At 35.5% G+C, this 60,948-nt stretch overlaps 1 long non-coding RNA gene across 1 annotated transcript; it reads left to right on the forward strand.

Annotated features, from left to right (window-relative positions):
• Positions 1-30,541: 30,541 nt before the first annotated feature.
• Positions 30,542-60,562, forward strand: LOC113092630 (uncharacterized). The gene is made up of 4 exons (XR_003287611.1): positions 30,542-30,803; positions 45,720-45,963; positions 60,060-60,239; positions 60,427-60,562. It is a non-coding gene; the product is annotated as an uncharacterized LOC113092630 (long non-coding RNA).
• The last annotated feature ends 386 nt before the right edge of the window (positions 60,563-60,948 follow it).

A 60,948-nucleotide genomic window follows, 5' to 3' on the forward strand; every position in this document is an offset into this window, starting at 1 on the left:
CCGCACACAACCCAATTCAAATAAACACTAAATACACCGTTGAATTATGGCTCTGTCATTCTTTGTCCTGTCTCCTTTCTATGCAAATTAGGTTTATTATAGATTGCATGTTATTCACAAAATATCACTGTGAAATTTGCCTGGTGCAATAAATGTTTCACCATTAGGGCCGCAGAAAGCAGGTGGGGAAAGTAATTGAAGTAGGATGTTTTTTTGTTGTTGGTGGTTTTTTGTTTGTTTGTTTGTTTTTTTTTGCATTTTGTATTGGTTGTATCAGCTGTTTTCATCAAATGATGGAGAAGAATATTGACCTTTGGCAATTTAAAAAGCATCAGGAGCCTGGATCACAATGATGGTCAGTCCCAGCATTAGCATGCAAGATTGAGATAGTCCAGCCAGCCTGAAATTAAAGAGCCACACAGATGGGAAATCAATAATTACCAGTATTACAGTGTATGTTGTAACTGTCCATCAGTGTAAACAATGTGCAAAGTAATTAAACCAAAAAGTACACGATTTATAAAGTTATTGGCATGGAGTCGACTCTGAATTGCTGAAACGAGTCGTTATAGATTTCAAATCTTTTGCCCATCTCTATGTACGTCACTAGGAACACTTTGCATAATAATCTCCGCCTACCGTCTTGGGAGAAACGGAACTCTGACCTGCCCCACCCCCCACACACAGACGCTCTGGTTAGCAGTTGGTGTGATAGCATCATGTCGAGGAGACAGTGTGTTTTTAATTGTAAAGGCAAGTTAGTTTTATTTTCACTGCTAAAGAATGAAGATCAGAAGAACCAATGGCTAAAATTCATTTTTACCACAATACCAGAGCAGTACAACAAATCCCTTTTGTTGTGTTCACAACATTTCACTGATGACTGCTTTTCTAATCTCGGTGAGTACAAGGTGAGATTTTCAAAGCGTTTGGCCATAAAAGAGGGTTCATTACCAACTTTATTTAGACCAACAAGCATCTCCGAATCACAATGCGAAGTATGATTACGAAGTTATGTGTTTGTTTTCTCCCGAGCGTCTTATCAGTATGTGTGCTGTCTGCAGCGTTTATCTGCACTGATCTTCATTTACAAACACGTCATTAAAATGAAGTGTAACAAGTGCTGCTAACAGATATTCTGTGATAAAGTAATCCATATGAAAACAACACGATGTCCGTTTTTCACGTCTCCCTTCATTTTATCTAATGTGACCATGCCCCCGCGCTGAACGTGCTATTCATTCAAACTGAAGCGCGCGGCTTGAATACACCCACACAGAAGAAAAAGCAGCGAGACTGTTCAAGTTTTTTATTTTACTGTTTGCTTCGTGATGAGAGGAATGAGACATAGTTCACCCCAAAAAGATGTTAACGCATTGTTTACCATGAAGTTGCGTGCGGAACAACCAATCAAAACTGACTATGTTAGTTGACCAATCAGAACACAGTATGCTACCGAAAGGTGGGGTTTAAGGAAACTGAATCTTTTGAACAGCTTCGTGCGAACCATTTGTGGATCTCTGAGAATTGAGGTAATTTTAAAATGATATTTTGACAAAATGACAATGTTTTTTAACGTTGGATGGATTTAAACCTATTGTACAGGACTTATAAACAGTGATAGGAAGCTTAGAATTTTCATCTTACTGGCTCTTTAAATTGACATCAATATCAGAGGGTGCAATTCCTATTGAATTCTAAGTGAATTGCCCCTTGAATGTTAAAGAGATAATCAAGCTTTGCTAGGTTTACTAATTTCTCTAATTTCCCAATTTCTGCAAGAATTAGTTTCAGTCCACCAGGAGTGTCGAAACCAACACAGGAAACACAATCGAACATCCACTTTCTGGACTCATTAAGACCCAGAGACAAAAGATTATTTTTCAACCCCTGATGTAACCAGCCACTAATCTGTTAAACTGATGTCAAAACCTATAGCTATATAGGCATTTACACAGTAATCTGTTTGTGGCTAGGTATTGGATATATGTAATCAATTATAGACCCAAGAGAGCAAACAAAAATTTGCTACAGATCACTAACCCCATTCTCAGTGGAATCCTTTTAATTCTATTAGTGTCGAACTTGTTGGCTGTTATTTCCCACATGGGATTACTGGCATGACCTTAGTATGTTAGTTATGAGTTAGATAGTTTAAGGGAAGAGCTTTTAAAAATGAGAAGAATGCCCTTCTCTGCTATAGTTCCCTGATTCATATTTAGTAAAATATTTTAAAGATATAACATTATAAAGTCATATTAAGGAGATGAATTATTAAGCTCCAGCTGATTTATTTAGAGTCTACACCATATTTCTCTCTTAGTAAATATAAAGTGGTCCCTTGAAAGAACCGCAACACACAGCCAAAGCCAAGACATTAAAAAACACAAAACACGTTTCAATTAGAGTCACAGGGATTGAAAAAAAATGTGCAAAACACTCTCAGCACAATGAGTGGGTTGTGTTGAGTACTGCAGGACAGTACAGCATTTCTTTAAAATGCATTTACCAGAGCACCTGGGTAATCTGTCATTTCACTGTTTATAGACAGAATAGGATTGGGAATGTTTATTTTGGAGAGAGAATTCATGTTGCTTCATGGTGGTAAGAAAATAGTTTATAAATGCTGTTTCCAAGTGGACTCAGCAAGATGAGGTGAAGAGAGCCTGAGACCACCATTTATTTGTATTCAGAATGGTATGGAAGCCTGTTTCTGTCTAAGAGTGAAAAAGACTGAAAAAAGTAGAAGTGGAAAAAGTACACAAGTACAAGTATTGTTCAAACATTTTTTATTATTATTATTATTAATATTAAATTTTTTATTGAAATAAATTAAATTAATAATTAAATGATCAAATGTGACTGTAAAGTATTTGTAATGTTACTAAATGTTTCTATTTCAAATAAATGCTGTTATTTTAAACTAGTTTCATGCAACAGCCTCAAACTGTCTTGAGAGTTATTGGTTTGAATCAGACTCAATCTAGCCATTACTGTTAGGTATAGTATAGTTTGTGAGATACATTTAAGATACCTACTCTCAACATTGTGGTATTGTATGGTAAGTCAGTACTTTTTTTGGGGGGGGGGGGGGGGGGGGGGGATTAATAACTCAAATGTTGATTAATAAAATCTAAATGTACAGTAAAGACTTTTATACTGTTACATATAAACAGTATTTCTAAAAAATTGATCTTTTAAAATTAAAATACATTTATTTTAAAAAGAAAATATGCCTCACGGTTGATTGATTTCTGAAAGGTGATGTGACACTGAAGACTAGTGTAATGATAATGAAAATTTAGCTTTGCCATTGCAGGAATACATTTTAAAATATGTTTAAATAGAAAGATATTTCTCAGAAGTGTTACTTTGTAGACAATGTCACAGTGATTATCTTATACTGTTATATTAAATCTCATCTCATCTCTCATCTCTTTTTCTCTTATTGTGGCTTGTCTCACAAATGTAATTATCTTATTTCAAACTTTAGCTCATGCTTCCATAGAAAAGCAGTAGAATCGTGACAGAACAGTATTAATTTGATGGTATGCTAATAGGAAAGTTTTCACTCTGAATTTGCCAGGGTCCAAAAGGTGAACCTAGATTCAATTCTGTTCCCTGTCTAGATATCACTCTGAGAAGAATCGCCTCTAAAGATCAGAGAAATCAAGGATGATAGACCTGCGTCTTGTCATTGGAACCAAGGGAGAGAGGTACATGTACGTCCCACAGTGGCTGTTTGTTCCTGTCTTGCTTCTGATTCGTTGGATTAGATCCTGCCACCGGTGTGTATTCTGTGATCTGGATGGGGTTTGGAAGCTGCACAGAGCAGTTTATGGGCATTAACACAACAGCGGTGCCATCTATCCAGTGAGTTGTGTAACTGAAAATTTTGTTCATTGATTGTTTAGTCAAGCAACAGCTGGAATTAGGCCTGTTTCACACATCCTGTGTCTGTGGCGTGAATTTATTTAAACAGATCCCAAAATCAACATTGAGAGCAGAACATCTCCAATGAGCCTATTTTTGCAATTCGCTATAACATATGTATCAACACAGTCCTGTCCAATAAAGGCTTTTATGAAGAAACAAACTAATAAAACAAACGCCATGATTTCTGAAGGATCATGTGACACTGAAGATAGTAGGCTGCTGAAAATTCAGCTTTGCCATTACAGGAATTAATTACATTTTTAAAATAATTTATTAAAATAGAAACAGTTTAGAATATTAAATTATATTAATATTTGACATATTACTGGTTTAACGGATTTATTTTTAATTTTTATAAACATACCACTATAGATAGTAATGTTTTTAGACAAACTTTGATGTTGGCTTCATAAAGTCTAGTCTGAATGTTTAAAATATAGTTTATCAAGCTGCAAGTTTGAAAAACTGAAGACTAAAATAGTTATGCAGTCTACGATAGATAGACTGACAGACATGTTTGTAGCATGTTTTTTAGCATTTTTAGAATTTAATATTTCGCATTACTAAATCAATCAAAATAACTGCAGCTTTTGTCAAAATAAGATGTTTCTTTCAAAAACATCTTACAGAGCTCTTTTGAATGGTCATGTAATTGTAGTTTATCTGACTTTATATCATTTATACAGTACAGACCAAAAGTTTGGACACACCTTCTTTTGCTTTGATTACTGCTTTGCACACTCTTGGCATTCTCTTGATGAGCTTCAAGAGGTAGTCACCTGAAATGGTCTTCCAACAGTCTTGAAGGAGTTCCCCGAGAGATGCTCAGCACTTGTTGGCCCTTTTGCCTCCTGTCTGCGGTCCAGCTCACCCCTAAACCATCTGGATTGGGTTCAGGTCCGGTGACTGTGGAGGCCAGGTCATCTGGAGCAGCACCCCATCACTCTCCTTCTTGGTCAAATAGCCCTTGATGCCTTCAGTGTGACTCTACAATTTTCATAGTCATGAAAATAAAGAAAACTCTTTGAATGAGAAGGTGTGTCCAAACTTTTGGTCTGTACTGTATATCTCATAAATATAGCTTTATTTCTTTTAATGATTACTCCTTGAATGAATATCTTTGATAAACCTATTTTGGTCGTATAAACCAATTTATCAACATAATCGTTCACAGCAAAGGCTCTTATGAAGAAACCGTCAGTCAATTTTGTCAGTCAATCTGACAAAAAATGAAGTGATTAAAGCAGTTTAAAGCTACACATTAGGGTTTGGATTGCATTCTGTGTCAATTCATTAACATTTAGATTTAAATACTATTATGCTACTAAAAATGCTCACATGCCACAGATTCATGATGTGTAAAACTGGCCTAAAATAATTGCCATAATATGCATGAATAACAGTTGAACAGATATTACACTTATGGGGGCCTTACGTAGGTTAGGGGACCTTTTGTTTGTCTTGCACAGAAAAGTATAAAGCACTTTACAAGTTTCTCCACATTCTTTTTTGTTTTTGTAAAAAAAAAAAAAGCGAGAGAGAGAGAGAGATAGGGAGGTAAATGTTAATGGACAAGAGCGCTAAAGCCTGAGAGGGATTTAATTGCCATGTTCAAAAGGCCTTAGCATCTTTGTTTTGCCCCAGTGAGTGCAATCTGCGAGCTGTGAACTTTCTTAAAAGCTTTCTTCAGAAGAAGCCTCAGTAGGACTTTGTCAACAGGAAAACAAACTAATAATTATAAAGTTTCTGGCAGTGATTTTTTTTTTTTTTTTTTCTGGTTTAGAATCTTGTATGCAAAGTACATGTTTGGTATAAGAGGTAAAAGCATTTATTTATTTATTTGGTGTAAAGTCAAAAGAAGTGATCTCATACTGGTATTTTGTTTTAGAAAAAAAATAGACCTATAAAAACAGCAACCATCCTTAAGTTCAGTGTCTTTTGATGCAGATTGAGCGGCTTCATGTAGAAATGTTTGTACTGCATGTCAACGCTCTGCTTCTAAGAGGGCAGGTATTTCATCTCCAGAGCCCGTCGATTTCTCTTTACACTTTTCACCTCATTACTATTGCATTTATTATTTATCTAGTTAATTACTGTAGTCTCAAATTTTAATGGGAAAGCCAACCAAATATTGATTCACTCTGTCCTCTTACAATTTTAAGCGGAAATGTGCCAGTTCTGAAAAAATGCAATGCAGCATCATAATTCATTTTACTTATCATAGAAAAGCTCCTAGTCTTTGAGCCAAGTAAATTTACTTTTGAAGATTCTTTGTAGTGTTTTTAGAGCATTCTTCTTATAAAGAGCTTTTAAAAATGAACTGAAGCTAAAACTCGAAGAGCATAACACTAGCAATGGTATAATGAAATTGCTATTTAGAAAGGCAGTATTATGTGTTAAAAATTATTATTTTTAATAACTAAAGGAAGTAAATGTGATGCCAACGTGATCCAGAAATAGGTGTGGCAGCAGCAGAAGGCCACAGAGCAATCCTGTTGAGTCTGCATCTGGAATTGTGTTGAGTAAGTAATGAATTATTAGTACAGCAACATCCTTATTTCGTTGCCCTCGGCGACAATAACAATGACAGCTTGCTCTCGTGTATCTTGTGCTTGGATTAGCATGGATCGTTTTCTCTGGCATTTCTTTTCATTTTAGATTTGAATCCATGCAGAATAGGATCTGAAGCCATTCATTAAAATGAATCTTTGTAGCCCACTGGGCTATGAAGACATTAACCAGAAATTGATAAAACATATGTAATGTTGTATAGAAAATGTTATTGCTCAGAGGTTGCTCTTTCAGGTCTCAGGGGAATTAATACATTGTTTCATATAATCATTTTCTGAGATATACTTCTACACACACACAGGCACACGCAATTCATTTGAGCATATCAAAATAGTTTTTTAGAAAAGCCCTATAATAATATATTTAAAATATTAGAACAAATATGTTGTTTATCCATTGGTCACGTTTTTTCCAGTTTTTTTGGTAATGCTACTACATTCATAAATAACCTTTCCCAAATGTCTGCATGATAAAATGGAATGTTATACAAAAGTTGTTGTTTTTTTTTTTTGGCTGGCACATTATTGTGGAAAATGGGTAAATTATTGAATTGACAATTTAAAAAGCAGCTTTAGAAGACTTGTTTGTTCTATATATAAAAAAAAAAGCTTTAATTGTAAGAAAATTCCTTATTATTGAATGTTATACTCCTTATTATTCCTTATGAATCTAGGCTATAAAAGTTCAGAGGACATAATGATGCATTCAAGTTCAAGTTCAGTTTATTTGTATAGCGCATTTACAACAGCCTCTTGGCTGACCAAAGTGCTTTACATAAGAGCAAGAATATTGCATATACATAAAGAAAAATAAAAAAATAAAATAAATAAAAAATAAAATAGACCAGACAAAAATTTAAAACCACCCATTTCAAAATGTAGCATAACACAGTAGTCAGTACACTAAGGAGAATAAAAAAGTTTTTAGCAAGGATTTAAAAATAGACAAGGAAGGGGCCAGTCTGATCTCTAAAGGCAGGGTATTCCAGAGTCGTGGCCCAGCCACTGCAAATGCACGCTCCCCTCTACGCTTTAGCCTAACACGAGGGACCACCAACAGAGCCTGGTCAAAGGAACGTAGGTTTCTTGATGGAGTATAAGGATGAAGAAGTTCAGATAAATAGACAGGAGCTTTGTTATGAAGGGATTTATAAATGAAGAGGAGAATTTTAAAGTCAATTCTCTGAGAAATTGGCAACCAGTGAAGGGATCTGAGAATTGGGGTTATGTGTTCATGTTTACGACAGTTTAAAAGAAGTCTGGCTGCAGCATTTTGGACTAGCTGAAGTCGTGCAATTTGAGATTTAGATATACCGCAATATAAAGAATTGCAGTAATCTAGACGCGATGTAACAAATGCATGAACAGCCATTTCTAGAGTTTTTGGAGTGAGAAAGTTTTTAATTTTAGACAGTAAACGAAGCTGATAGAAACTGGATCCAATAACAGAAGAGATATGTCTATCAAATTTTAAGTGTTGGTCAATAGTAATACCTAGGTTCTTCACCTGTGAGGATCTAAACACGGATAAACTATCTAGCTCAGGGCTTATACACTGAGAGTTGTCATTTGGACCGAAAATAATTACCTCGGTCTTGGCCTCGTTTAAGAAGAGGAAATTTTGGGCTAGCCATAATTTCACCTCCTCTAAACATTGGAGAAGAGAAGTGATCGCAGTGGAGTTGTTTTTCTTAACTGGAAGATAGATTTGAGTGTCATCTGCATAGAAATGAAAAGACACACCATGTTTTCTTAGGATAGAACCCAGAGGCAGCATGTACAGAGAAAAAAGAGAGGGAGCTAAAATAGAGCCTTGTGGAACGCCACAGGTCAGAGGAGCAGGGGAAGACAAAAAATTTCCCAGTTTCACTAAAAACCTTCTGTCAGATAGGTACGATTGAAACCATTTCAGAGCATTTGCTTTTAGATTCACCTTAAAAGCGAAATGTAATTATTTGTGCAAGTATATTACAAAGTCAAAGCAAAGACGCTAATAGACACAAGTTCATGCCAGGCAAAAAAACTAAAATGACACGAATTGGGCAACGCAGTTGCCACGAACATGCAATGTACACCTCAATTGCATTTCCTGTGCAATTTCAGAATTTCAACTCGAGCAGAAAAATTTGCATGATTACGCAAGCCAATCAGTGAAGAGCTTATTGACACGTCCGGTTGTATCAGAATTATGTGAAAGTGAAAGTCATGACATTTGCCACATATGGTAACCCATACTCGGAATTGGTGCTCTGCATTTAACCTATCCAAGTGCACACACACAGCAGTGAGAAGTGAACACACCATGAACACACACCCAGAGCAGTGGGCAGCTATAGATCCATTGCACAGGGAGCAACTGGGGGTTCAGTGCCTTTCTCAAGGGCACTTCAGCCATGGGTATTGAGGGTGGAATAGAGCAGTATCATTCACTCCCTCCCACTGTTATGGAAATTTTTTGTTTTGTTAATTTGGCATTGATTGCATTCATCTAATTAAGTTATCTTTTTAACATAAAATGATCAAGGTAGTACTGTATATATATATATATATATATATATATATATATATATATATATATATATATATATATATATATATATATATATATATATATATATATATAGTCCATAGGGACAATGAGTTCTTTGTGTAACCTGTGCACGTAACTGCTTTAGGCTGAAAAACAACTTCTAAAGAGGAACCATGTACCAGGAACAGTTAGTTCTGAGAGTCCGTACCAGGGAGAGGTGCATGAGATGTACATGAGTTATGAGGTGATGTGCACTGAGCAACGTGATTGGCTCAAAGGTCCTAGTCTGTCCTTCGATGTATCTTTTACATTCTATAAAAAGTGGACTGTGAGTCTGTGTGTTATCTCTTTGCACACAGACTCAGAAGCTGTGTGTAAACCAGATCATTCTCTGCAGAGAATTAAAGCAATACAAAGACCTTTGTGCAACTAGTCCTAACTTAGTCTCTAACACACACAATATATATATATATATATATATATATATATATATATATATATATATATATATATATATATATATATATAAATGGTTCTAAGTCAGTTATTTCTATCTTTGCTGTAGTGTCCTATCTTTGCCCTAACGCTAACCCTAAGTAGTAAATATCAGTTTACATTTCCAAATATTTTTGCCATTAAATGTAATAATCCAGTGAGATTTTTGTTTGCACAAGGAGTCTGACAGCAGCCAGTGCTCCACACAGAGATCTGATCTCACCATCATCCAGTCTGTCTGGAATAACATGAAGAAACAGAACAAAAAATAAATACAATTTGCATTTTGGTGGGCACACACCATAACAATGTGGAGCTTAAAAGTGGGGAAAGAGGTAAATTTGATCCTGGTATTGTGGCGAATGCTTAGATCTTATTTAGGCTTACGCAAAAGTCTTAATGTGCTTTTCATGTAATAAATGTTTCCCTCATTCTCTCTTTTTCCTCATTTATTAATTTATTCTTGTATTCATTTGTGGCAATCCATTGACGTTCCATGTTCTTCTGTGGCTGAGGATATAATCTCTTCATTTTCCACTCAAGCAGCTGACGGAGAGATTGGTGGAGAAAGAGTAGGGATGTTAGCATCAGTGCACCTGTTAGTGTCTCACATGTGAAACGAGCCTGAGGCAGTTAGTCATAATTAACATAACCTCAAACTAAAGCAGGCAAAAGCCAAGAGACGGACTACAATTAGACCTGCTGTCAAAAATCTACAATTAAAGCAGAATCCTCATGTCACGAAGCTCCCGTTAACAACACTATTTTGTTAGTGGAGGTTTATGACATGATTATTTCAGAGACAAATCCTCTGTGTTTCTATTATTTACCTCTGATCACACAGATAATTGGTGCTGTATTTGCAATTAGAATTGTTTTTCTTGTTCGTGGCATTTGTGGTATGACTTATCACTTGTACGACTGGCTCAATATTAGCGTGGCTCTTTACAGCAGATTGTTTTTCTCATGTGCGGTCCATAAATCTATAATTATAAACACAGTTTAATTGTGTGGTTGATAGGGATTTCTGGGTGGTTGCTAGGTCATTGCTATGTTGTTGCTAAGACATTCTGTGTGGTTGCCAGGGTTTTCTGTGTGGTTACTAGGGTGTTCCATGTGGTTACTATGGCATTGCTATGTGATAGCCAGGGTTTCCGCAGTTATTTTAAGGGTGTTTTAAGTGGTTGCTAAGATATTGTAAAGTGGTTGCTGGGGTGCTAGTTAAAGGCACATTGCAATGTGGTTGTTAAGGTGTTTTGGTGGTTGCTAGGGCGTCGCCATATGGTAGTCAGGGTTTTCTGGGTGGTTGCTAAGGCATTGTGATTTGGTTGCCAGATTGTTCTGGGTGGTTGCTGAGGTGCTGGTTGCTAAGTGGTTGCCAGTGTTTTCTGGGAGGTTTCTAGGGTGTTCTGAGTGGTTGCTAAGACATTGTGATTTGTTTGCTAGAGTGTTCTGGGTGGTTTCTGGGCATTACATTTAGTTGTTAGGGTGTTCTGGAATGTTGCTAGGCCGTTGCTATGTTATTGCCAGGGATTTTGAGCGGTTTCTATGATATTATAGATGGTTGCTGCATTTCCAATGAAAAATGAATGAAAGCCATATTGTTTGCTTTCCTCTTTTATTTAAAGCTTGTGAGTTTGTGTTGCACATTTTATTGTTTGCCAGGTGAAAATCATATGCCGAATAGCTTACAAAAATAGTGGCACAAAACACTCACATACAGTTTGAGTTATCATTCATATCCATAGCTAATGCTGGGGCTTGTTCAAATGAGAAATAAAAATAGTCATGCTTGATTTAGCAAGAACCACTAATTAACCAACATGATACCTTTAGACATAACACTTTATAACACATAGCCTCTGACATGATTAAATAAATATGTACGGTTGAACGTAGCATAGCTTTATAGCACATATTTAGAAGAGTGAAAGTTATTAATTGCAAATGAAATCATTCAAAAATAAAGTCTTCAACTTGTGAGCCATTGATTCTCGCTTCTTCCCCTGACAGTAAGATGCATTTGCTACAACTCAGCCTTTAAATTCACCACAAAGAAAGTGCAATCCCAAAAGACTGGTACATAAATACTGTTTTACGAGGGATATTGAGAGCCTCTTCCAGCAGCATGGTGATAAAGCTTCTACTGAATACAGCTCATCATATAAAAGGCTACACACACACACACCAGACTGAACTAATGTCCTTTTCACCCCCAATCTTTCATAATCTGAAGCAAATGGCTGCAGCATTTCTTCACCATGCTAATGTGAACCTCTGTGTCTGTTTCCATGCAGTTGGCTGCTGTGAGCTACTGCTAGGACACAACCTCTATTTACATGCCGTGCGGTTCGCAGTCGTATCCAGACAGAGGTATTTAGAGCGACGCTGATTCCAGGAGGTCACAGGTACTGAGCTGTTATGGCTGACATGTTCTCACAAGTGAAGGCAAAGGCTTCTATTGGTGGAAAAACAGCTCTTGTGTGCATTGGAGAATGAGATAAGGCTATGGAACTGCCAACGGTGTTTAGGAATATAATGAGTAAAATAGCCGAACTGACTCCAAAAAGCCTCTTTTTTTTTTTTTTACCAATGGATGGAAATGGAAAAGGCCGAGATTAGACTGAATGCAACAGGAAGATTACAGTTACATAAACCTGAACACTTTAGGCTGCATGAAAGCAGTACAAGCTGTTAAAATGGTTTATACCGAGGTTACAGCAGATTTCCACTAAGGAATCAATGTAGTCTCCATATCCTGCAAGCAATAAATGTTTATTATACATATTTAAAAATGCCATTAAATCAGAGATGCTCAGCTGACATTTTTCACAAGTAGTATATGAAATGTTCAGTTTTATGTTTACAACAGGGTTGCATGCAGAATTAATAAAACTATGTGTTTGAAAGGATTTAGGCTACATTAATTTACAAAAATACAGCTAAATATTGTGAAACATTTAAAATTATTTTTTATTATTATTCTTTGCTTTTATCTATATAAAAAATGTATGCATTTATTGTTTTATGATTATTTTAAATCTTTTTTTATGTAAAGGAATTTTAATCTTCTTTACAGAAACTTGCTTGTTACACCTGATATACATAACGTAAATTTCTCATTGTTAATGTAGGATATCCTTTTTATTCATGTTAGGAATTGTGTTGCCCATGTGTCAATCTTCCTGTGGGACAACTAGCCAGTCTCATATTTTCATATACAGTGAAATGTTTTAGGAGAAGGGACATTCTTATTTTCGTTGCAACTTTTAAATGTGATTTTGTTTTTTTTCTAGACATATTATAGGCAACAATAGTATGACAGCATGGGCAGTTGGGCAGAGGACTGCAAAGCTTGCACACAAAACTCTGCTTTTCATTTTCTCATAGGGTCTTTAAATCTCTCTCAAAGACATTACACCAAGAGAGTCCAGCAACAGAAGCCTTGACGTATGTTATATGGGAAAAGAACAGATTTCTCTCGAGAGACATGCTTCTCTGGCCATGAGGCCACTACCCACAACATAAAGATGATGTCTATAGCACACATTTTCTGAGGAGAGATACGCGACAAGTCATCCTCAGTTATTTAGACCTCTCAGGACTACTGATGGGAGTAATATCGGATGTTTGCCGAAACTGAATTGAGAACATAAACAACATGGTAGGAAGCAGTTCTGTGTTCTCTATCGATCCACTGGGCTTTTGGAGGCTCCTGCTGGAAAGGACTTAGTAATAAACAGCCATTAATTGGTTAATTGTTTTTTTCTGACATCACTGTTTGTGGCTGATGATTGGACAAAGACTGATGGGAATCTCTGCAGGGAGCTCAACTAAAAGACAATCTATTTCTCAGATCTATCTGGACTCCAGCCCAGAATCATTACAGGCACATCTGATAATTGCAGGGGTCTTGATGAGAGACTATATCACTGTCACCCTAAAGATTATATGGTGCTTATCTTGAACTCTGGAGTCAGGGAAGATAGACTTTTTATTTTATTTCCTGAAAGCATTGTTCTACATATATACTATTATACGGAATATATGTACACACTTTTTTTATTTTTTATATACATTTATCTTAATTTTTTTCTTTCTTTTTGGAGATTTTAAAAGGTTTCTTTGATTAATAGAACATTCAAAAAAGCATTTATTTGGAATATATATATATATATATATATATATATATATATATTCCAAATAAATGCTATTTTATATATATATATATATATATATATATGTGTGTGTGTGTGTGTGTGTGTGTGTGTGTGTGTGTGTGTGTGTGTGTGTGTGTGTGTGTGTGTGTGTAACAGAAATGCAAGAGAGCTGCATTTGTATGAAATGAGTGAGTCAGAGATACCCAGATAAATGGTAGGCTATATTATTCAACGTTGCTATTGAAGAATAACACACTTTTCAATGTTCAATGACCAATCAGAATGAAGTTTTGAGTATTTTGAATAAATAACGGAAGCATATTCATAATGCACAATATGCATTGGTGGAGAATGCAAATGAGCAAACCTGACCTAATCGAATGATAAAATGGAGTGCCCCATCTTATAAGACAGCGCTAAGCCTGCAGGAGGTAGCGTGACAGCAGGTTTGATATCTCAGTCCATCTTGACTGATGAGGTGAAATCAGTTTAATTGAATTCTGGCATAAATCAGTGGGTTGAGTGAGGCTGCCATGATAGGAGCTGGCTGAAACTCAACGCACATCTCCAGCGGTTTGAGTGTATAAAGTCAAGCGTGAGTTCAGGTCTGCAGGATGAAACTGGGTTCTTGGCCATTTTGAGATGTCTTGCATGCACTGTAATGTCCTCTTGACACAGGATTAAAGTGACCCATATACACCAGAACAGATGGCAGGAACCGCTGGCAGATGACAGTCCTGGACAGATCAGGCTTGGATCTGTTGTTGTCCAGCTGTGCTGGTCTCACACTGAAACTCAAATCAACAGTCACTGATTTCTTTTATATTCAATTCTTCTTTTCCCTCTCAAACTATCTCTTCTCATGATGCTCAAAAAAACTATAACTATAATCACTGAAATATCAATGTTTTCTTAAACCTTATGTTGTGTTACGCTGATTTTGATCCGTAGGTCTTTTTTTTTTTAATGCTAATGTTGCCTTGACATGCTATTGGAATTATTGGAAAGAATTATAATGTTATTGCATTGGATTAAAACTTACCAAAGTGCCCAGTCAAAATGACCAGCCTACAAAAATTATTTAAAAAATTATTTAGAAATTATTTTTACATTACCAAATATTCAATTATATCTTCATATCAACTTGTTTTCTTTAAAATAATTTTTTTAATTTCTTTTTGGAACTGATGGTCATAGGGCTCATTGCGTTTATGCACCTCAGTTTCGTAGTGAACATTGCCAAAATCACTCACAAATAATAATTTTTTTTTTCACTAAAAAAACTGAGGTGCATAAACTCAGATCAGAGAAGCTATAATTGAATCTGAGATTTGGTGATGATATAGCATAATGAGTGATTTACAGGCAATTTTTTTTGTATGTATTTCTGAAGTTTACAAGGTCCCCTAACTTATTTTGTGTTTCACAGAACAAAGACAATCATACATGAGTTTGAAACATGACAGAATTTTTGAGAAATATCCCTTTTTAAAACTCAGATCAACAATACAAGTGTAACAACATGAAAGAGAACCTGTTTTGAGTATCTTTCCATCCCTAATGTGCATGAAAAGGAAACAATCCTGCAAGCTTTTATTATCCAGGTTGTCAAAAGTAATAATAATAATAAAATAAACTTTTTTAATTTATTTTTTTCATTTATGTACTGCATGTTTGCACTTTTATCTTTATTATATTGTTTAATGTCTGGATGCTGTTAAAATGAAAGCTCATATTGCCACCAGTCAGTGCTGAAGATAATGGTTATGTATGCACATATGTGTGTTTTAATTTAAAAAAGCATATAATAAAGGCTCATGGTGCATCAAAATAACATTGTTGATAGCAGCTGCATTTTAATGCACAGCCTCATACGCTTGAAAGGTGTCAGCTGTCATCACAAATTGATGCCAACTAGTATGTTGTCATTTTGTTTGAAGATTTTTTTTTCTTTAGTTCTATATTCATATGTTTAAAACGAATGCATGTTTCTTTTTTCCACTCAAGCCCCAAATCATCTGATTGCAGAAAGGATACAAAAATTGAGCATTATCTTGTCAAACACACAGGGAAATCTTCGCTATATTTGAATCAGAAAATAAATCAGTATAAAATGTATCGCATGGCATTTCTGCTATACATTTTAAATGTGTTTTTCACACACACAAAGCTATCTTTGTTATTCAGTGCTTCGGATTTCCAAATAATCTGCATTGTTAACTATCAACAAATGTTTTAGGAGATCAATATTTTGAATCAAATTACATTTTAGCATAGGTATAATTTTCAGTATATTAAAAGTCAATTTGGAGATTTGTCTCTTAGTTTAATTTCCATTGGACAGATACAACCCTTTTAACTAACAGACATAACTATTGACTTTGAACCTGTAATAGGATCATTGCTATTGGAAATATCCAGTTTGCTGGTTCAGTTCAAAGTCATTTGAATACAAAAACATAAATGAAAATCCACAGTAAAACCTCCCCACCACCAGGGACACCGTTTACCACAGTAAGAATCACCTGTCCGTTTTTTTTTTTTTTTTTTTTTTTTTTTTTTTGTGTTGTTGTTGTTGTTTGTTTTGTTCTACTGTTTCTAGGGTAAGACAGTAGTTCTGCAGTTCTGAGTGTTTTTCGCTTGTGAGGGTTTCCCTTAGATTCTAAACCTTATTGACTTATTCTACCTTTGAATAAGGTAGTCAATAATTTGGTTTTGTCTGCTGTTGTGAAATGACTCTCTAGGTTACCATCTAGTTTTTTGTCTGCTGAATATACATGAATTTGGATTTAATCTATGCTATAGTCTCTGATCTGGTACAGCTTTATTAATATAAAGATGTTTGTTGAGAGTTTAGGGTAGTTTATAACCCAAATAAATGATAGGAATGGAAATTGTGTTAAAGTTGGTCCAATTATATATATATATATATATATATATATATAATACAGTATTGTTAAATGTATATTTTTAAGGTTTTACTTTTCTTTTATTTACTCCATTGATAAGGTATGAGGTTACAGGCATTTCTACAGTGCATTTTAAAGGAGTTCTTGTGTTCACTTTAATCTTTAAATGAAGATAAACATAAAACAAGGACAAAAAAGAATCACTTAACATCAGTTATGAATGCTAGATTAGACCTGGAGGACAATTAAGTTGAAGGGTAATTAACGGTCTCTCTGGATGGTCAAATCAATATGGGAATGATTCTTTGCACTTCAAGCTTACAGTGTAAGTGGGGTGATTATATTGACTTCTGAAGCAACTAATGGTTTAAGGGGTTTTCCAGCTCTAATTAACGGTGAGAACTCTGTAGCCCTTCCTCAGAGACCGTGCTGCATCTTCTACCTTGTTTAAACTCCTACTGACCAAGCATTTTGGATGTAGCATCATGTTGATTTTAAGCATATTTTTCAAAAGTTCTACAAACCTCTTTTAGGGGTAAAACTCTTTAAAAACTCTCAACATTTTTAAACAACATAACAATTCTGGAAGAAAAAAAAATACCATAAACCAAGCCACTTCATTTTCACAAGTAGTTTCCATTTTTCTCAATGTATATCAACTAATATATTTTTTCATAAGCTTTTTTTTTAATTAGCATGAAATTACAGTAGTCAAGGAATTTATGTCACAGTTATTTCCTAGACTGCGCTGATAATTATGAATGTGTCTTAAGATTACCCCTTCTGGTGTCAGTCGGTCTAAAAATAGACGTTTGAGATCCCAAGGTGGCTGGCAAAAGGCCTGAGCTGAACTGACTGAGCTCCACACATGAGAACTGTTGAAGCTTGCAGCGCTATCCTTCAAACTCAGAGCTGCAGCTGATGTATTAATTAAAGCACAGTTGTGTGAGCAGATTCTGTACATGCATGAATATAAATGTGTCTCTGCTGTTAGGTCAGCAATCCAAGCCTGTCAGTGATACCCTTGCTGGTCTGTTCAACTAACTGGTATTGAACAGGAGACATGTGACATTCACAGCACTAGCTGAATGGCTGGAATTATTGGAATGGATCAGTTTAGGATCCTGGAAGGTAGCTAACAAGTTCATGTACAGTACAGTAGCACAAACAATGCAGATTCCAAGAGGGCAGTCTGTGCTTAACCCCAAATTGCTCAATAGGGTCAAATGCTGCAGTTGGTTTACTGGCATTAGCATAAAAAATAGGCACTGTTTACTTTCTTAAAGGTGCTTTATGAAAAAGTAATAAAAGAGTTACAAATTTAAAGAAAGGAAAAGAAGAAAGTTTCTGGAATTTCAAATACTCAAAATCAGTGTTTCTATTTATTTTGTTGGGTTGCTCAAACAAACAGAGCAATGTCACAGTTAACTTCTGCTACACATTTTAAAAAAAGTTTTTTAACATCAAAAATGGTGAGCTAATGGAACTGTATAGTGGATGGCAGAACCTGTGACCCATGTGACCAAAAAGAACATTACAGCTATCTTCAGAATTACTGACATGCATGGGAGGAGCCATTTACATCCTCTTTTGGGCCTGGTTTTCACTGTAGACCTATGATTTCATTAGAGCCCCGATGCCCTGTAGAAGGTAGCCGAGCTCACCAAATGATCACATTCCTGAGCTCTGTAGAGAGCACAGCGGGCCGCTTTCCCACCAGATGTATGCATCAACAGACTCTGAGCGCAGTCAGCTAAAAACTAGCAGCAGGTGTCTGAACCGCTGTGTTTGTGTATGAGTGTGTGTGAGAGACAGAGACCTGGGGAGAGCGCGAGAGAGAATGTAAGTCCTGCAGGGAGCCTAAGTTTCTCCATACTCCCTCAAGGCATCTGTCATCAGGGTACTCATGGGATGTAACAGCTCATTGTTTACCTCTTTTGTTTTTATAACTCTCTCATAACTACCTGACTTATGTAAAACCTGGGAGCAGGCTTCACTGCGCACCCTGAAAAACCATTTAGAAATTTTAATGGAGTTCATTTGGCGAAGCTCTCCTACAGGCCATGGGCATCTTTGCATGAACGTTTCATAACAGCATCTGACAGCAGGCCTTTGTCTCCTGTTAATTGATTTACAGTCTGAGCCGAATCCACACTTGTGTACGCACACAGAATGCCGACAGCCTGCCACTGGATTTTTCAGACAAGTCAGACAAGGATATATCTAAAATCACAACGCACATGCAAACTCTCACGGTTATTGCTATCATCTCTAAGGCAGGAATTGCAATGAAATGTGAATGAAAAATAATAATATAATTAATGCTATCAACCAATTAAATAAAAGTTTTTATTTACATATACAGTATGTGTGTGTACTGTGAACATTTATAACGTAAGTATAATACACACCCATGCATATACTGTATATAGATTTAAGAAAAATCTGCTACATTTAGATTTATATATATATTTATATAAATTATAAATTATATGAATATAAATATATACATGTAAATACATGTAAGTATTTTCAAAATATATACAGCATGTATGTGTGTGTATTTATATATAAATAATATACACAGTACACAGATATTCTATTAAATAAAAACTTTTATTTTGGATGTGATTAATCATTTAACAGCACTAAATATAATATAATATAATATAATATAATATAATATAATATAATACATTTTGGGGCCGTTTAAATTTTTTTTATTAATACTTTTATTCACCAAACATTAATTGAATTTATCAACAGTGACAGTAAAGATATTCATATTGAGACAAAAGATTCATTTTTCAGATAAATGATTTTCAAATTACATTTTTTTTTACCAAAGTTCCAAGAAAAAGAGAGACTTTTAAATTATAATATAATATAATATAATTTATCATTCTCAGCTGAGCTACAATTTAAATAAAAGATTAAACCTAAATATTAATATTTATAAAAAATAAATAAATAAAAATAATAAAAAACTAATTTTATACAAAGTAAATAAAATTACAAATTAAAATCTAACTATGAAATAAAACTGTAATATATAAAGCATATTAAAATAATTGTACTGTACATTTATATAAAAAATAGTTATGGTATTTTTTAAATATTATTGTACTTTTTTACATACATTTTTAATTAAATGTTATGTTTTCTTTACATCAAGAATATAATAACTGCATTTTGATATAATAGTCTAACTATATTTGATCATTTACAGTAATTGCTAGAAGGTATACAGTTCCTATAATTACAGTATATCAGTCCAGTGGACCATCTGAAATTTTAAGCCCTGTTAGATAATACTGCAATAGAAAGCTCTTGAAATGGAAAAACCTCCTCTTTCCAGTGATCATCATTGCAGTCAGAGAAAAGGTGCACATGAGGAACATTTTGCAGTCTGTCTGTGTGTGATGAGCTCACCTGCTGCCTACCAAGAAGGTCTAATATACCTGGAGAAAAAGATCTGTCAGCTTTCCCATCCATCTCAATGGCAGTTGCTCGGTTGCACACAGCCCCGAAACAGAAAAAAGGCAGATTTATTAGAAGACACCATGACTCTTTCTCTTGGTACCCCCATAGATTTAAACACCCCAGGGCGCTTTTCTCATGTGCATCAACATTTTAATTTATATTTCTGTTTGAAATAAAAGCCTTTCTGGGGCATGTCATCACTAATCCCACAGTGTCTGACTTCTTTCCCTCCACATCATGTTAAAGAAAATGTCATTATTCTGCTCTTTGCATTGCACCAGTGTAACCTGTGGAGTTTGACGGCATGCAGAACACATTTATGGTTTGAGGTTTCTTCGATCTTTTTGTCAATACAGATGCAGAAGTGGGTTCTCAAGTAGCCAAATGGAAATCTGTTTTAAAATATATATGACTGTAAAATAAATCCTTAACATATATTTCAAAACCCTCACAAAAAAATAGGCATAAAATACGTTCCCATAAGCGGTCATCTAATCTTAAAAAATAAGGAAGCACTAAATGTAATTTCTTTGGGCCTGTTTATGGATTAAATTAACATCCGTTTCAGTGATCTAGTCACAAATGGACAGCCGGGACAAATTGCTGTTTACATCTGTAGTAACTTGCATCTCAAATTTGTCTCTTGAGACTACTTGTGATGAGGGTCTTTGGTTTTGTGACTACATACATCATTTACACTGTCAGTGTTGTGCTGCATGTTTATGTGATGTTAGCGCTTAGCTAAGCTAAAAATACAATGCTGTCACATGCATTTTTTATTACTTCTGAATGTAAATACTATTTAGCTCTGTACAGTCTGTCATTGTTGGGCACGCTTGTATCTAGAAACTACTATTTAGAAAAAAAATGTAATTAGCTGCATATTGGCCATTAGAAAAAATCAAATAACTACACAAACTACATGGCAAAAGTAACAATTAAATCATTTTGTTAATTGAAAATAAGCTAAAATAAATTAAAATGCATTACATTAAAATCAATTAAAATATTAATATTTTATAAACCTTACAATAAACAAAAATGAACTGTAGTACTAAAAACTGTAGCACTAAAATTGTAGGACTAAAATTATGAACTGGAAACGAATGACTGAATAAATACATACATTTACAATAAAATCTGTAAAAAATAATAACAATAATAATAATTAATAATAAAGTAATGCAATGGAAACTTAAAATATAAAAATAAAAGCTAATTCAAACTTTTAAGAACTATATTATATATAAATAATACTAAAATAATACAGAACATTAAATTAAAATAGCTGATATATTGTAATAAAAAAAAACATTTAAATATGGTAAAATATGGCAATTACTATGCAAAAAAAAAAAAAAAAAGATTCTTTTTTTTTTTTTTTTTTTTTTTACACTCCAAAATCTGCTTTCACTGTTTTTGTGGAAATGGTTTGACTGCAGTATAATTTACAACCAGCATGCAAGTGTAAGTAAATATTATTTTTTTCCATTGCTTTAATAGCATCTTTTTTGTTCAGTGTGCTAAAGTATCCTGTGGGAAATTGAGCTAAATAATTCAGTATTCAAGTGAGCCGTCAAAAAGAATCAAACTCAGTTGCAGATTGATTCAGTTTTACTAACCTGGGCTGTGTCTAGAAAGTCTCATCGTAAGCACCCATTGTCTCTATAATATACTTTGGCTTACGATATTTTTGGAAAACGCAGCCATAACTGGCATTTGTGAAGTGGACACTCCGGCGGAAAGTATGCGTCATGATTGCTTAAATATTGAGAAATGACATGATTCAACAATTTCAACGGAACTGAGAGCTAAACATAGCTTTGTTATAATTGCGTCACTCGAGTCGGTTGTCAATCTAAATGGGGCCTTTGTAAACCCAGATAAAAGCAGAGGGTGACGATAGTTTTCTCACAGCACACAGATGCTTGTGTGCCTTCAGGACTTCCAGCTGTCCAAAAACCCAAACAAGACAATCAATTAAACAAGCACGCAGAGAACCCCCGCAGCATCGCATCAAAATAAAGACACTTTTACTAGGCACAGCAGAGGACTAAATATTATACACAAAGGTCTCATTAATTTGGATTTTGTATGCATTGTAGTGTGAGGAGGCAGAATGACCTTTAATAGACACCAGCAGTGATAACAGAGTAATTAAACCGAAAATATGTGTTTTTTATATGCCTCCCTGGTGTGTGGCTTTATCAGGGTTGAAATGTCTTTAAATTTCAATAGTTTGCCATATACCTCACATATACTGTATGTGTGAGATCTTTTCACATATTGCTTTTCACAATTAGACTGTATGCTGAAATGAGTTTTCACAGGAGCAATCGAGAAAGAGACAGGAGCCACATTATATGGCGAGCAGGAACATTTGATAAATGTTACATGGCCTTATTGTATAACAAATGAAACCCTGTGAGAATAATATCTGTCATATAGAGGTCCTGTGTTCACTCCATATATTATACACAACCGTCTTCAGTCATATCAAGTCAGTGGTTAATTAAAAAGAAAATATGCAGCAGTGATGTATAGACTAAATGACCTCTATTTACTGTAAAAGTGTTCTTGTTTTTATTCTCTCCTGCTGTATATGAGACATACAATATGATAATGTGCTGTCTTTATGTGGTAGAAATGCAGAGCATCTGGCAAATTCCTTTAGAATTTAATTCATTGCTGTTTGATAAAATATCAGCTGTGATGTTATGCGAAAATTGTGCAAAAGATCTTTCCTTCACTTTGCAGGTTCCACAAGGAGAGATAAATTGCAGTCCTTTATGAGCGAGTCACTGAATCATTCTTGTAAATGATTCTTTAAAAACAGTTTACTGATGAATTAAACAGTTGATCATTATCATTCAGCGACAAATGCCCATCTTTATGAGTGACTTATTATGAATCATTATTTCAGAGTGATTTGGTCAAAAAAAAAAAAATTTAGGAACTAAACAAGTGCATTTCTAAATTCAATAATTGATGCGATTCACTTAACTGCACTGATTTATTCATTTTATATATATAAAATAATTTCACTGATGGATCAAAAACAAAAGTATTTATTATCAACTGCTTGTTTATTGAAAAATCAATGTGACATTCTGCTGATCTTGCTCATGTGATATTGCTAAAATAATATTAAATATAAAGATACATTTTAAAAATGTTTTTATATTTTTAGATGAATTCATGAATATAAATTATTTGCTAAATATTAACACATGATAATTTATTTTTTTAACATTGGAGTCTTTTATAAAATTGCTACTCAAGGCATTTTGTTATAGTGATTTTACCATGGTTCAAATGGGTTTTAGGTGTTAAGCACTTAAAAACCATTAAAGTCACCATAAAACAAAAAATCTCTCAGAGCTTGTTGCTTTAATAGAAACTAACCTTGTGTCCTGCTTCACACGTACACAATCACCTCTAGAGTAACAATCTATTTGATTCAGCAGTTTCTGTGGCTGTCATAAAGCCTGCGATGGAGAAGACCTGATTACAGTAAAGCTGCAAATTGAAGTCAGTAAGTGTGTCTCTGGAACATCTTTCCCATAACAGAAAATAACACAGAGACATACTCAACAGAGATCTCACCGCTTAAAAGTTGTGCAAGTGAGAAATGATTTCCACCAGCTATTTTTGAGTCTCTTCTCACCTGCGTGAAGTCTTCAAGCAGACAGACAAGAGGCAATCAGGTGTTGTTTATGCTGAAAACCTATGCATTTCCAGGGAATTCAGCATCCGCTTCAGGATAAACCCTTGGTTTTTGGGTCAGTTCGAGTTCCGATTTGTCATTTGTGTGAAAAAGCCCCATACACTAAGCCAATAATACTGAGATCCCAGTAAACATAAAGATCTGTTCGTCCTCCTGTGGATGTAAATATTTATGATTTTGTGGATTACAATATTACTTTCTGAGGCTGTGTGACAAGCTGAGCTCACGGCTCCAGAGGGACGTTACGCTGCAGTAATGATAGCTATATATAAAAGCCTTGTTCTTCACAGCAGATGTGAGGAGTCTCTGGTGTCAGCTAAAGTACCGTCGACTAGAGTTCACCTGTCACTCACTTCTCACCTCTGTTCTTTTATTGGCGTTACAGTGTCAGGCTGATAAGTGGAAATAATGGAGCTTTCTCCTCCCACCAAAGCAATTATAGCATTCAGAGCTCCGGTGCATGTCACAGTTGTCTAACACACACTTTCTTTCTTTCTTTAACACACATTCAGACAGCCAAGTCATCAAAAAAGTTTCAGTTTCTATATAAATACAGTATATACAGTACAGTGGCTCCATAAAGTATTTAGACACTTAAACAAGATTTCCTGAATTACGGTAGTTTCTCTCTCTCTCTCAGAACTAACTTTAGTTTTTAGAGTTAATTTTGAAGGTACTTTTAAAAGTATGAAACTTCAAAAGGTTCCAAATGTTTTTGTTTTATTTAAACAACTATGTCAGAAAAACCATTCTGTGAACAATTATTGGTTCCAAGAACCATTTCATCTTGGTGTGTGTGACAACTATTTTAATGTTATAAAGAGTCTGTTTGTTCACTGGAAATTCTTTTTTCACCAAGTTATATAGTTGCAATTAATTGGAATTTAAATTCATTTCAACACTAACTGGATTAATTTAATTTAGAGTGGTCACTATTTTAAATTTATTATAATTATGATAATGTAAATTATCATGTAAATGACAATGATTTCAAATAATTAAAACAGAAGAAATAAACAGATGCCATTAGGTTTGATGTCTTGCTTGATATTTCATTCAGTAAAAGAGACTCTGGGTGTGCATATGAAAATCTGGGTGTGCCACATTTATTGTCAGATTACTTTGCAAAATTATGGGATAGTATTTTTGTCACACTGCTTCCGTCCAACCATACTCCTAGTGTTAATTTGCAGGTCGTGTCAAAATGTAGTTAATTGTTAAATGTAATAATTTTCTTCCAAATACGATAATTTTTAACTTTAGCTATTTCATTTTGTTTATTTTTCATTACAATTTATTCACTTTAATTAAATTATAATATAGAATTATAGGATTAAAATGAATTGTAGTTGCTGAATATAGATCTTATATTTGCGCGCGTGCCGAGGCGCAGGTTTGCGCGCTTCGGATGAGCGCATGCACAAATCTTCTCACTGCGCGCGTGAACTCCCTGCCTCTGGCTCTTAAATGTTTAAACTGACAAAGCTTAAATGAGTTTAGTTTAAACACAGATATCAGCACCCAGGTGATGACGGAATAAATTACTGCTCATATACAGCATTCGCGTTGAACAAGAGTGAATGATTTGTCCAGGTTTTTTTTTTTCTTCTTTCTCATGTTTTTGTAATGTCTGGGAAGCCAGAATGCGCATGCATCAACAGAAACATTTATTAGCTGAACCCTGTTTTTTACGTGCCATTTATAGCAAGCCATATTACAGATGATATTACAGATGCTTTGTCAGATTTAAGTTGAAGCGAGTGCCGAACCGTGTGTGGTGAACCAAACCTTTTTTTTTTTTTAAGCGAACCGTGCCATCCCCATTATCTCAACAATCAATCAATTACAGGCCTAAAACAATCATGCCCGAGCAGACGGATATTAGTACATCTCATCACACCGGCACCCGCGTCTAAATCAGTTGTATGGTCTGGTTTTCAGTCTAAAACAGTTGAGTCAAGTATAAATGTCTCATCTGTTTCGGGAGGTGCGCGCGCAGTCAGCGGAGGCTCGCATCTCCCAACTCGCACCGGAGGCTCGCACCTTTTTTTCTCAGATTTTGAAAAATCTTCGCGATCGACTTAAAATCCTTTCAAGATCGACTTGTCGACCGCGATCGACGGGTTGGTGGCTCCAGATATAGCGACCAACTTTTTTTGAGTTAACATTGATTATATTGTGACACAGTCTCAATTTGTGGGACGCATGTATTGGGCTTCAAACGCTGTGCGCGCACGCGCTACGCGGGACGGGTGGTCACACCCGTCTAGAGTGTGTCCACCTTTGTGTGTGGGTCCATGTACATGCTGAATCGACAGGTAAAAAAAAGCCTCAAGTCCAAATACTCATTTATCACAAATTAACTGTTTGACAAACACTTCCTGCTTCGATGTCCAGATCTGAATTTTAAAAAATCTTAAACATGCTACGAAGTCCCGATCTGAATCAACCGAGTCGCGAACATGCTCCGAAGTGCCGATCTGAATCAACCGAGTCGCGAACAGGCTCCGAAGTGCCGATCTGAATCAACCGAGTCGCGAACATGCTCCGAAGTCCCGATCTGAATCAACCGAGTCGCGAACAGGCTCCGAAGTGCCGATCTGAATCAACCGAGTCGCGAACATGCTCCGAAGTCCCGATCTGAATCAACCGAGTCGCGAACAGGTTCCGAAGTGACGATCTGAATCAACCGAGTCGCGAACAGGCTCCGAAGTGCCGATCTGAATCAACCGAGTCGCGAACAGGTTCCGAAGTGACGATCTGAATCAACCGAGTCGCGAACAGGCTCCGAAGTGCCGATCTGAATCAACCGAGTCGCGAACAGGCTCCGAAATCCCGATCTGAATCAACCGAGTCGCGAACAGGCTCCGAAGTGCCGATCTGAATCAACCGAGTCGCGAACAGGCTCCGAAGTGCCGATCTGAATCAACCGAGTCGCGAACAGGCTCCGAAGTGCCGATCTGAATCAACCGAGTCGCGAACAGGCTCCGAAGTGCCGATCTGAACCAACGGAGTCGCGAACATGCTCCGAAGTGCAGATCTGAATCAACCGAGTCGCGAAAAGGCTCCGAAGTGCCGATCTGAATCAACCGAGTCGCGAACAAAAATATATATATATTCTAAGTAAACAACAATTGCCCAAGTTTAGTCTTTATTGAGACTATAAAAAATAATTCTGCATCTATTTTTAGGTGTGCCAGCTGCCACTGTGGGTTGCACCCTGGCACACCCGTGGCTAAGCCACTGATTTAATTTAATTCAAACTTAATTTAATTTACTGGAATTAGTTGAAATTAGAGTGGGAATTATCTTGGAATTTAAAATAATAAAAATAGTTATTATTATAATGAATGATTTAAACTAAAATGTAAATTAAATATATACATATTATAAAACAGTAAAAATATAATACACTTATTTTGATATATTGGTTGATATTTAATTTAATGAATTTAACTGTATTTAATTTAATTCAGAGTGGCAACTTGGATCTAAAAATAAATCTAGTAATAAATTATCATTTTTGTAAAATAATAATAGTTATTATTATAAATAACTTTAAAATTAATTAATGTAACATATTAAAATAAATAAACAAATAATTCAGTAAATACCAAGCCATAAGGTTTCATATCTTGTTGGATATTTAAGTTAACTAATTAGTGGGGGAACTATTTATTTTAGAACTGAAATTATTATTATTTTATTATCTTAAGACAAATATATAATAATTTAAAAAACTTTTAAAACTTTAAAACTAAAAAAAAACTTTAAAATAATAATAATAAAAAACAATTAAAATGTTACAAATATAAAACCTAAGTTTTCAAAACTGAGCCACTAGGTTTGAAATCTTGTTATATAATGCAGTGAAATAACATGTCATACATTTTGTGTGGCTAAAATGTCCAAATACTTTTGTGCATCACTGTTGCGCCACTTAAAGCATAAAACCTAAAATAGTAATAAGTCCTATACTGTTCCCAGAGCACAGTAAGAAATAATAATAAAAAGCTTTAGTGTGCAGCAATGCCACAGCTTGAGCAGACAGCCCTGACCCGCTCTCTCAGCATAATATAAAGACCTGCAGTTTCAACTCTGTTAGGACTGATCAGAAAATAAGATTCTGTGCGATAGAAATGCATCCATCACAGGAAGTACAGCCTTCACCATTGGACCATCTAATTCTACTGACAGCATGACTGCTCATACACACACAAACACACACACACACACACACTCACACACACACACCAGCAGTGGTAAGTCAGAAGTGCAGTGATTTGTCTGTGAAAACAAACCAGGGCCGGGCATGAGGCATATTACCACTCAGGGCTGAGAATGATTGCAGGTGATGATAAGGTCAATGTAAGTCAGATCGATTTGAGAGTGTGAAGGTAAACACTTCCAAAGCTTTCCTGCTTCATAAAGCACAGATATTGAGTCACTGTACGATGCTCAGGTCAGTGATGATGTCTTCATGAACAGGTCGGCTTGTTTAATTGAGCTGTGACCGCTGCGGTAAATACAGAGTAAAGTGGAGTTTTCGGTTCAGTAAGCATGGATCAGTGGTGTGGTCTGAATCTGGATTAAACATGAGAGAAATAGATGTGCTGTTTTGATTTGAACATAAAAAAAAAAAAAAAAGTAAATTCAATTTAAACAAATCATAATCTAAATAATCTCCAATCTTGGCCAAATTGATTTCATTTCATTTGTTTATTTTTTAAGAAACAGCGTTTATTTGAAATAGAAATCAAGTGTCTTTACTAGCACTTTTGATCAAATCATTTTGATCAAATACATTTTTGGTGAATTAAAGCATTAATATATTTTTTACAAATCTAACTGACCCCCAAACTTTGTAATATTTAATTTTGTTTATTTATTTTTTATTTTTTAAATAGAAATAGTGCTTTACTGGCACTTTGGATCAATTTAATATGTCTTTGATTAATAAACTAAATCTTACTGATTCCAAACTTTTAAATATTTTATTTTATTTCATTTTTTAAGAAACTGCATTTATTTGTAAAAGTGTCTAATGTGAATTTGGTGCTTTACTGTCACTTTTGATCAATTGAATACATCTTTGGTATATATATATATATATATATATATATATATGTTTAAATGTTTTCTCAACTTTTTATTTTTTTTACAGTGTAGTCTTGATTTGATGCTGACATTTGGCATATGAAGTACTATGCTTGCCATTCCATATTCAGTTAATTTATTTTATAAAAACCACAGTTTACGCTCCATTAATGTATACAGCACAAGCCATGGCCACCATCTAACCTTGATAAAGAAATGTTTTAACCTAAATAAGAAATGTTTTAAAAGCATGACCGCTTTTCAACTGAGATTGGTTTTTAATGTGATTCCACTGAAATGACATACCTATGGTAAGTGATGGATGTAACTTTTTATAGCATCAGATACAGCTGTGCTAACAGATGGATGGGAGTTTTAATGTGTCCTGATCAGTGGTCCCTATTTCTGCTGTGATACAGTTTGAGAAAAACTATGAAATGAAATACAAATTTGAGCTATGGAGGCAACAAGGGAACATGATCTTTCCAGGTCACTGGTATTTTGCAAACCCCAGAGTGTTTTGGTTAATAATCAGTCAGATTGTGAGATGTAGTGTGCAGGGTGACTTCCACACTCACATGCTGCTTTTAATTTGTTAGCCACTTGGCAGTTGAACAAAACATCCTGAATTACATAATTTCTGTGGTTTTCACAAGGATGTTAAGCTATAAATTCTTATTTAATAGTTCATATTATTTTACTTATGATGCAATTAACCAATATGTAATGGATATTTACATAAAGACATTTTGTGAAAGTGTTCAGAACCCTTTTTGAACTCTTATTCACCTACAAAAAGAACATTTGTCTCCCTCATTTCATTTCAGTTCCGTGGAGCAAAAAATGAAATATTTTCCATAATGTCTAAGCTATTTTTTTCTGCTGATACTTCTATTTGACCAAGATCAGCAAGATCAAGTGTTTATTTTTTTTATTTTTTTAGCTAGATAATTTACATTTTTGCCCCTTTTCGGTGTTTGCTACCCACAAGGACTTACTGCAAAAGATAACCCTTGTGTTAATTAATAAATAAATAAATAAACATGCAGGTTTGGAACAACATGAAATATATTTTATTTTTAACATTTAATTGAATTTAACTTGTTTTATTATTATTATTAATTTCATTTAATTGGTCCTATAAAAAAAGATAAACTGATACCAATTAGTATACATTATAAAAACTTAATAAAGATAAAATAATAATAATAATCAGCTTATGATATTTTTTGTATTTTTGTTTTATTTATTATTATTTGTACTTTTTTGCCACCCTTTTTCAGGTGTTCACTATCCACTTTGACTTTCTTTCCTTGAAAAAATAAATCATACTGTTTTGGGACAACATGAGACATTAATTAAATTTTTTGCTTGAATTATCCCCTGAAGCTGATCTTTAAAACAAATGTCAAATCTTCAGCACCTCGCCTGAGACCTCAAGATCTAAGATTATACTTTTATAGCAATCAGTTTAACTGCCATGTTTGTCTGTTGCCTCAGGAATTGCCATGTAACTAGTTTCCAACAACAGAACTGTCCTTGTGTTATTCTGTTAAGGCTTGTCATCATCAATCTCGTCCCAGAGAATGACTTGCTTGTAGAGGCCCTCAGCCATGACTAAGAGGTGGCGGTCTGTCCTCTTCGGCTTATATGCAATGTGACATTGTGATTAAAGTTTAACACTTGTGCCTTGGTGAGATTATCACAGAGTCCCAGTGTTTTGAGTTCTGATGCATGCGTTGCTCAGAGCGTGAACCTTTTTGCCTGGCAGTATGGCGATGAATGAGTCTTTAGAGTCCTCTTCAAACCGGAAGCCAGTGGAATATCTGTTTTTGCTTTCTTTATTACAGTACCTTCCCGTCAGACGAGTAGCTGATTTACTGGCTAGTTAATATGGTAAGTATTTTTATTAGTTTGTGCAGCTTTTGTCCAATTTGTCAGCAGTGTCCAATCCATGTGAATGAAGGCAAATATTCCCTAAAAACATCCAGTAAAGACTGTGATGCAATCAGGACTGAGACGTAAACACTCTTATGCAGTGTATACGTTTCATTCATACTCGAAGCTGGAAGGCTCTCTCGTGCAGAAAGTCCAAAACATCCTCATAGAAGTATTAATTTATGACATACAGGAAATCCCTAAAATGGATAAAGGCATCCAGCTATCGTCGTAGCCAAAGCAATCTTTACTGTAACTAAGCTAAATAAAAATAAAAGTTTTGACTGGTGAAACAACAGTAAATACATAATTGCAATATATGCTTTATGTGTGTTTTTCAAGTCATCTCCAGGTAATAAAAAAAGCATCTGAAAAATGCAGAGCGAATGGACATAGATTGTATACAATATATCTATGCTGTAGAATATAAACAAATCATAAAATTGTAATTAGAAAAATATTATAGAATAGAAATTATAGGTTATTGTCATTGTCCAGCAGTGTTGTAACGTGGGAGCCGATGAGACATGAAACTTGTGGATCCAGAGACGTGGTCATAACAGGCATGGGTCAAACACTGACAAACGGGTATATAGAGGACAAGACTCAATAGAATAATCCTATGGCAATCGTGGATCTTCGATGAGCGAACAATATCCAGAGGGCTAAGCAAGAGGGGTAATCCAGTATCCAGAGCAAAAGGGTCAAAACACAAGTAACAGGGCAAGGCAAGAAAAAGACTAAACAATGAAAACTAGAAACTAAGATAAGACTATGAAAACTAGAAACTGAAACAAAACTATGAAGACTAGAAACAGAGACAAGACTGTGAAAACAAGGAAGTGAAACAAGACTATGAGAAACTAAGACAAGACTAAGAGAACTAACACAGAAAGGCTTTTGTATCGCAGCTATCACTAGGAGAGGGATATACACAGAACAATACTCAGCGTTGTGTGAGGGGAAATCAAATGCTTATAAAGCATGTCTGATGATTGTGCTGTGTGTGTGATTAGTCTCAGGTGCATGGTGTGATTAATATCAGGTGGACTTGGTGCAGTGGAGCATGGGAAATGTAGTCCAGGACATACTGCGAAGTGTGAGAGTATGTGTGGTGGATGATGACCTCTGGTGGTGAATTAATGGAAGTTTGTTGACCTGATCTTGACGTGTTAGATAATCATTTTTATAATATTTTTTGTAACCAGAGCTGGGTAATAACTGATTAAATGTAATCTGGATGTATTATATCTTCAGATTCCAAAAATTAGGTACTTGTAAATAAATGTATATAGTCTATAGGCTCACGTGAACGTTCCAGATAAAATAATTTAGGCTAAGCATCAACATTCACAAACCACTGTTAACGGTTGGTTATATTTAACAGAAAAGAATGCAACATGCTCATGATCATGACTTCATAAGTGGGGATGGGATGCTTCCTATAGCATGAGAAGAAAGCAGAGACGCACTTGCTCAGCGCAGTGGAGTGCATTGTTTTGTTAAATATGTGGTTTATTATTTTGAGTCGTATGGGACATGGTAACACACGGCCCTCTCACAATATATGTTTTTTACTGATCTATTACTTTTGCCGCTCAGAAATGTTAACTCAGTCATGTTGCACATGTCAGAAGTTCAGCGCTCACACTACATGCGTGCCGTGCCTGTTCTCTCTGGCCCATCTCTTCCAACTGAACCAGGGCTGGCTAAAGGAACCACAACTGAGGATGGCACTGAGAGATCACTAGTCAAATGAACCGGCCAAACACCCTTTTTCTCCCACATCCCACACACATGGGTCTCTACCTGTCTGCACTCGCCCATCAAGAGTTGACCCGTGCTGCACTCTGTAGCGTTATGTCCTGTGGGTCCTGTGATAATGCAGGACTCTACTCAGAAGTTGCCTGTTGTAATGTTATATTCGAGGCTCTGGACTCTGATCAAAACTTGTTTTTCTATGATAAAAATATAAAATATTTTCTATAAAAATTTTAATGCCCTGGCAGTGGCAAATAGCTTTGCTTTTATATTTAATTTGATTACAGTCATTTTTAAGTTGAGATTTACAAGAAATATTTTAACTGCTACTATGATTTTGACTATGAAGCACTTTGTCTGTTTAAAATGTTTGCAAACCAAAAACTAATTTTGAATTCATTATTGAATTTTGTGCATAACAATGCGATTAATCACAGAAAAGTCATGCGATTCATTGCGATTAAAAAACTTTATTGTTGCCCAGCACTAAAATTATTTTAATAACCAAGTATCACATATGCATTTTCATGGTTCTCTGTTAGTTAATGATAACATGACACGCAACAAATAAAATATTTTATTTTTATTGATGTCATTTTTTAATAACTTGTTTTAATTTTGCATTGGGTCATTGTATATGATTTATTTCATTATTAGCCTTTCATTAAATTCACAAACCCCAGTTTGGGAAAATCAACTCTAAGCATTAGGCTACGAATTCCCCATTATGTTACTAACTACAATTTTTACAGTTTTTCTAAGTAATCTACCTAGCCCTGTTTGTAACATTATACATGTATTACAGTATATGTGTTTGTGGGAGAGAAAGTTAAAATTAGATAAACAATGCCAGTACAAAAAGAAATGAGAGAGACAGAAATAGAATAAGAATTTACGGTTAGTGCAATTGGAAACAAGAGCCATGGCTATTAATTTGCTATCGATCCAGTCTTCTCCACTCCAGCATAAGCACACGGTTCAGAGTCAGTATGTCACACACTGCTGCAGAACATATAAAACACACTCACCTCACTGATCTGCCCCGTTTACACCAGTGGGATTATTTCATTTGAGCAATGACCTGATCAGATGAAACATCACTGTTGGGAACGTTACTTTAAAAGAGTAATTAGTTATAGTTACTCACTACTTGTTCCAAAAAGTAACTGAGTTAGTAACTGAATTACTCTATAATAGAACTAACTCGTTACCAGGGAAAGTAACTATTTGCATTACTGTTTTTAAAAAAAAAGTTGCTATATGTCAAAGAATTTGTATTTTTTGAGCAGTTTTAACAAGTCAGTTGAAATGAGTAGAATAGACAGGTGTTCGTACATAACTTTCTATATTTATTGCACGTCAACAGACAGCAAGAGTTTTATCCTGCACTTCAAGTATTATCTTTGTAAGAAAAGTGTTTTTTTGGCCACTAGCTTTGTAGGTGCGTGTGTCGTTGTGAGATGCTTCATTAGAGTTGCTTACAACAGATGTTGACAAAGTCTTTGCTCCTGGACATAATACACACATTACACGCAGGTTCTTGCCTTTGACCTCAATGAATTTGAAGTATAGTGCTTATATCTCCACCTTGAAAATGCCAACTTTTCATCGGATTGCACCTGACTTGCCACCTTTGATGCTGCTTCTGCGAATCTGTTTAGCTGTTGCGTGTGTGAGGCGCTGCTGGCATGTGTGCTGGCATGTGTGTAAAAACACTGGCTCTGATTAGCTACCATGAAACACATGACTCTGCCTTAGCCAAACATAATCACTTATCTCGTTATTAACCCACCTCCTCACTAGCTGTGTGAGCCAGGGGTGCGTTCGGATTATACAGTTATTAAATCAATGCATAGTAACGCAACGCATTTAACGTCCAGTAATGTTAACGGCGTTATAATGACGGGAAAAGTAATTAATTAGATAACCCCGTTACTGAAAAAATAACGTTGTTACCTAACGCCGTTTAAAAGAACAGTATTCCAAACACTGTGAAAGACTGAGTACAGAGTGTTAGCTGTGTTTTACACTTTCAGGCGCTGGTTTACTAACATTTATAATCTGTCATCAGTTACATGAATGAATAAAAAAATTCTGTTTTATTAACAAGGTTCGGGAGGAGCACGATCAGATAATCAGCCAATTTAGCACAAGTGTAACCTGTTTAGCTAAGTAATATAACTAGTATAATATGGACTAATCCAGAACGTGTCACACGTCACACACCAGGAAGCACACGTGCCCTCAGATCACTTGGATGTGGTTGTGTATAAGAGGTAAAAACGATATAAATACTGTTCATTTTCTCACACAAACCGCTCGTTTTGTGTCTTAGGTCATCAATGTGTACTTAAGATGGGGAATGGTTTAATTTGGACTTCTCTGTGCATGCTGTTTGAGGTGGTGACCATAGACCTGCAATATATGAGTGACAGACCAGAACGGTTTGACCTAAAAATATCAAAATTGAAACTTCTGCAGAAACAAAGACACCTACATCTTGGATGCCCTTGAGGTAAGCTAAAACATAACCAAATTTATTTTCAAAGTGAACTATCCCTTTAACTGATGTACTGTCTTCTTCTTTTGAACTGAATCAGGAGAGCTGTAATACAGTCTTGCGCTACAGCGCCACACTGGTCAAACCGCATTATTGCAGACTCTCACATTAGGTAGATACGAGATCAAACCTCTACTCAAAAACATTTGCCAAATATTTGTTTTCAAATTTGTTTTTCCTTTCTCTTTGGAGTGTTACAAGCTCTTGGTGCATAAAGAAGGTCTGTAAAGTTGCAAAGACTAAAGTCTCAAATCCAATTTACCAATCACAATGCACTGGATCAGTTGGCCAATCAGAGCAGACTGTGCTTGTCCGAAGGGGGGACTTTGTAGAAAATGACCCGTTTGAGAGAGGTAGGGCATAGAGGACCTCCAATATTGTACAGTATTTGAAAAAAAAATTTTTTCAACATTAAAGTATGTCAACATATTCTAGTACACTCAAGATAAAAAAGATGAAAAGTTTTTGAAGATCATTAGAAACATATTTATATTCTGCTTGCATGATTGCACCTGCTCTTCAGTTCCAGGAGGAAGAAGAATCACCCTCCAGCTCATCCAGCTGCAGGACAAATGGACAGTCTGGCTTTTGTTGATGCTATTGGGCTCTCAGTTAGTGGACCGAGTTAAAGTCCTGCATTCTAATCACCATGTAATCAGTCCAGATTAGAATAGATACAGCTTGTGGACAACATCTTCGCTGAAGATGATGGTAACAGCTGGTTGCCTCTGACTTTGAAATGCTGCCGAGCAAACAGATGTAGGGACGTGGCGAGATACCACAACAACAGTCAGAAGGGAGCCCCAATTGTAACGAGGAGTCAAAAAAAACATAGAGCATATTACTATAAGATCCAAAGCAGACCAAAGCATTCTAACATTCACAGAGAAAATTTTAAACGATTACAGTTTCTATATTGTTCTTGTCAGAATGTGAAAAATAGCCATTTGCATTGTTTTTCACATTTTTTGTTCCATTCAAGCAACAGCTGCTGGAAGATACAGATCATGTGTCTAAATACAAGCCGGTTTGATTGATTCTAGCCAAATTAGCAGTCAAAGCATTGGCAAACGGGAGAGCCTGGATGTTTACTTATTGATTCAAATGTTCCAATATTTACCCAATGAAGACCTACAAGTTAGAAAGATGAATATCACATTTCCATAGTGTTCAAAGAAAGGCAAAATAAAGTGACAAATATCAAAGAGAAGGCAAAACTGTTCAAGTAAAGTTAAATTTTTTGTGCTATTTCACTCCCAATATACCATGGCCTGTGTGAATACTTGATTTTGCTTGGCTGGCAGGTATGCATTAAAACCATTCGATGTCAGTTTGATCACCGTTCTGTATTAATGCACTGCTTTCACTGACACACACAAACCCACACATCACTTATAGAGAGAGAGAGAGCATTGCGCAAACACAGAAACATTCAGGTGTACATAAACTTGTAGTCAATGCTTGCCCCCTAATAAAATAGCTTAGAAACGGGATCGCTCTTTTTAGAATGGGTTTTCAATATTTCTAATGCTAGGAACCCCTATAATATAAAGGCTATAATATAAACATTGCTGTTAAAAATTTTGGGTCAGCAAGATTTTTTCTATATTTGAAGGTAATTATTGTTTGTTTGTAGCAATGAGGCATTAAGTTCTCATCTTCAGTTAGTCTTTACAGATTTTGTCTTTTGTTTTGTTTAGATTTTTTTTTTATAGTGGTGGTTCTGTTTATCATGTTTTGTTTCCCAAGACCCTGAAAAGTGTGTACCTGAGTTTATTTTGATTAAAGAAAACTGATTCCAGATAGATCCAGTTCTGAGTGACAAAATGCAGCCTTGGTGAGCATAAAATACTTCTTTCAAAAAAAAAAATATATATATATCATACCATACCAATCTTTTGAATGGTATTGCATTTTCATGTAAAAAGGCTAATTTTTACCAATTAGCATCTAATTTCTGGGTCAAAAGTGGGTGTGTTCACAAAAATGTACATTAGCTACATCTGAATGTTTGCTGAATGTTTGCTCTACCAAGATATTAAATAGTTAAAACCGACAATTTTATTTTACTTGTCTGTGTCAGATGAAAAAATTAACCCCCAAACAGTGGCGCAATGCCCATTCTCATGTGCCCCCTCAGATTTTTGAGCCAAGTGGATTTTGAATGCAGCTTTCAAAAGACAAAAAAAAAAAAAACAGCCGAGATTGGGTTCAGTGTGGCACGTTAACAACTGCTAAAATCAAATCTGCATTTGCCCTTTGGCTGGTGCCAGGGTTGCCAGGTTTTCACAACAAAACCTGCCCAGTCGCATTTCGTGGTGGGTTCCCTTAGTAAAAATCATGCTCCAGGGTGTAAAATAGAGGTTTTTTTTTTTTTAGGCAGGGATCCCCTGGTAAATGCACACTCCAGGGGCTAAATATGAAGTTATTGGGGTCGCTTCAACCCATGGACATCAAAAACAACCCACGGCAACCGTGTTAGAGTAGCCCAATTCCACGTTTATACAGTGCTGCACATCACAACAATCACGCACAATTCTCAAAAGCTTTTGAATGCAATGGCCATTTAGAGGCATTCCCAGATAGCAAAATTTGTCTGGCCCACCATCTGCTTAAGGTCACCGTGATTCTGCCAAGTAAGACATGTTCCTGGATCAACTTTATTGTCCAAAACATAACCCAATCCCTACCCCTAAACCTAACCCTACACATAATTTATTCCTAAAATCAGTGTGAAATGATAGCTGCTTAACAAGTGTGTAGAAACCCCTAACCTTGAAGGTATATCTCTATTCCGATTGACTGATTGGAATGTTGTTCCAGGAACATGTTGTACTTCGAGGAATTACGCTCACCATACAGTACCTCCAGGGCATACATTTTGATTATTTTTGGTTGTTATATATAATTTTTAATGAAAATGTTATTTTATGTTGTCATTGTACTAAAACCAAAATAAATAAACTGTTTATAAAAAATATAATAAGTTGATCTCTTTTAATCAGGCATTTTGTGAATATTTCTATCTTAAACCGTGATTTAATAATTTTATTTTTATTTTTTTAAATCAAAGGAACGGAAATAACTATACATAAAGTGACATAAATAAAATTCAAAACTCTACATAAAATTATATGCATACAATTCTGAAAGAGCCATTATATCACAGAACAACAATGCATGCACAAAAATATTCCATATCTGTGTATTAAAATAATTTTGTATTAAAATTCAATCCTGCTAGAATCGTAAAGAAAAGAAAATCAAAGAAAAAAAATGGTTGCTGTAGATGGCTGCTTATTGGCCATGGAACCCATTTTGGCCTCTAGCCACATTTCTGCCTGTGTGTTCTGTACGTTTCAACTCGCTGTTATTTGAATGTGCATATAACTCAAATGAAACTAAATCTTCTAGACAAAGGCTAGTGTGAAGCATTAGCATTTCCTCACATACTCCTAATGGATTTCTGTTAACTGAGCGGCATTTACCATTTTCTCAGTGCAAATAAGAAATTGGCAAAAACAATTTCCCCATTTCATTTTCACCATGACAATCAATCAGATTAAGACTCTACACGCTGACATTGATTACTTGAAATATGTATATGAAGTGCATCAGAGATATCTATGACTATGAATGCAAAGATGAAATTGCATTGCCACCCTGCCAGTATTTTGACAAAACAGAAGACGCCAAATATGTCATAAGAATGTGCATACATTACTCTCCCAGATTATTCATCAGGCTGCATGGGAATGGCAGGGATGAAGATGCAGGTCTGAGCAGCTCAGATGTGTTAGTATGCAGACAAGTTGTATAGTTTCAGCGTGTGCTGAAGCATGCACGAGAGAAGAGGCCAGAGACAGATAACTAAAGGTCAGACTGACCTCTGAACTGCTTCTGATTCTCTGTAGATTGATCTGTTTACATGACTGCCAGGATTTTAAGTGAAGAACCTTCACACCAACCTTGTTAAAATGTACAGAATAATTCCTTTGTGTTTTAAACCATTGTTTGATTTTATTCTATGTTAATCTGGCTTTGTCTGAACGCTGATAATACCAAGGCAGTATAGGTAAGACCGCATTAAAGCATGGTAAATTCAAAATAAAGTAATACTGTCAAATATTATTACAATTTAAATGCTTTTTTTTTGTAGTTGAATGCATTTTAAAATGTGACACATAGCTGAATCTTCAGCATCATGACTCCAATTTTCAGCGTCACATGATCCTTCAGAAATCAAATGTTGATTTCGTTAAGAAACATTATTCTTTGTAATGTTAAACATTTTTGCTGCATTATTTTTTGCAAATTTGGGTTAAGAAAAAAAATATCTTAGTACTTATATTCATATATTTCATAAAAGCTTAAAATAAAAAAAAATAAACATTTTTAATCTATTTCAAATAAATGCTGTTCTTTTAACATACTATCGAAGCCTCAAATTAATGAATCAGTTTGCTGGCGAAATCATGCAGTTTCAAAGACACTGAGCTCTGCACACTGAGGACACCTGCTGGTTAAGATTATGGATATGCACCGAGAATAGAGCAAAAACATGTTCACCTGTTTTTTGGTATTAGTTGAGAACTAGAAAATTCTACTCCGCTTTTGTGAATTTAAATGACAAAGCTGACCCTAAATGAGTTCAAATCATGCAATTATTAATGGTTCAAGTGTTCATCTGAGATCAAGCACATGTAACCACTGACATTCCAAAACGGATAGTGATGTAATAGAACTTCATTAGCCCTCTTTTGTCGTTGACTGACTAGGCTGCATCTCCACTACCAGTGGCGTAGCCACGGGTGTGCCAGGGTGTGCCTGTGCCACCCACAGTGGCAGCTGGCACACCTAAAAATAGATGCAGAATTATATAGTCTCAATAAAAAATGGTTTACTAAACTTGGGCTATTGTTGTTAACTTAGAATATATATATATTTTTTTTGTTCGCGACTCGGTTGATTCAGATCGGCACTTCGGAGCCTGTTCGCGACTCGGTTGATTCAGATCGGCACTTCGGAGCCTGTTCGCGACTCGGTTGATTCAGATCGGCACTTCGGAGCCTGTTCGCGACTCGGTTGATTCAGATCGGCACTTCGGAGCCTGTTCGCGACTCGGTTGATTCAGATCGGCACTTCGGAGCCTGTTCGCGACTCGGTTGATTCAGATCGGCACTTCGGAGCCTGTTCGCGACTCTGTTGATTCAGATCGGCACTTCGGAGCCTGTTCGCGACTCGGTTGATTCAGATCGGCACTTCGGAGCATGTTCGCGACTCCGTTGGTTCAGATCGGCACTTCGGAGAATGTTCGCGACTCGGTTGATTCAGATCGGCACTTCGGAGCCTGTTCGCGACTCGCTTGATTCAGATCGGCACTTCGGAGCCTGTTCGCGACTCTGTTGATTCAGATCGGCACTTCGGAGCCTGTTCGCGACTCGGTTGATTCAGATCGGGACATCGGAGCCTGTTCGCGACTCGGTTGATTCAGATCGGCACTTCGGAGCCTGTTCGTGACTCGGTTGATTCAGATCGGCACTTCGGAGCCTGTTCGCGACTCGGTTGAATCAGATCGGGACTTCGGAGCCTGTTCGTGACTCGGTTGATTCAGATCGGCACTTCGGAGCCTGTTCGCGACTCGGTTGATTCAGATCGGGACTTCGGAGCATGTTCGCGACTCGGTTGATTCAGATCGGGACTTCGTAGCATGTTTGAGATTTTTTTTTTAGATTCAGATCTGGACATGGAAGCAGGAAGTGTTTGTCAAACAGTTAATTGGTGATAAATGAGTATTTGGATTTGAGGCTTTTTTTTTACCTGTCGATTCAGCATGTACATGGACCCACAGACAAAGGTGCATGTTCGGACACACTCTAGAAGGGTGTGACCACCCGTCCCGCGTAGCGCGTGCGCGCACAGCGTTTGAAGCCCAATACATGTGTCCCACAAATACAGACTGTGTCACAATATAATCAATGCTTACTCCAAAAAAGTTGGTCGCTATATCTGGAGTCACCAACCCGTCGATCGCGGTCGACAAGTCGATCTTGGAAGCATTTTAAGTCGATCGCGAAGATTTTTCAAAATCTGAAAAAAAGGTGCGAGTTGGGAGGTGCGAGCCTTCGCTGACTGCGTGCGCAGATCCCGAAACAGATGAGACATTTATACTTGACACAACTGTTTCAGACTGAAAACCAGACCATACAACTGATTTAGACGCGGGTGCCGGTGTGATGAGATGTACTAATATCCGTCGGCTCGGGCATGATTGTTTTAGGCCTGTAATTAATTGATTGTTTAGATAATGGGGATGGCACGGTTCGCTGAAAAAAAAAAAACGTTTGGTTCACCACACACGGTTCGGCACGCGCTTCAACTTAAATCTGACAAAGCATCTGTAATATCGTTTGTAATATGGCTTGCTATAAATGGCACGTAAAAAAGGGTTCAGCTAATAAATGTTTCTGTTGATGCATGCGCATTCTGGCTTCCCAGACATTACAAAAACATGAGAAAGAAGAAAAAAACCTGGACAAATCATTCACTCTTGTTCAACGCGAATGCTGTATATGAGCAGTAATTTATTCCGTCATCACCTGGGTGCTGATATCTGTGTTTAAACTAAACTCATTTAAGCTTTGTCAGTTTAAACATTTAAGAGCCAGAGGCAGGGAGTTCACGCGCGCAGTGAGAAGATTTGTGCATGCGCTCATCCGAAGCGCGCAAACCTGCGCCTCGGCACGCGCGCAAATATAAGATCTATATTCAGCAACTACAATTCATTTTAATCCTTTAATTATATATTATAATTTAATTAAACTAAATAAATTGTAATGAAAAATAAACAAAATAAAATAGCTAAAGTTCAAAATTATCGTATTTGGAAGAAAATTATTACATTTAACAATTAACTACATTTTGACACGACCTGCAAATTAACACTAGGAGCATGGTTGGACGGAAGCAGTGTGACAAAAATACTATCCATAATTTTGCAAAGTAATCTGACAATAAATGTGGCACACCCAGATTTTCATATGCACACCCAGTCTCTTTTCTGGCTACGCTACTGTCCACTACTTTTGATTTTGAACACAGTCATATATAGAGAGAGACGTTTTGTGGCTATTGGATAATGTGAGGAAATCCTGTAGCCCAATAACAATTATTAGTGATATACTTAAAGACATGAATATCTCACAGACGAGCGCTGGAAATAGCAAGCTACTGTCAGAGACAGCCACAACAAGGGCACTGGGGTGCTTCTCTTTGTTAAACTCTTATAGGCAGGAGAAAGCAATTGATTGGGTTCGACGTATGTTTATTCATTCTCATCAAGTGCCAAAGAAAGTCAGCTGATTGCAGCCAAGCTTATCTTCACCGGAGACAAGACAGAAGCCTTCTTTCTATGTGATTATCAGACTTCTAGCCATTTTATTTTCTTTTTCTTTTTGGAAAGAAAGTTGCTAATAACTTATACAATTTATTTTGCGATGTGTTTTTGTGAAAGTGCAAGACTTCTTCGGTTGGGGCTTGAAGCATGCTCACATTAATAATGTGTAATTTTGGTCATGCTAAATAACAACTAATGTATTTGTATTATTGTAAGGTTGGGTTTAGGTTTGGGGTAGGTGTAGACATTAATAAACAAAAAAACAATCTAATAGGTAGCAAATTTTAATTAATGTTATTTTCCGTCTGTTGCTGTAACCCTTCTGGCCACAACCAGCTTTCTGATTCATTAGCTAGTAACTAGAAGAATAACTTCTAAGAGAGGTAAATGGTAAAAGTGTTTGGATACAAATCAGTTTGTTTAGATTAAAATAAAATGAGAAATATTTGCAATATCAAGCGTCATAATGAGGTTATAACATTCTGCCAGTAGGTGGCGACAAGCACCTGTATTTAAACGACACTGATCTTTTTCTTGATGTTCAAAAACACTAATTTATTTATGAAAGAAACTGTATGATTCACTGAATCCATCTATTCAGTCAACACAATAGCTTAAAATGCTTTTTCATTCTGAAATACATCCACTATGTTTGTTGTTTAGATACATTTTGTATTTAGCCCTACATTTGAGTTCACACTGTGGCTTTGTAATTAACTGATGTAGCAAAAACAAAGCAAGCAAAACTGTATCTAAAGTATAAGTTACTCAATATTAATTTTATTGAACTGTTGTATAAAAGCAAAAGTGTGCTGCTGTTCCAGCTTCTGCTGTAAGACGGAAGTGCAGCTTGTTTGCTTGTAATGCAAAAGAGGGACTTAGAAGATCTATAGAAGCCTACTCGTGGAAAGTTATTAGCATATATATTCATCTTTGTTCATGTTCTTGGCATGGCTGTAAAAGCCATGATTACTATAAAAAGATGTGATGGCACATCATTTTTCTAACAAAGCTCATCCTTCTTTGGTGTCATCGCCCCTTTTGTATTCACCCTGATTATTTTTAATCACTTGCAGGTGTTTTTGTTTATTTGACACTTGCATTTGTGATTGGCCAAATACCGTTGCTCATGGCAACAGTACCAAATGCGCAGGTGCACTATTTAATACATCACTGTACAGGGGAATGACATCTTGACATCACTCCACAGCATCCCATTAAATAAAATAAAAAGTCACCTAGACTAGAGAATGTACCACCTCCCTAGGTAATCAATATTCAGGTTTTATTTCCTCCTTTGGTCCATTAAAAATAGTTTTACTGCAAAGGGAGGGTTTTGTTTCATTAGAGTAAAGGGATATTCCATTTGTTTCAAGATTCAATCAAGTGTATCTAAGAAACTAACTGTTATATTTCCCCTCACTAAAACCCATTTCGATGTCAAAATCCTTTTTTAAATGCCTTTCCCACACTGTCTTTGTCCAAACTCATTATAAACTAGATCATTTGACTTCAGATGTGATGTTGCTGTATAAGTGCATATATATTTCATAAGATATGTTAAGGCTGGAAGTGGGATGAGTTTGTTCAGTGGAGAAATAGAAGGGGAAAAAAGACACAGAAAAGGAATTAACTACATAAGAGATGAGTTAAAAGCAATGTCAAATGTGGATGATGAGGAGGAATGAACAATTAGTGAAGGAACACTACTTCAAAACAGAATGAGACAGAGAATCAGTTTCATTTGCTCTTTTTCTGCTGCTCAGATATCCATAAACCTCTGAAATATCTAGTTCTGTTTGCATTTTATTGGAATAATTGTTTTGATTATTATATTGCAAAGGAACGCACTCACATACTTAATTACTTATACCTGCACCTCAGTCTCTTTCTCTCTCTCTCACAGATATTTGTTTGGAAATAATGTCAGGTATATAAAGTATATTACAGGTAGTTTATATGTATATCAGGTGTGTATATATAAGTGTGCAAATATTGACAGGCCAAATATTTACATAAAAGCGCATAGAATTGCACCTAAATGTTTACAAAGAAACACTAAATATTGCGTTTCTAATCTGCCACAATTTTTTTTCATAAAGTTTTTTTTTCTTGAATATTACCACTCGATCTGTACACTTTGAAAAATAATCTTCAAATGTCCTCCTCCAGTGATCATTTGCTTCTGTGAAGTGAGTCCCAGCAGTCCTGATGAATAAATGAACAAATCCCAGAAATCGATGGAGATGCTTTGAAAACTGTCACCTTTGTAATGTCACATCTGCATGGCAGCATCAAATGAACAAAGATGATAAGAAAATCAGTGTGGGGATGATGATGTTGATGATGTATTATAGAGCTGACTTCCATTCTCATAGATGGAACCTTCATAAAATGTTGATTGAAATAATAATAAAAAATCTAGATTTTCACTGTAACACATTATAATGTTTATTTAAAAACGTGAATGCTTTTCAGTTCATTAAATAATGTTCATTCAAATAGATGCCAATTTCAGGAAGGTTTTAAGATAATTTTGTTTATATACTATGTATCTTGATACAGCCCTGATTGAAAACCCTGGATGTGGGCTATTTCCGTTTTATGGGTCCTTTTATGTTAATCTGGTCTCATTTATGAAGCAGAAGCCGAATGGCTTTCAGTGTAAACCATTTATACGCAAATTGCAGCATTGAATTTAATGTGTTTTACTCAGAAAATCTGCTTCGGCTTGGGTTTTACGCTCTTCCCGTGAGCAACTAAAATGTCTTTCTATTGATGGAAATTATTTATGTAAAGTTCCTATTGTTATAGTTTTGATAGGCATTATGAATTGCTCCTGCTTCAGATGTGATTGATTTTATTTACTCATAAAATAAAAGACTATACACTACTCTTCAAAAGTTTCAAAATTGCATAACAGTGTGCGTGAAATTTCAGGAGCAATAACATCAGACATTCACTTACTTGAATGGTGACAGAGAAGTAGTGCAGAATCTTAACCCACTTTCAAAGTCTCACGTTTTAAATTAGATTTTGTATCCCAGATTTTCAGCGCGGCCTCAGATTTTGGACCCTGTGGAATTGTATGTAATAAAGTTTAGATCAAGTATTTCTTTCAAAAGATTTATTCAGAATTCCTCTTTTATTCTTGCAGTCAAAGTCTTGCTTTTCGTCATAAAACACAGAGGACCGGAGCTGCTACAAGGGATGTGTATGGAACACGAAAATGTAGAGCTGCAGTGACCAAGCACCAGGGAAATTAGCATGGAAGCTGTGAGAGTAATAAATCATGAGATCCTGCAGTGGACCGATGAGATGAAGATATTCTGTGTGAGTGGAGAACAGTAGAGTGACACACATCAGTTCTGGAGAAGCCATGGGACTGAGCTGCTAGAACGGTGAGGTGACACAGATTTTCCTCTCTAATGGTTTCTAATGATGGGATTCAAAGCAGCTGAGTGGAGTGGAGGAGAGAGAGACACACCACTGCACAGCTGTAATCTCAAAAGTGACTACCTAAACAGTGCATATAAGATATCCTCGTACTTTCAGAGTATGGGATGTATTCAGTGAAGTTGTTTGTTTGTATGTTTTTACTGGAATAGATTTGGAGAAATTTTGCATTAAATCGTTTGCTCAACAACGGATCCTCTGCAGTGAATGGGTGCCATCAAAATGAGTCCGAACAGCTGATAAAAACATCACAATAAATCACAAGCAATGTAAGTAAAAAGCTGCTTGTTGGATAGAAACAAAGCGCATTCTCCAGTGAAAAACTCATTTTGTCTGAATCAGGAGAGAAATATGCACAGACAGTGAAAGCACTGTTTCCAAGCTAAACCGGTCCAAAACAGATCCAAACAAAAATGTAGGAGGATTTTGATGTGAGAGGACAACAGGGGATTGACTTTTTCATTGGATAAAGCATTATTATAAATGGACTCGTATTTTGCCAAGAAGCCACAGTTTAAAGTTAAAATTATGAATTTGTTTCTCACAAATACAGAGATATTTACTTACAGAAGGACAGAAATGGTGTGGATTAATTGTGGATTATTGTGATGTTTTTATCAGCTGTTTGGACTCCCATTCTGACGGCACCCATTCACTGCTGTGGATCCATTGGTGAGCTGTACTAGATCTTTTCAAATCTGTTGTAACTCATCTAAAACTTGAATTGAACTGAATATTAGATGGCCTGAGGATGAGTACATTTTTGTAGGTGAAGAATCTTTTTAATGTTGCCAATTTAATCTATGTAATTAAATCAGGGTATATGCATATGTCACATAACTCACTTGAGAAACATGATGAAATGCCTCTAAATAATTAAAAATTATTCAGTTTTATCTTCCAGAGCTGAACAGATTCTAGGACCACAAGACTATAAAATAATTTTATATACAGTACTGAAGTCTCTTAAAAATGGAGGCCTTAAGCATTTCCATCTATTTTTTAAAAAGGCGTCATAAAACACAACGATTCTTACACAAATTTCATTTTCCACTTCCAACATTACGGAAACCTGTGAGAAATTATTTGACAAGGTTTTAATCTACCATAACTCTCTCTAGATAGTGAGGAGCTGATGCATATATTCATTGAATATAGTGCTCCTTTTAAGCAAAAAGTACCAATTTTATTGCCAATTATGAGATTTGAACTTATTGGGCAGGATTTGTATTTGTATGTAATATTGAGCAGTGGAACTTATACAGCAAGTTAGATAGGGAACTCATATTAAGGCATTAAATTGTACCCCACACTAAGATGCAGTTTTGCTCTAGGTGACAAAACAGCAGACTTTATCGGCGAAAGCAGCCAGCACATTATGTGAAGTGACCTTCACACTACTGGTGAGCTATATCAGCTCAGCGATGAGTAATGGGGCTTGAGTGCATCCAATCACAACATTGCATTATTAATACAGAATTTCTCCACACTGGCAAAATAGCCTTGGATTCACATCCTCCCACTAACCATGCCAACACACACACACACACAAACCCTGATATACGTGCTATGTTTGCTCTATTTCGATCACTTTTTGATTTGCTCATATATACAGGTATTTGTTTAATTTATAGACCCATATACTGGACAAATATATACAAATATTCACAGATTTGGGCTCAGAAAGATTTTCTAGTGTTTTTGCAAGAAGTCTGTTATTCTCACCATTTATTTGATGAAAAATACAATAAACGCAGTATTGTAAAATATTTTTACAATAATTTTTACAATTTAAAATAACTATTTAAATATACATTTTCTTTTTTTCTATTTTAATATTGTTTTCTAATAATAATAATAATAATTCCTGTGATGCAGGTTTAAAAGAATAGCATTAATCTGAAATATAATATTTCTTTGTAAGATCATAACTGTGACTTTTGATAAGTTGTAAGCATCCATTCTTGTTGAATTAAAGTATCAATTTCATAAAAATCATGTAAAATCTTGAATAAAAATCTTATACAGAACGATTTATTATTGTCTCTAAAAATAATGCTCATAAAGTAATAGATATCAACCCTTTACATGTCATGTCCTATGCTATAATATGCTTTTTATAATAATAATTATCCATGCTGATTTTATGACCCAATACTAATGAAAAAGTAGCATGGAACATTTGTGCTAAAAATTACACTATACCATTTAAAATGAACTAGTGCAGGCTAAAACATGATGTTTTTTTTTGATGAAATATTTTTTTAATGTGACTTAAAATCCTAGATAGGAAATAGTCCATGTACCATAATAGACACTGAGTGATTACCATTTTCCTATACCATGTCACAAAAATGTACGGCATTACCATAGTACCACATCCCCAAAAAGTTTTGGAGCTTTTTTTGTTTAAGGAGAAGTTTTGCAGGAGTTCAATATTCTGAAGTCTCTATGAATGTTTTCCTATTGGTATTCCAGGGAGCTAGGTGGACTAGTGTTCTCGATCATGGCTTATATGCAGGGTGAGAGTGATCCATCAGATTCCCTGTGAGGCAGAACCAGCGTCCTGCATCCGAGATTTACTGCTGCTGAGGGCCTGTGGTTAGAACTGAACCGAAACATGAAGGGAAATGGTTAGGAGGCTGAACATGAGCAGTATTCTGGACGTTATACATGATTTTTAAAGTATGCTTAGATATAATAGTCTTCCACAATGTGTTGATTTTACCACGGTGTGTAAATATTACTATAAATTATATTAATATACGTTAATCATATATCAATTTAAATGTTTCACTTTAAAAGAAGGTTTTATTTGTTAAAGGAATAGATCACTACTAATTAAAATGCGCTGAAATTATTTATTCTCAGGCCACTGAAGATGCATGAGATCAGTACAGATCAGGGAAAATGTAACATTATATGTCACTTGATCACCAATGGATCCTTTCCAGTGAATGGGTGCCGTCAGAATGAGTCTAAACAGCTGATAAAAACATTTACATGACTCCAGTCCATCAATTAACATCTTTTGAAGTGAAGAGCTGTGCGTTTGTAATAAACAAAAAGACATTTTTAACTTTGAGCTTTTATTTTATCACATAATATTGCTTTTCCCTGTGAGGAAAAAGTCCTCTTGTCTGAATCAGGAGAGAAATATGCACAGATGAAACACCGTGAACATGGTTCAAAACAATTCTAAAAACAAATATGTAACTTGATTTTTATGTGAGGAACTATGAAAAATGGATTATGGACTCATATTTTAGCCAGAAGAGATGATCTAAAGTTTAAACGGCACCCATACACTGCAGAGATCCATTCATGAACAAGGCAGGTTTTTTTATTTCTCCAAATCTTTTCAGGCAAAAAAAGAAAGTAATCTACGTTTTGAAAGGCCTAAGTGTGAATGATTTTTTAGCATTTTTTTTTTCATTGTCAGTTGAATTATTCATTATAATATAGTTAAACATGAACTAACAAACAATGAACAATACCTCTACTGCATTTATTAATCTCAGTTAATATTAATTTCAACATTTAGTTAATGCACTCCGAACTAACATGAACATTTTAGTAAGTAGCATTAACAAAGGTTAATTAATGCTGTAAAAATATATTGCTTATGGTATTTATTGTAAAGTTTTACCAATGTAAAGCATCATAGTAGAACAGTGGTAGATGAACTCTTTGTCCTCTCTCAGCAGTAGATAATGCAAAGTAAATGAGAAGTTCTAAACAATAACCATAAGAAGCTGTAATGTTGAGATTAGGGAAAATAGTGTCCCACTTTCAATCCCAGGACTGTCTGAAGTCTTTTATATCCTGGTATTAACCTGTCTGGCTCAAATTCCAGATAATTGTAACACAAAGAGCACAAAAAAGCTCAATCAATCTCCCATTGATTGGTAAAGCTGCGAATAAATGAAGCAAAAGGCTAATCAGATGGTAAGCCTCTGAAAGAAGCCTCTGTCGCTTTTTTGTGCTGCTCTTTTGCATAAACTGGCAGAGCAGAAAGTGAGACTGACATGACAAACATCTAGGACAACCTGTTGTGTAAGTGTCTTTTGCATTAGAGACTGGAGAAAATCAACTACCCAAACTTCATAGACAGCAGTTGGATTGTGGTGATTGTGTGTCCCCTGGTGGTCACAGCTGGAACTGTTCACATAGTTCACCTAAAAAATATACTGTGTATTTGCTTAAAATGTTCTCAACCTTAGGACATCAAAATTGTAGATGAGATTGTTTCTTCACTGAGACAGATTCAGAGAAATTTGGCATTTCATCACTTGCTCAGCAGTGGGTGCTCTGCAGTGAATGGGTGCCGTCGGAATGAGAGTTCAAACAAATCCTTCATCAATCCTTCATTTAAAGGCCAAAATTCATAAAAATGTTTCCTCCAGTGAAAATTTCTTCTCATATCATATTCAACTGCATATGGATATGTGACCATGGACCACAAAACCAGTCTCAAGTGTCAGTTTTTTTTTTTTTTATTGAGATTTATACATCATCTGAAAGCTGAATAATAAGCTATCCATTGATGTATGGTTTGTTTGTACCATATTTGGCCAAGATACAACTATTGGAAGATCTGGAATCTGAGGGTGCAAAAAAAATCTAAATACTGAGAAAATTGCCTTTAAAGTTGACCAAATCAAATCAAAAGCAATGCATATTACTAATCAGAAATTAAGTTTTGATATTTCTACGTGGAACATAATCTGTACAAAATTTACTAAAAACTTTACTAAATAGAAATGTATAAATTTGACCCATACAAGGATTTTTTCATATTTTGCTATTGCAAAAAATATACCACAGCGACCTAAGACAGGTTTTTTTGTTTTTTGTTTGTTTGTTTGTTTGTTTGTTTTACCATAGTTGATTTCTCAATATTCTTTATGTATAATTCAGTAGCGTAGCCAGAAAAGAGACTCTGGGTGTGCATATGAAAATCTGGGTGTGCCACATTTATTGTCAGATTACTTTGCAAAATTATGGGATAGTATTTTTGTCACACTGCTTCCGTCCAACCATGCTCCTAGTGTTAATTTGCAGGTCGTGTCAAAATGTAGTTAATTGTTAAATGTAATAATTTTCTTCCAAATACGATAATTTTGAACTTTAGCTATTTCATTTTGTTTATTTTTCATTACAATTTATTCACTTTAAATAAATTATAATATATAATTATAGGATTAAAATGAATTGTAGTTGCTCAATATAGATCTTATATTTGCGCGCGTGCCGAGGCGCAGGTTTGCGCGCTTCGGATGAGCGCATGCACAAATCTTCTCACTGCGCGCGCGAACTCCCTGCCTCTGGCTCTTAAATGTTTAAACTGAAAAAGCTTAAATGAGTTTAGTTTAAACACAGATATCAGCACCCAGGTGATGACGGAATAAATTACTGCTCGTATACAGCATTCGCGTTGAACAAGAGTAAATGATTTCCAGGTTTTTTTTCTCTCATGTTTTTGTAATGTCTGGGAAGCCAGAATGCGCATGCATCAACAGAAACATTTATTAGCTGAACCCTGTTTTTTTTACGTGCCATTTATAGCAAGCCATATTACAGATGATATTACAGATGCTTTGTCAGATTTAAGTTGAAGCGCGTGCCGAACCGTGTGTGGTGAACCAAACGTTTTTTTTTTTCAGCGAACCATGCCATCCCTATTACCTCAACAATCAATCAATTACAGGCCTAAAACAATCATGCCCGAGCAGACGGATATTAGTACATCTCATCACACCGGCACCCGCGTCTAAATCAGTTGTATGGTCTGGTTTTCAGTCTAAAACAGTTGTGTCAAGTATAAATGTATCATCTGTTTCGGGAGGTGCGCGCGCAGTCAGCGGACTCGCACCGGAGGCTCGCATCTTTTTTTCTCAAATTTTGAAAAATCTTAAAATGCTTAAAATGCTTCCAAGATCGACTTGTCGACCGCGATCGACGGGTTGGTGACTCCATATATAGCGACCAACTTTTTTGGAGTAAGCATTGATTATGCTATGTGTGCCACAGTCTCAATTTGTGGGACTCATGTATTGGGCTTCAAACGCTGTGCGCGCACGCGCTACGCGGGACGGGTGGTCACCCTTTGTGTGTGGGGTCAATGTACATGCTGAATCGACAGGTAAAAAAAAAGCCTCAAGTCCAAATACTCATTTATCACCAATTAACTGTTTGACAAACACTTCCTGCTTCGATGTCCAGATCTGAATTTAAAAAAAATCTTAAACATGCTACGAAGTGCCGATCTGAATCAACCGAGTCGCGAACATGCTCCGAAGTGCCGATCTGAATCAACCGAGTCGCGAACAGGCTCCGAAGTGCCGATCTGAATCAACCGAGTCGCGAACATGCTCCGAAGTCCCGATCTGAATCAACCGAGTCGCGAACATGCTCCGAAGTGCCGATCTGACTCAACCGAGTCGCGAACATGCTCCGAAATCCCGACCTTAATCAACCGAGTCGCGAACAGGCTCCGAAGTGCCGATCTGACTCAACCGAGTCGCGAACATGCTCCGAAGTGCCGATCTGAATCAACCGAGTCGCAAACAGGCTCCGAAGTGCCGATCTGAACCAACCGAGTCGCGAACAGGCTCCGAAGTGCCGATCTGAATCAACCGAGTCGCGAACAGGCTCCGAAGTGCCGATCCGAACCAACCGAGTCGCGAACAGGCTCCGAAGTGCCGATCTGAACCAACCGAGTCGCGAACAGGCTACGAAGTGCCGATCTGAATCAACCGAGTCGCGAACAGGCTCCGAAGTGCCGATCTGAACCAACGGAGTCGCGAACAGGCTCCGAAGTGCCGATCTGAATCAACCGAGTCCTGAAAAAAAAAAAAAAAGTATATATATATATATATATATATATATATATATATATATATATATATTCTAAGTAAACAACAATAGCCCAAGTTTAGTAAACATTTTTTATTGAGACTATAAAAAATAATTCTGCATCTATTTTTAGGCGTGCCAGCTGCCACTGTGGGTGGCACAGGCACACCCTGGCACACCCGTGGCTATACGCCACTGGTATAATTCACAGGCGATGTAAAAAATAAAATTAAAATTAAAATGCACAGAAGCAAATGTATAAGCATATTTGCTCTGTATAATGCTTGGCAATGGATGATTTGCATTTGCATAAGCAGATTGTCAATAAAACTAGCCCCAGGCCTTTTTCTCACAAATCAGATGGGAACATTGCACTTTACAAGCTTTGTTGATAACTTAGAAATAATTTATTTGATCAAAGTTAGATAATTGTTGAGGCTCTTGAGCAAGTAATGTGTGAGGAACAGCACTGCAGTATATTGCTTATTATTGCATTCATCTGCTTATTAAAACAATAGTGGGCTATTTTCATGCAGACTTTGATTTCTTAAGCTCTTTGGAAACTACAGCCATTACAACGCTAGGTACTCAATATAAAGTGATTTCATTTGGCATCCAGAATAATTTTAGTGTTGATAAGTGTTAATGACTTGGACATCTCTTTTGTGCTATATCTTTATTTTGTATTTTAATGTCAGAAAAATACAAAGTTATGTCACTAGATGGCAGCAAATGTATACAAAATGACAAGGCAACTCTTGGCATGTCATAATTTCAGTTTTGAAATTATCTTTCAGCAATACCATCCTACGTGGTCCTGTGAATGTAAAATATTTATTAATCATTTATCACAGTGTAATTTTTGATTTATCTGTCAATTTATTTTATGCCCACAATGATAGAAATTGGTGCAGAAACAATTATGAGTCAGAAACTGCTAGTAAACTTCACAATTAATGACAAAGAAACATAGAGCTTTGAAGTATAAAAATGGATTTTTCTTTCTTTTTTTTATTTTTTTATTTTTTTTACTAGTTATAGATTTAAAGTTCTAGAGTATAAAATTGCATGTTTACTGAATGCATTACACATGCTAATGAGTCCAACATCTATAAATAATTCCCATTTTGTGGTTGGATATATTGAATTATATATTACTTGTGTTTTGAAATCCAAAAAAAAAAAAAAAACATATTGCTCAGAAGAACATTTGGTGTAGAAACAATTACAAAGATATGGCAAGAAGCAATTTGTATTAAAAGGAAGAAAATTAGTTTATATATAATAGTATTTTCTTGTAAAATGGCTTTTATATGACTTTGGCTTTTATAAACATGCTCTGGTTATCATTCTCACAGTCTCTGTTCTACTATAGTTAAATAGTGTGTTTTTATTTAGATTATCGGTGATTTTTGCAGAACTCCAACCAGAAAACATGCAAGCAGCTGCTGCAACGGTTGCATATATTGCTTGGGAATTCAAAAGGATTTACAGTCATGTAAATTTGGGATTGTGGTAGAGCTGTCATTTACATTTCATCTGGTTAATCGGCTGACTTGAGAGTAATTTTGAGTCTGACACAGAGGGCCGATGCAAGTCGGGACAGGAGGGGGAGAGAAACCATGTAATATACCTACTCAGGCTTTAATCCAAAGCTCATCTTTGAATTAAGTGTCTTCTACTGTATGTCACATTTGCAGAACAGCTGCACAGGTTGCTTTAAATCGAGAACTATAGGTGCAATAGAGCCGTGGTTGTGTTTTATTCATATGCAGGATGTTTGTTGTAATTTGCCTTTGTGTTGCAGCCTTTTGAATGGGTTTGCCTGATAATATTTTATATGCAATTGCAGTTTATTCCTGGCTTTGTTCTCATGAAGGCTTTGTTCATTGTGTTGATCATTTGAAAGCTGTGAAAGCTTTTCAGGCACATGTTAAAATTCAGTGCATGATTAGCTCAACTATAGAGAATCATGAATTATTTGTCCATTTTAAAATGAGAAATTAATGTTACTTTTGAATCATTAATTGAGTTTGCTAAGGCGATAATTATTACTGTGGCTGAAGTCATTTGAACAAATCCCTAACCCTGAATATTACAATTTGGTGCATAATTTGTTGTTTGACTTGATGCGCCAAATTGTACTATTAATTTTCAAATTGATCAGACTCATAATATTCACCTGGAAGATGATATTAAATTTATTATTATTTCGAAAGATTTTTATTTAGTTAAACTAATAAAGACAAATATTTCTATAGCATCGATTACTTTTTTGTTATTCAATTTTAAAAATCAAATGGTTATTTTTTTATATAATTATTATATAACTTTATAATTATTATATAATATTTTATTAACTTGAGCTAACAATGAACGGTTGTATTTTTAGTCAAAAATGTATTTAATATAATTATTTATTATATTTAAAAATAAATAATAAATAGTGTATCAGATATATTTTGTAATGCATTTAATGCAATTAAAAGCATTTATTTAATTTTATCTTTTTTTAATGTATAGCTGTAATTTTTGTTTTAGTAATTTTAGCTTTTCTGAAATAAGTTGTTCACCATATATCAGAATCAGAAAGAGCTTTATTGCCAAGTAATTCAAGGAATTTGTTTAAATGACATAAGCTTCCAATACACAGGGACAACAACAATAAAAATAAAAAAATAAGATGAGAATAAAAAAATAAAAAAAACACATATGTAAATATAAATAAACAAATATTGAAAAAATAATAAATATATAAACTTTATGTACAGTTGTGCTATAGATAATAATGGAATGGAATGGAATAGAATGAGATGCAGGGGTGTAGGATGGAGGTGGTAACAAATAAATATAAGGTTATTGCAAATTTTTTTTGCATAAGTGGGGAACATTTAACTGTTCATGAGGTTGATTGCCTGTGGGAAGAATCTGTTTTTGTGCCTGGCTGTCTTGGAATTTGCGGCTCTGAAGCGACGGCCAGATGGCAAAAGTTCCAAAATAACTTGGATGTGAGGGATCCAGAGTGATTTTCTGAGCCCTGTTCCTCACTCTGGATGTATGCAGTTCTTGAAGGATGGGCAGGGGGGCACCAGTAATCCTTTCAGCAGTCCGAACCGTTCTCTGTAGTCTTCTGATATCTGATTTTGTAGCTGAATCAAACCAGACAGTTACTGAAGTGTGCAGGACAGACTCAAGGACGGCTGAGTACAACTGTTTCAGCAGCTCCTGTGGCAGGGTAAACTTCCTCAGCTGGTAAAAGAGGTACAACCTTTGTTGGGCCTTTTTAACAATTTAAAAATGAATCGAGTGTTTGAATTTCCTTACATCTATTTACTGATTTTCCATGTAATTGTCAGGGTATAGTGTATAGTTATTGTTAACTAAAACTATTAAAAGCACCGTTTCAGCTGTATTTTAATTATTCAAAACAGTTTTTAATAGTTTTTAGTTAACAATAACTATACACCTAGCGACCGTCTTTAACACCCACCGTAGAAAAGCACTTAAACCAGTCAGTACCTAACGCAATTAAATAGGTCTCTTATTTTCCAGACATTACAAAGTGAGAGTGCCCTTAACAATCCACAGCTTGCTAAATTTGTCCTGTGTCTCTGATAAAACATCCCTCAAACCACATTAATCACTTCCTGGTCCCAGAATCCCAATTACGATCGGTCGGTGCCTCAGACTCTCCATTAACCTTTCTGTTATTACTCAGCACCTTACAGCCAATAGAACCCTGCTAAAGGCCACACGGTTCATCCTGCAAAGCATGCTTGGGTAGAACAAGACCTAACAGATTTTTTTCCTCCTGTAATGTTTGTGTGTGTGTGTGTGTATTCATGACTCCTTGCTTGAGATGTTGTTTTATGCCAATAAGGAGTTTCTGTAATCATTTTCTGACTTCCTTTTAGAGACTGTGTTCAGGGCTGTGTTCAGGGCTGTGTTCAGGGCTGTTCAGTCTGAATCCGTTTTGAAGGTGGCATTTTAACTGCTGGGCTCAGCAGAGTGCAGTTCACAAGGACCTTACACAGCACTTTATCATTGACACCGTTAACACCTGCTATAAACCGGAGTTTGGGGTTATCTAGCCTTGGGTACAACACTAAATATAAAAAAGAAGCAAAATGTTGTATAGTCACATATTTAATGTTGTGCAGTGTTAATACTAATCACTGCTAATGTGTCCTGGACAACAGCAAATGACTTGCCTGTCTACCAATTATTATGCTAAAAAAGAGGATTTTAAAGTTTGCGCTTTACATTATGTGTTGCAAAAATAAAATGGTCATAATAGTTCTTAAGTAACTATGATTTTTTACACTTAAAATGCTATGTTTGTTTGTTATTGTTCATAATTTAATCTTTTTTCACATATACTGCAACTCAAAAGCTTTGAGTTATGTTTTTGAAAGAAGCTTATTGTGCTACTTCAAAAGGTATTTAACTGTATTTGATCAAAAAAGCAGCAAAAACAGTAAAATTGTGAAGTATTATTAAAATACAAAATAACTGTTTTAACATATTACAATGTAATTTATTCCTTCAAATCTGAATTTCAGCATCCTTACTCCAGTCTTCGGGGTCACACGATCCTTCAGAAATGATTTTAATAAATCAATTTAAACATTTCCCATTATCAAAACAGTTGTGCTGCTTAATTTTTTTCTCAGAAACTATAATACAGTGTGTTTTTATTTTCAAGATTCTTTGTTGAATAGAAAGTTCAAAAGAAGAGCATTTATTTGAAATAATTGTTTGTAGCATTATAACTTGATTTAATGCATCCTTGATAAATAAAAGTATACATTTCTTATTTAAAAATGGAAGATAAAAAAAAAAATCCATATACAGATAATATCTAGATAAAATGCACTATTTTATCAATGCACTATTTTACAAACAATGCACTATTTTGTTACATACATCACATAAAGAACCAAAAGTATTAATTCCTTATATAAAAACAGACTGATTTTTTAATGACTTCTCGATGCATGAAAAGATGCACACAGTCATGAAATCAAAGAACCTGCCTTTCAGATTGGATCACTTTGTCATAAAAGATGCATGTTAAAACTGAGATTGATCTTCAATATTTCAGCGCTCTTTTCTTTCACACTATAACTGGGGATTATCCGTTCACTATTCTACTGCAAATTTCCTACGGGGGTCCAGGATGAGCATGTGTACAAAGCGACCGAACGCTTTTGTATACAGTCCTGTCAACAAGTGCAGCACCTGAGGGGCAGTGTGACTGATTTATTTTTCTAATCTTTTCAGGTCATGCTCAGCCAGTCATAGCCTTAAACCTTTAGAGGGAACACACTTTAATGTTCCTAGACAGAAAGAGCCTATTTATGGTTTATTATTCAAGTCAAAATGTGAACTGCTTTGTACAAAAGGAATGATCATTACTGTAAATAGACATATTTTAAAATGTAGCTTTTTACTCAAAATATAAATATATAGATAATATAAATTGCACTATATAAATGTAACTAATTGCACTCTAACCACAAAGTTCACATCTGCATTTGTAAAGGCCTCCAATCAGCTGTAAAAACAGCAGAATTGAAAATGGAAACTTCTGCCAGAGGGAGGTCATGTCTCTTTGAGGACAGGACTAATTGAATAGACTAATGTCAGCCCAATGTGAGATCTCAGCAGAGACTGAAATGAATAGTGCAATTTCCCCTGTGCCTCAGGGAGAGGTGCTCAATGAGGGTCATTTTCTACCGTTCAGCTGATGCAGGTTAAAACCATTGTTATTGCTGGGATGCCCAGATCAGCTTTTTGGATAAGTTTCCAATTTTTAACAAACTAGAGGAACATCCGGTGGATTAATTCCAATGCAATGGACCCGTACATTTCAATAATGCTTTGGGTTTTTAAGTGATGTCAGTAATTATTTCAGGCTCATTTATGTTATACAAGTAAAATAATAGGTCTGTAATATAAGTAGGCATTTTTTTTAAAAGTGTACGACAGTCTTTCACCAAAATGTTCTTGTCAAAATAATTTGTAAAATGTGCCATTTGTGCAAAGACTTAATAAAAAAAAAAAAAAAAAAAATTATCATTTATCATGAATTATGTATATAATATGTTGTTCCATTTTATATATACTGTATATAGTGTGTGTGTGTGTGTGTTTATATATTATATTGTATATATGTCATTGCATAAATAATGGCAATTATATAATTATATATATATATATATATATATATATATATATATATAATTCATATCAATTGATTATTTACATTATAGTGTAAATTAATAAGATATACACAACAGTATGAAAGACTACTATTACTTACATATACAGATATATTACTTACACAATGCCAAATACTGTATATATACCTCACTCAACTGTATTGAAAGGTTACTTATACCTTAAAGCTGCAGCAGGTAACTTTTGTAAAAATAATTTTTTTTACATATTTGTTAAACCTGTCATTATGTCCTGACAGTAGAATATGAGACAGATAATCTGTGAAAAAATCAAGCTCCTCTGGCTCCTCCCAGTTGTCCTATTGCCATTTGCAGAAACTCCATCGCTCCCGCTAAGAAACAACCAATCAGAGCTGCGGTCCGTAACTTTATTTGTGTTCAAAATGTAGAAAAATGTATATAATAAGCGAGTACACCATGAATCCATTTTCCAAACCATGTTTTTAGCTTGTCCTGAATCACTAGGGTACATCTATAATAAGTGTTTATATTCGGACTATTTTAGATTGCTTCGGGGGTACTGCGGCGGAGTAACCCAGTACCTTTGTGATTCTTCATAGACATAAACAGAGAGAAGTAGTTCCGGCTACAATGTTCTTCCGCAACACGCAAGCAGTTCTGTTTATTAACCGCTAGAGCGTCAAAAGTTACCAACTGCAGCTTTAATAACTAATATCCTCAAGTTATTTTTTTATCATTTGATTGTGAGTGTAATATTTTACTCAATATATTAAGCTAAATATTAGATTAATTAATACACATGTTGTAAAAACATGAGCATGTACTGTACTGCACGAGGAACGTCTCATTATTCCATCCAGAAACGGTTAACATAAACAGATTTCTCTAACAGCACAAACCTCTCTTTGAACCGCAAAACACTTTCTTTTGAAAATAAAGTTTGCATTTTACAAATTCGCCTCTTATTTTGTAATTCTTAGATGCTGACTTAATGCTTTGTGTCTCTGGAGACTCATCAGAGTTACATTGGGATGCAGAGCAAAGCTCCAACACTTGCCTTTAAACAGAAGAGAGCCTTTCGCCCCATCAGCCCACTGTTTGATGCAGTGCCAAGAGAAATCACGTGGACAGAACGCCAAGCACGACTGAAACATGAATATGTATGACTTAATCCAACCACTGCATGTCTGTGCATCTGCGTGAAGCGATTTAAAGTTTTTTACCCTTGTAGCAGATTACTTTTTGCATACTTTATTATTACATTTGCATATTATTGTGTAAATAAGTAAATAATGGTAAATCAACTGTTATTCATCTGTCTGATATAAATTCTACATGTATTTGCAGAATGGCAAGATTCCAGCTGAAATCGGACTTGATTTTGGATTTCTTTTTCCACATTTGGCCTGATTAAGGTACACTAAACCTCACAGAGATTGCAATACTCAAGTATGAAGAGCAATGCTGCAGCCCACTGTGCACGGACAGCACTGACATCACACGGGATGTGTACTTTAAATCAGCATTATAAAATATGCAGCTTAAGCCTCTCATGAGACTAACCCCTCTCTCTTCCCCTGCTGTTTTACTTTTATAATTCCTAAAGCTCAACAAAACATATCATGTGATTCAAAACGTATTCAAATATCACTTTACAATGAACACTAATACTTCCAATTGCAAATAAACCCTATGCATGTGTAGTGCTGCAGAAATGTAATCCGAGTGTTGAAAGAAATGGAAGAATAATCATTGTAAGTCATCAGGGAGTGTTTTTCAAGCAAGCAGGTTAGCAAGCAAAAGCAGTCTACTTCTTAAATGAGCCTAGTAAATTTAATAAGGAGGCTGTGAAATTTTAAACAATGTTTT

The sequence above is a fragment of the Carassius auratus genome, unplaced genomic scaffold (assembly GCF_003368295.1).
Source record: "Carassius auratus strain Wakin unplaced genomic scaffold, ASM336829v1 scaf_tig00214691, whole genome shotgun sequence".
Lineage (NCBI taxonomy): Eukaryota > Metazoa > Chordata > Actinopteri > Cypriniformes > Cyprinidae > Carassius > Carassius auratus.